General features: G+C 49.4%; 4 protein-coding genes across 4 annotated transcripts; 2 read left to right on the top strand and 2 right to left on the bottom strand.

Annotated features, from left to right (window-relative positions):
• The first annotated feature begins 6,443 nt into the window (after positions 1 to 6,443).
• LOC128048091 (keratin, type II cuticular Hb1-like) lies at positions 6,444 to 10,614 on the top strand. Its single transcript, XM_052640540.1, has 5 exons — positions 6,444 to 6,461; positions 6,565 to 6,669; positions 8,631 to 8,851; positions 9,864 to 9,891; positions 10,399 to 10,614. The coding sequence occupies exons 1-5, from the start codon at positions 6,444 to 6,446 to the stop codon at positions 10,612 to 10,614; spliced, it is 588 nt and encodes a 195-aa protein (XP_052496500.1).
• A 6,430-nt stretch (positions 10,615 to 17,044) lies between these two features.
• On the bottom strand, positions 17,045 to 22,478 carry LOC128047232 (keratin, type II cuticular Hb1). The gene is made up of 9 exons (XM_052639304.1): positions 22,110 to 22,478; positions 20,687 to 20,895; positions 19,878 to 19,938; positions 19,026 to 19,121; positions 18,635 to 18,799; positions 18,250 to 18,375; positions 17,816 to 18,036; positions 17,527 to 17,558; positions 17,045 to 17,289 (listed from the first exon to the last, which is right to left on the bottom strand). Exons 1-9 carry the CDS (start codon positions 22,476 to 22,478, stop codon positions 17,045 to 17,047), a joined length of 1,524 nt encoding a protein of 507 aa, XP_052495264.1.
• An 8,817-nt stretch (positions 22,479 to 31,295) lies between these two features.
• Positions 31,296 to 37,611, top strand: LOC128047246 (keratin, type II cuticular Hb1-like). Its single transcript, XM_052639327.1, has 9 exons — positions 31,296 to 31,664; positions 32,405 to 32,613; positions 33,397 to 33,457; positions 34,244 to 34,339; positions 34,569 to 34,733; positions 34,983 to 35,108; positions 35,295 to 35,515; positions 37,264 to 37,295; positions 37,430 to 37,611. The coding sequence occupies exons 1-9, from the start codon at positions 31,296 to 31,298 to the stop codon at positions 37,609 to 37,611; spliced, it is 1,461 nt and encodes a 486-aa protein (XP_052495287.1).
• An 8,476-nt stretch (positions 37,612 to 46,087) lies between these two features.
• LOC128048570 (keratin, type II cuticular Hb3) lies at positions 46,088 to 52,593 on the bottom strand. Its single transcript, XM_052640993.1, has 9 exons — positions 52,207 to 52,593; positions 50,394 to 50,602; positions 49,293 to 49,353; positions 49,076 to 49,171; positions 48,331 to 48,495; positions 47,938 to 48,063; positions 47,465 to 47,685; positions 46,763 to 46,794; positions 46,088 to 46,275 (listed from the first exon to the last, which is right to left on the bottom strand). The coding sequence occupies exons 1-9, from the start codon at positions 52,588 to 52,590 to the stop codon at positions 46,088 to 46,090; spliced, it is 1,482 nt and encodes a 493-aa protein (XP_052496953.1). The 5' UTR covers positions 52,591 to 52,593.
• Positions 52,594 to 60,948: the final 8,355 nt, after the last annotated feature.

Raw genomic sequence — 60,948 nt, 5'->3', positions numbered from 1 at the left:
TAGTCATGAATGGATGTGAGAGTTGGACTATAAAGAAAGCTGAATGCTGAAGAATTGATGCTTTTGAACTGTGGTGTTGGAGAAGACTCTTGAGAGTCCCTTGGACTGCAAGGAGATCCAACCAGCCAATCCTAAAGGAAATCAGTCCTGAATATTCATTGAAAGGGCTGATGCTGAAGCTAAATGTCCAATACTTTGGCCACCTCATGCAAAGAACTGACTCATTGGAAAAGACCCTGATTATGGGAAAGATTGAAGGCGGGAGGAGAAGGGGACGGCAGAGGATGAGATGGCTGGATGGCTTCACTGACACGATGAGCAGGCTCCAGGAGTTGGTAATGGACAGGGAAGGCTGGCCTGCTGCAATTCATGGGGTTGCAAAGAGTTGGGCACGACTGAACGACTGAACTGAACTGAAGTATGTGAGAAGCTGTTCATCATTATTAGTCATCAGAGAAACCTAAATTAAACCACAATGAGAAAAAAGCTTACCCACTAGACTAACCAGTTAAAAGACTGACCATCAAGTAGCTGGAGTAGCTGGAACTTTCATGGAGGATAAAATGATATAGTCACCTCCGAAAACAGTTTGCCAATTTCTTATAAATTTAAACAGACATTTGCCAAATGGCACAGCAATTCCTCTCTTGGGTATTTATCTACAAGAAATGAAAACAGGTCCACACAGAGACTTGTACATGAATTACTTAGGAGCTTGAATCATAATAGTCCCAAAGTAGAAACAATAAAAACATTTTATTAATAGGTGAATGGATAAACAGAGATATATTCATGTGATGATTATCACTCAGCAAGAGAAAAGAATGAACTACTGTTTCATGAAACAACATGGATGATTCAAAAACATTATGCCAAGTGAAAATAATCAGAGTATATACTGTGTGCTTCTAGTCATAGGAAGTTCTCCAGCTGGCAATACTAATTTCCATTGCTAAAAATCAGATCAGTAGTTGTCTCGGATGAGGTGGGAAGATTGCTGCAAGGGGGTATGAAGGAAACTACTGAGATGCTTGCTGGAATGTCATTTATCTTCATTCAGTGATGGTTGAATGAGGGCAAACATCTATCAAAACTTGTTGAACTGTACACTTGAAATGTGTGTATTTTACTGTATGTAAATTATCTCCCAATAAAATGGATAAACTAATGACTTTAAAACCCATAAGATACTTAGAAATAAACCTAACAAATATGGGAGAGAACTATGCCTAGAGAAATATAAACATTTTATGAAATGTTATAGGCAATGAAAGTTAAAATGCAGACCTAACTAAATGAGGAGATATAGCATTGTTGAAAGAAGACATTAATTCTCCTTAAATTGATTTACAGTATCAGTGCCACTACAACTGAATCCCAAACAAGGGTTTACATAAAACTTAACAAGATGTTTCTAAAATTTATGGTGAAGAGAAAAGTTTGAGAAGAGTCAAGGCACTGATGTAAAAGAAAGAATGAATATTTGCCCTTTCAGAACGCTACAGAAATTCCGTGCAGTATCTATACAAGATTAGACAAATTGACCAATGAGGCAAAATAGAGAGCCCTTAAACTGATGTGTATTGTATACATACATATAGAAAACATATGTATGGCATTATTTATGCTTATGACATACTGTATAATATATTGCATCATATATGTATATATGACATATATATATAAAATACATATCAATTTGGGGGCTCTCTGTTTTGTTACATTGGTCAATTATTCTAGTGTGTATATATGATATAAATATATTAAATAAATATGACATAAATAAAATTATATATAATATATAAAGTTAAATATACCTTATATCTATATCTATATATATCTTTGATCCACAGATCAATAACAGAGAAAGAACTATACATTGGTTATCCACATGGGAAAGAATGAAATTGGATCCCTGACTTCTGTGATACACAAAACCAATTTCAAGCAAATTAAAATTATACATGTCAAATGCAAAACTTTAAAACTCTAAGAAGAAAAAAAATGGAGAACACCTTTCTGATCTTGGTATAGAAAAGGACTTTTAAGCAAGTCACACAGAGTGCTTAACATAAAAGCAAGATAAGTTAGACTACATTAAAATTAAGAACTTTTATCAATAAAAATATGCCATAAAGAAAGTAAAAAGATGAGCTATAAATTTGAAAGTGCTATTTGTGACACATATAAGTGATAAAATAGTAATATCTAGAAATATAAAGAACACCTGTAATCCAATAGGAATAAGGCAAACAATCCAATAGAAAAAATGGTCAAAAGAAAGCAAATCCATATGGATAATAAACATTTATAGAGCTATTCAACCTTAACAGTAATCATGAAAATTCAAAGCAGGGTCAAAAATAAGATTGATTATACTATTTAATTGTTTTTTTTTTTTAAGATATTCATTTATGTAATTGACTGTTCTGGGTCTTAGTTGCAGCAAACAGGATCTTTATTTGCTACATGAAAACTCTTAGTTGCAGTATGTGGGATCTAGTTCCCTGACCAGGGATTGAACTCAGTCCCCTGGCATCGGGAGTGTGGAGTCTTAGTCACTGGACCACCAGGGAAATCCCCATTAAATTGTTGAAGAGTAAGATATGTGGAGAATGCATGAATCTTTCACACAGTGCTGCCATGCCACGTCATGCCTGTTACTCAGCTGTGTCTGACTCTTTGCGACCCCATGGACTGTAGCCCACCAGGCTCCTCTGTCCATGGGATTCTCCAGGCAAGAATACTGGAGTGGGTTTCCACTCCAGGCGATCTTTCCCAACTCAGGGATTGAATCTGTGTCTCTTGATTCTCCTGCATCGGAAGGCAGATTCTTTACCACTAGCTCCATCTGGGAAGTCATACAGTGCTGACCAAAGTGTAAATTGTTACTACACCAACTTTGGCAGATAATTTTTGTTTTGTCATGTTGAACATTGACCATCCTAAGGTCCCCAAGTTCCACTCCTAGATCTTAGATGTGTATCAAAGAGAAATTCTCACATATGTGCATCAGGGGTCATTTAGAAAAATTGCTGTAGAATCAACTTTGTAAAATGAAAAAATAAAACAGAATAAAAACAGAATAACATAGAAGCGTAGTATATTCACTCAATAGAATACTATGAATGCTAGGGGAGGAATCCTAGCTAAACAAAAGACAAAAAAAAAAAAAAAAAAAAAAGAAAGCCCTGTGTAACTGATATCCTTTTTATTAAAAAACAAACAAGAAAACCTTACAGATATATTTTTAGATATATGTAATGTATGTGATAAAACTTAAAAAAAAAAAAAAAAGCAAGGTGACGTTGATACAAACTCAAGGAAGTGGTTAGTTACCTCCAGAGTGAGAGGGAGAGGACAGAATGGGTTCTTGTGTCAGTAAGTTAGTTCATGGATATTTCATTACATTATTTAACAAATAATGAGATTAATATGCTATTTATAAGAAATGACGGAGAAGGCAATGGCACCCCACTCCAGTACTCTTGCCTGGAAAATCCTATGGATAGAGGAGCCTGGTTGGCTGCAGTCCATGGGGTTGCTAAGAGTCAGACATGACTGAGCGACTTCACTTTCACTTTTCACTTTCATGCATTGGAGAAGGAAATGGCAACCCACTCCAGTGTTCTTGCCTGGAGAATCCCAGGGACGGGGGAGCCTGGTGGGCTGCCATCTATGGGGTCACACAGAGTCGGACACGACTGCAGTGACTTAGCAGTATAAGAAATGAAACCTAAACATAAAGCTTGGTGAAAAAACTAAAACATATGAAAACCTGAACATGAGCCCTGACTGAAAACCTAGGTCCATAAATTGAAAGTGAAACATTAAAGTGATCGATTAGAGGATCAGAGGGCACTTTATAGTAGAAGTAACTTTTCATAAAATTTATTTCAGTTTATGTGTTGGATATGTATATAGGTACCGATTCATGATATAAAATAGATATATTTTAAATTTATTTAACTTTGCTTATTTATCTGGCTGTGTTGGGTTTTAGTTACAGCACATGGGATCATCGCTGAGTCATGCGGGGTCTTTGATTGTGGTGCGTGGGCTCCAGAGCCTGTGGGCTCAGTAATTGCAGCACTTGGGTTTAGTTGCTCCCGTGGCATGTGAGATCTTACCTCCCTGACTAGGGATAGAATCTGTCTTCCTTGCATTGCAACACAGATTTTTAACCACTGGACCACCAAGGAAGTCCCTAAAATGTATTTCTTATAACTTGAGCTATGGCTACAAAAAAAATTTGACAGCCAGTACCCTAAAGAAACTCTTGCCAAAGTACACTAGCGAGTACAAACCCCAAAGTTCATAGCAGCATTGTTTGCTATGACCAAAAAAAAAAAAAAAAAGCACACATGTGTATACCCCTAGGAGCAATAATCACACTGGGATACTCTACAGTATGGCAACACAAACTAAGCTACATGCCTCAGAATGGTTGCATCTCACAATTAGAATGTTGAGGAGGGAGAAGCAAGTCATAGAGGCCTGCGTGTAATTCCATTTATAGAAGTCTTAAAGGAAGGCGAAACTAAAACAGCTGCTTAGGGATTCATACACATATGATACAACAATAAAGAAAACGCAAGGGGGTGCTCAACGCAGAAACCCGATAGTGGTCACCTTGGAGACTGGGGTCAGAGGGAGAGGATGCTGTAAGCAGGAAGGGTCCGTCCCACAACGGGCTTTGGAGGTACTGGTGGGCACACAAGGGCTTGTTTTATTATGCCACCATTTAAATCATTAAATCCATGTTATATATAGTCTTGCATGTATGAGAAATTTATCAAACAAAAGAAAAGGCTGATCAACTTGTGGTCTCTGGTCCCTGTTACTCCTTCAGTTTGGAGTCCTGTCTTTCCCCAGATTTCCTACCTACTAGTGGAAATGGACTCCCAGGCGAAGTCTCTCTCCCTGCTATCTGTCTTCTGGATTGCTACCAGACAGGCCTTCCCACACTGCATTGTACGTACACCAGGCTGCTGGCCTCTTCAAGCACCTTCTGTGGCTCCCTGTTGCCCACTCCCAAAGCCCAGACTTCCCAGCTCCACACATTTCCCCCCACTGCAGTCCTTTTCCTTCCCCTACCCTGCTTCCTCCTCCTCCTGTTCTTTGCAGGTCCTTTCCAGCTCAGAGACTATCATGTTCCCCTCTGGGCTCACAGGTCTGGCCCCTTCCACCACTCCCCCAATCAGAACTCTGCAAATGCAATAAGATGAGGTCACAGAGCCCCCAGGAAGAAGAGGCTTTGTCCCTCAGAGCTGAGCATTCTAGGAGCTCTCTGGGCTAGAGCTGAGCTTCAGGGCCCACAGGAGGCTTGGAGGAGAAAACAGCTCTGCTCATCATGGTGAGACTTGTCTATATGGCTCATCAGTTCACACAGGAGGAGGAGTCCTGAACTCCACCCAGATCTGTTGGACCCAGCCAGGCACAAGCTTGCGTGCTGTGTCTTCAGCTTTTGGGGATGAGAGCGGGTGTGGGCAGTAAGAATAGGGCAGAGATTGGTGGGAGATGAAGTTTTACAGCCTCTTTTCATCCATTCCCCACACCCTATCTATCAATACCTTGGAAGGAAATTTGCACTGGGCTGGAGTGGACAGTTCCTATTCTCTGTGTTGAAGGGCCTGTGTGACTTTATCTGTTCCTTGGGGAGCAGAGCAAAGTGTGTGGACTTAAGATGCAGCCAGGTTCAGTCATTGACTGGCAGGGTCGGTCATATCCCTCAGGGTCCCTACTTCTTGCACGGTGGCTGAGCATCAGCTTGCCCGAGGGAAGATAATAGAGACAGGAACATCTCCCTGGCCTACTTCACAGGTGGTCCTGAGCCCCAGGGAGATGGTGGAGGGAAAATACTGGAGAGTGTAAGGCACTGTGAAAGCATCGGTCACTGTACCCAACTGGTTAGATGTTGGCATGTACAGATGGGATGCAGGAAGGGTAAAGGCCCACTGATTTTGCCCCTTGTCGTCCCATAATGTTGTCTCAGAGTGGCCTTGGGTTTGGGGAGGTAGCTGGAAACTGGATCTTTTGTCACTGATTAATAACCTTCATCAAATTAGGAAAGTTTCTTCATATTCTTAGATTTGAAAAAGTATTTTTAAAATTCGGGAATGTCAAATTTTTTTAAACTGCCTTTTGTATTCATTTAGATCAGCCTATGTAGTGAAGGACGAGACTAGATTTCCTAGGGTTAGCTACCCTGATTCTTGAGGTCAGCTCTGTGTGGTCAGTCCAAAGACTCAACAGACTGCGGCACTGTTACCCTTTGCGGCTGAGCTCACACTACCTTTGGCATCCACAGACCTGGTGCCCACGTGCCATGGTGCCAGCCAAGTGCACTTCCTTCTCTCAACCACCGCTGGGGATAGAAAGGATGACCATTCCCACCTTATAGATGGAGCAGCAGAGGCTCAGAGGAGCCAAATGAGCCACCCATGATAGCAAGTGGGTGGGTGGGTGCTGGAACGGTCGTGCTGGTCTCCAGTGAGTGCACCTGCTGGTTCCTCATCTTCTTAATCAACCCCCCCACCCCGCTTGGCTGCCCCCACCTCGCAGTGCGAGGAGATAAAGGCAACAGTGCAGAAACACACGCAGAACCTGCGGCACAGCAAGGAGGAGCTAAACAGGCTGAACCAGGCCATCCAGCGGCTGACAGTGGAGGTGGACGGCACCGAGAGCCAGGTGAGGGGCGGCGTGGGGGTAGCTGAGTGGTGATGCTGGTGATGCATCCTACACTAGACTCCCCTCCCCAATCCTTTGGATAGAGTTTCTCTTTGTGACTGTCTGAGCAAACAGGAGTGTGGTTATGTGTGTATATACCATGCTTTCATTTGCCCAGGACTTTGAGTTTTTTTTTAAAATGTGGATAAATAATTAACATGCAGGTAAAAACGTATGCATATGGATGCTTGTTTGCATATCATTTTTTATGTATATATATATTTTTAAGTCTGTATGTTTTGTGATTGTCCTACAGTGTGAAATTTGAGCCCATCTTCAGAAATGGCAAGATTCTCTTACCTAGTATCGTGGATCCCCTCTAAAAACATGTAGATCTGGCAATGTTAAACTGGTCTCACACAGTAACATCCGGTGAGAGAAGAGAGGCCTCTGTCTTCTCTTTCATCTTCACATGGGGGTCATGCTCCTGCCGCGGGCTGCAGACTCCACCACTCCAGACTGCATCCTTTAACACTGGGGCAGAGGGATCTTGGCCATTTAGCCTCACCTCGGCTGGTACTCTTGTCGTCCTTGTCAAAGAGATGCAGCTAGGCTCTGGTTCTAGCTCTCTATCTACACTGAAGAAATGGAAGGCTGAAAACAGGAAAGACATCCTTGTGATTTCAGGAAAATTAGAGTGTGTATATTTCTTTGTGGAACTGGGTACTATCCATATACACTTTACATTTGGCCTTTATTCCCTCTCCCCTCCTCCCCCCACCCCCACTGTGCCCAGTCTTAGTACAGCATTCCTAGTTCCCTGATCAGGGATGGAACCAGGCCCTGGGCATTGGGAGTGCAATCTTAACCCCTGAACCACCAGGAAAGTCCCTGGCCTATACTTTTTGATGTCTCCAGCCAGGCTCTGTAGGCACTTGTGTTTCTCAGGCTTTAGGCTCCAGAAAGAGAAGGTTCCCCCATGAATGCCCTCTTTCTCCCCACCTCTCTCCCTCTCACCTGCTCCTCTTTCCTCTCAGCCGCCCTCTTGGTCAAGCTCCTGCCCTGGCCCATGCTCCACCCTGCAAAGGGAAGAGGTTCTGCTTCCAGTCAGTTCTCATTTTCTGCAGAGACAAGTGTCTCAGGCTCTGCAGGATATTCGTGGGGGTTCTCCCTTCTGCAGGAACCCCTGACTTTGAGGAGGGACAAACTGTTCAGGTTCCAGGGGTGACAGAGTGGTGGCTGGGTGGTCCCATTGTTGGCAGTCTCCCAGCAGCCTCAGCTGCTCTGATTCCCTGACTGGGTCCCTAAGCAGCAAGTATGCCTCGCCAAGGCAGGCCTTTATTATCTATATTTTTTTCCCTAGAGACTACAAATTCCAGTCTCTTATCAGGAAAGGATACTCTTCCTGTTCATTTCCCTGATGAAACAATAATCCCAGAATGACATGCTAAAATGTATTTGATGCGTCCCAGACCCTAGCTCATTTTGGAAGTGTCACTATACTAGATGTGGGCTTCCCAGGTGGGCTAGCAGTAAAGAACCAGTCTTCCAAGGTGGGAGCTGCGGAAGACACAGGTTCAACTCCTGGGTTGGGAAGACCCCCTGGAGGAGGGCGGGGCAACCCACTCCAGTATTCTTGCCTGGAGAATCCCATGGACAGAGGAGCCTGGTGGGCTACAGTCCATAGGGTTGCAAAGAGTTGGACGTGACTGAAGCGACTTAGCATGCACACACATATACTAGATGCAAAAGGCTCTCAGTCACCTAAGACGGCTGGTCCCCAACCTCCACCCTGGGAGTGGGGCAGACACACAAACACAGATTTCAGAGCAGGCGCACTCATTCCTCTTAACGATCTCTAACTTCTCTTTGGCCCTCTGGCTATGGAGAAAGGTCTTGGATCCTTGAGTGGGGAGGGGCTGAGGATGTCCTCCTGTCTGTGGTCTTCCCTTTGCCTCCAGGTCTGTGAACCAGAGAGAGGCAAGGACCCAGCCGCTCTGCAGGAGGAAAGTGCCTCAGGATGCGCCAAGGGCAAGCTGGTCTGGCTGGAAGCTGCCCTGCAGAAGGCCAAGCAGGACATGGTGCGGCAGCTGCGTGAGTACCAGGAGCTCATGATCGTCAAGCTGGGCCTGGAGTTTGAGATCGCTGTCTACAGGAAGCTGCTGGAGGGCGAGGAGAGCAGGTGAGGGCTAGGCGGTGCTTCAGATGTGGTCAAGGTGAGGAGTAGAGAAGGTTAAGGGAGGATACTGCCTGGGTCCTCGCCAGCTGGGGTGGGGGATAAGGTGAGGAGAGGTGAGCTGTGTATCCAGGGATCTGTTCTCCTGGAGTCAGTTTTTTTCCCTCCATCTCACAACCCTTTGGACCAAGGGTTCCAGCTAACAAGTAACCTTAGCACCCGTGATGAGGGACTCTTTCACTCCCAGGATCAGAAAGCAGGAGCCAGTTTGTCTATTGAGACAACTGCAAGGACCAAGGCCCAGCCAGGGGGAGTAAGATCCCTAGTGTGGGTGCCTTCAACTCTGCTCCTCTCTCCTCCAGGCTGGGGGAGGAAGGGTTTATGGCAACAGATAGGGCCTGGCTTTTAACATTAGGCAGGTAGAGACCCAACGGCTTCCAGCTCCAGCTGGGCCCACTAGGCTGAGGGGAAGGAAAGGGAGCCCATTGTGCCGCAGACAAGCTGCATGTATTGTCTCCTTTAAACTCTTGGGAAGGGGGTTCTATTATCCCCATTTTACAGATGAGGAAACTGAGTCTCAAAGAGTAAAAGACCACCTTAAGGACCCACAGGTAGAAACTGACTGGGTGAGGCTTGAACAATATTCTCCAGACAACTGACCTATCTCCTCTGGGATCTGCCTTCAAAATGCCCCCATCATGGGGTCTAATTTCAAGATAAGTTTAGGCTAAAGACAGTGTAGATCTTCCGCCTTCTCCCTTCTCTAAGAATTCTTCAGTAAAAGAATTATTTGAATTTAAGACTTGGCAGCAGCAGCAAGACAGGAAGGGTTGAGTGTAAAGGTCCAGAAGGAGTCTTTACCCGAAAGCGCTGAGGGGATCTGAGAGACCCAAGTAGCTATCAGAATGGAAGGATTTCTGCCTGTCTGGAGAGGGCCGGAAGTGCTTTGTTTTGAAGAATGGTGAGTATTCTGCCTGGTAGATGGATTCACTCACCTGCTCCCGCCTTCTCCCTGCAGGCTTGGTCTGGGATTTGGAGCAGGAAATGTCAGTAAGTAAATAAGAGAGTAACTTGGGGGTGAGAGGGGCCACATGTTATCCCCTCCCCACCCTGGGTATGTATCCTCTCTGGGAAGGAAGTAGGGAGCCTCTTCCTCTGTGTGTCTCCCATTTGTGAGGGCTGTTTTTCCTCTTGGGGGTGGTTTTTTGGTGTTTGTGTGTATTGGGCAAAGGGGTTCTGTGGTCTGTTCCTTGGCGGGGGATCTGTTGATGTGTCCTGGGGTGTGGGAGGAAGGTCTGTGGGTTATCCCCGTGGAAGAGACTGTTTCATTCTCGCATCGGGGGGAATCTGGGGCTGACTCCAGGGGGGAGACATTCCCGAGTTTGTTTCTTAGGGGATGGGGTCTGTGTATCTGTCACTTTGAGGAGTCTGCACGTCTGTCTCCTGGTAGGGGGAGGTGTCTGCGCATCTCTATATCTGTATGTCTGTCTTCTGGGGCGGAAAGGGCAGGGGAGACTTGGAGTTTTTTCCTCCAACAGCCGCTCTCCGCTCAGCCCTGGGAAGTGCTCCCACCGGCCTGCCGGGCTCAGCCTCGGGCCCTGAGGCACTGCTGCCGCTCAGAGCGGGTCCCAGCGCCGTGGAGACGAGCGCCCCTGGCGGCGGCTGTGCGCTCTGCGGCTCCCCCGGCTGTGTCGAGGGTTTCCGCGGCAGCGGCTCACGCGGATGCTGAGTCCTTCCTGCGCTACTCCGGAGAAGTCAAGGAACTCTAGCTTCCTCCTCAGTGACTTGGACCTGTGTCTCAGATGCCCGCTCCCACGGTTCCGACCCTCGTCTTATCTCTCCCTCTTGTCCCCCACCCTAGGGTATAAAGTCTTTGAACGTGGTTTACTGGACCATGGTAGAGCCGTCCCCAGTGTGGGCATAGGCTGGACGCTGTGCCACTGGGAGGCATGGTATTTGTCTTCCCTGGATCCAGCACCCCTCCCCTCTGAACTGCCCCATCCCCTTCTTTTCCTGGGACTCCTCCTCTGCAATAAAAAGTTATGTGGCCGTTGGAGCCTTCCTGCTGTTTGTGCCTAGATTCTTCAGGCTCTCTATCCCCAGACCAAAGACAAAGCTGGCTGGATTTGGGGGAGGGAAAAGAAAAGGGGAGACATTACCAGGAAGCAACCCCACTTTGGGTGTGTGGGTCCATATGACTTCAGTTGATGGTGATATCAGAGGACCAGGATCTTGAGGGTTGGGGATGTTCTGTGTGTGTGAGTGTGTGTGTGTGTGCATGTGTGTGTGAGGGCCCCTGGAGCTACCAGGAAAACCCAGTGAAAGGGAAAGAAGGGGTTGATTCATGCATGATGGTGGACTGATTCCCATCCTGGGGTCCGCAGGCAGCTAATCTTGCCAGAGTTGCTGAGAACTGCATTCATTGATCCACTCGGTCTATAAGTGCCAAATAGCCACTGAGGGTCAGGCATAGTGCTTGGTGGGCAAGGCACTCTAGTCCGGGGCAATGGTCTGGTGGTGGTGGGTGGGGGCAGGCCTTAAACCAGGAAATGGAGCAGAAAGAAATGCAGTGATGGGGTTGAAGGTGAGCCCCACTCTACCGCCCTGGTGTGAGCACTTGAGGACAGGTGCAGGGGAAAATGACCCTGGCAGATTAGGGCTGGAGGACATGGACACAGTTGGGTGGTCCAGGCTTTAAATGAACAAATCATCTGACCGTGGGCTGGGAACAACATACCACAGAGGAAGAAAACATGAGCTTTGGAATCAGAAATTCCAGTTTGGCTACTTCCAGATCTCTGGTGCAGTTTGGTCTGCATTTTCACAAGGCACCTTTGAGAGAGGGTGCAGAAGGTAGCCAGTTTGTGGCAGTGGGGGTGGCCTGAGAAAGGCTGGGTTTCTGGGTTCTTTCCTTGCCATACAGGCCTGAGAGAAGCCTCCATTCAAGGAGCTCACATTCTTTTCTATTGCACAAAGGATTACATCACTGACCTATCTGGAGGACAGTGGTCCCTGCTTTCTATGTCCCTGGGTGGGGCTAAGGTGAGTCACTGGTCAGAGGCCCAGGTTTACCTTTTAAGGTTTGCTAGTACCAGAAGGTTTGCTGTGTTTTCTGAGTTCCTGCCCAGAGAACAGGTACCCAAAAGGCCTACCTCCTGGATAAACAGAGCAGTCTCATGCAAGAGGAATGGGACCAGAACTTGGCTGGCAGCCTGCCATCCACCTGAGGAGCAGGGAACAGGGCCCCACTGGACTCACAACCAGCCCTCTTAATCCTTTCTGACCAACACCAATGGTATAAACATTCTGACCAACACACCCAATGCAAAGCAGCTGCCTGAAAGCAGAGCCGCTCCTCCGCACACTTTTTCAGGTGGATTTTATGTTCCCTGCATTAGGAAGTGATGAGATTTTCTGATATTCAAAGTCAGGTTTTCCACCTTCTGCCATGCTGATCATGTCAATGAAGGAAGATTATAGGAAGTGCAGAAGGAAGAGCTATGCCCCGCCCTGCCCCCACCCCTCACCCCATGCACCCCAGGAGCTGCAATCAGTATCACTGAGGACTGGTTGGAGACCACAGGTTTTCTTTCCAAATCCCAAGCCTGATGTCAGGCTAGAGACGCCAAGGGCCATGGGGTCAGATTTTAGTCACTTGTTGGGCCCAGGCCAATGCTTGTGGTCTGGGGATCAATTTTCTGAGTGGCTTTCCTGGCCAAGGGCCACATTCCAGCCTGGGGCATTTATGGAGAGTCAGTCCTCGACTATTTACAAAGCTTTGTGAGTCGAATGACTTCTGAAGGGAGGAGAGGTGTCACCAGTTGCTTCTCATTGAAAGAGATCCTGAGGGGTCAGCCCCCATCTGCGCCCACACCTGCCTCACACTTGATAGCAGCATTTGGAGTGTTGGATGCAACTTCATAGCATCCCGTGAGGACCGTGACCTACCTCATCCATCCATCTCCAGAGTCTGCCATGTAGTAGATATGAATGGCTGAAGCCCTGTGGTCCTGTGTGGTCCACTCTGTCCTTGGATGACTCGGGCCCTGCTCTTCCACTATTAACCCTAGGGACCTCCTTGGGAGTCTCCTGATGCATCTAAATGCAGCCCTTCCTGATGTGATTCTAGCTACAGTATATCAACCAGTCAAGCTTGGAATAAGAAGAAAGGGCCCAGATTCTATTCCCAATCTTGCTTTTACTGTTTCTGGGCCTCCTTCCTGCTCTCTCTACACCTAATGAAGGTTCATTTATCCCTTGTATTTTTCCTCCCTAATTAATCTCTCTACTGTTGATTTGTAAAATAAGAATAGTACCTAACACAGGGAGGTTTCAGAATTAAATACATTACTATATATAAGGAGCTGAAAACATAGTAGGAATTCTATGAATATAATCAATATTTCACTTACTGGAGTTCTTGGGAAAAGTTGTGAGTATCTTTGAAGAAGGCTGTCCAACTTCAAGAAGGCCAGCTGGTCTCCCTCTGTCCCGGCTGGAGCTGTAGTAATTGTAGGGCAAGAAGGGTAGGCAGAGGAGCCCAAGTCAGAGCTAGGGTTCCCCAGTCAGAGGGTACCTCCCCAGCATGACCCCCAGCAGCACCTGCCTATCACCACTCGCACCACAGTGCGGAGTCCAGTTCTTCACACGTGACCCCGTCTCACCCAAACCAGTCCACTTGTGCACTCACACTGCAGTCATACCCTCACGGACCCACAAATGTCGTCTCTTCAGCACATATACAGAGGTATACACATATTCACACACGTACGTGTTTCCACACAGATGCCCAGACATGTACGTGCACCTGGATGCAATCATTCTGTTCCACTCACAGACAGAAAGCTGCAGACAGTGAGCTGTGAGGGATGAAGCACAGTGCGTGGCACCGTGGCTCCCTACTTCCCTCCAGCTCCTCGTGCCGTCCCATGTCTACTGAAGAGTAATAGAGCGTTCACTGATTACAGGAGCCAGGACAAGGAAGCAACCTAGATGTCCATCGACAGACAGATGGATGAAGAGGATGTGGTATATATATGCTAGAATATTCCTCAGCCATAAAGAATGAAGTGACGCCATTTGCAGCAACATGGATGGACCCAGAGATCATCACACTAAGCAAAGGAAGACAGAGAAAGACAAATATGATACCACTTATATGTGAAGTCTAAGAAAGTGATCCTAAGGGCTGTCTAGTCAAGGCTATGGTTTTTCCTGTGGTCATGTATGCATGTGAGAGTTGGACTGTGAAGAAAGCTGAGCACCGAAGAATTGATGCTTTTGAACTGTGGTGTTGGAGAAGACTCTTGAGAGTCCCTTGGACTGCAAGGAGATCCAACCAGTCCATTCTGAAGGAGATCAGCCCTGGGATTTCTTTGGAAGGAATGATGCTAAAGCTGAAACTCCAGTACTTTGGCCACCTCATGCGAAGAGTTGACTCATTGGAAAAGACCCTGATGCTGGGAGGGATTGAGGGCAGGAGGAGAAGGGGACGACCGAGGATGAGATGGCTGGATGGCATCACGGACTTGATGGACAAGAGTTTGAGTGAACTCCGGGAGATGGCGATGGACAGGGAGGCCTGGCGTGCTGTGATTCATGGGTTCGCAAAGAGTCGGACACGACTGAGTGACTGAATTGAACTGAATGAACTTATTTACAAAATAGAATTAGACTCACAGAGTTAGAAACAAACTTGCAGTTAGCCAAAGGGGAAAGATCAGGGGGAGGGATAAGTTAGGAGCTCGGGTTTAAGAGATTCAAACTACTATATATAAAATAAACAACAGGTCTTACTGTATAGCACAGGGAACTATATTAGATAACCTGTAATAACCCAAAATGTAAAAGAATCTGAAAAATAATATCTATCTATATATATACTGAATCACTTTGCTGTATACCTGAAACTAACACAACATTGTAAATCAACTATATTTCAATTAAAAAAAATAGAACTTTAAATGGCTAAGGGACCTTAGCATCTATCTGGTCCAAGCATTTTTTTTTTTTTCCCACTAGTGAATACACTGAAGCCCAGAAAGAAGAAGTGACTTGCTGAATGTCACACAGCAAGATGTTTCATTTTCTTTACCATCCTGCATCATGGGCAATATGTATGTGATTCATTCACCCTCGTGCCTCTGCCTGAGCCTGTCTAGGACTGGGAACCTATAGGGAGGTGAGGATTGTGGAGCTGGGGTAGGTAAGAGGTCAGAGCCAGAGAGAGGGTGAGAGAGTGAAATATGACAGGTCATCAAGGTCCAGCTGGGCTGATGAGTCTAGTGAGATGCAGAGGGAGGGGTCAGTTGAAGGAGCTGTCTCTCAGGACCGGTGGCTCCTGAACTGGGGGTGGGAGATGAAGCTGATACTGGGGCCTTGGATCTGGACTCCAGATAAGGTCTACTTCTGAGCTGTATGTTGTCACAGCACAGAGGGCTGGTTAGAACAGTTGTGGATTCTGGAACTCTCCAAGGGCTCTGTCCTCAGAATTCCATTGAAGGGTGGAGGGGACACATTGGTGGTCAGAAGACCTAGGATTAATCCTGTGCTTTAAAAGAGCCTGTGTCTTTCCAGACCTCTCACTTCTGGTCTCAATTATTTCTATTGCCCTTAGTGATGGAATGGGGACTCCCATTTCTGTTAGCTTCCTGGGCCTGGATCCAAAAGTTTTGAGATTCACTGTGCTGTATACGTGTATATTCAGGTATTCAGTTCGGTCTCTAGTGAAGCTGAGGGGCCATTGTCCCACTTGCACCAGCACTTGTAATATCATCATCAGTGTAAGGGGGACAGTTTACTGCAGGGAGGAGCTTGATGGCCCAGAAGATGTGGGGATTTTTCTCTATTCTTGGGTCTCCGATCACAGATATAAGTGTAATGATAGTCAGGCCATGGCCCTTATCCCAGGAAGGATTTCTATTTTATATTCTGCAAAAGAATACTACTGACAATAAACACATGTTGTGGTTATTTTGTGGCAAGCACTAATTATTTTACATATATTAAATTCCTTCATCCTGCCAATAACCCTAGGAGGTGAAAAAGAGGTGCTCTTTTTATCATTTCACTTTAGACGTATGGAAACTGAGGCACAGAGAGGGTAAGTAAACGGCTCAAAGTCACTCAGCTACGAACAGAGCCCAGTTTTGGACCCATGCAGTCTGGATCCAGGGTCTGTGTACTCACCTCTGGGCCACATCATCTTTTTGCTTCTTGTTATTGTCTAGCTTTGAGGTAATTTATCAGTGATGGCAGGTCTCCAAACCCCAAAAGGACTCCATTTTAAAAAAAGGCAGTCATATCAAAGACTTTTTGAAAGCTTAAGTCATGTTCATATATTCACCCCTTAAAGAATTCTCATGAATTACTCAGGTATGAGTCTTCTCCACCAAAGCCAAGAGTGATGTTTCCTTAAGCTCTGAGTGACTGGTGAATCTATTCATAAGTGTATACATGTGCACAGAGGTGATTTCTGGGAGGCAGCTGTGGTTTAGTGACATGACCACTAAACATGAACAGGAGGTTCAAACCCCAGCTGTGTGCCACTGAACTCAGGGTAGAGCCTGGCCCTGGCTACTGTGGGTCCCTGAGCTCTAGTTTCTTCCTCTGCAAGACATCTTGTGAAGGTGGTGTGGATAAAATTACAGGATATAGTGCCCTAGCACCGTCCTTGGCTAAACCTGAGACTGCTGTGAGCCCAGGGAAAGAGACCTGGGGTTTTCTCTGCTTTATGTTTGGGGACTCTCCTAAACCTCGACCCTGAGGAGGATAACATAAGTACAGACAAAGCTCAGGGTTGGCTACATTGGTTTATTGGAAACACAGATCTTGGAAGAGGTGAACACAGCAGAGAAGGAAGGGAGATGCTGGGACAGGGTGGGGACTCTGGCCATTGGCCCCACGACAACCCAGAGTAGGGTCTTGGTCCTCCCTGCCCTGGGGTCCCTTCCTGTGGTGGCCAAGGGGACTGTTTTCTAGGGTAGCCTTTCCCAGAGCGTGCGGCAGAACCCAGGAAGAGGGCATTACGCACAGGCGTGAGAAGCCAGGAGTGGGACGGACCTTTCGAAGTATGAGGGAGGAAGCCTAGGGCTTGCTCCACCCAGAGCTGGGGTGGCGGCGGAGGGGGCGGGGCCATGCAGGGAGGGCCCTGCCGGGCTGCGGGGGAGAGATGCCCGGGCGGGGCCTGAGGTGGGAGGCCTAACATTTGCGACAGACGCTGGCGCAGGAACCCACGCCGTAGGAGCTGATGCCGCAGGAGCCCACGCCGCCCGCGCCCAGGCCGCAAGACGTGACGGAATTGCAGGGGCCGCAGGGCGCGCACAGGCCGGTGCTCACCGCCAGGTTCCCGCTGCAGGGGGCGCTGCAGACGCTGCCCGTCACCGGCCGGGAGCCCGACACGCAGAGGTCCCCGCAGACGACCCCGCCGCGGGAGCTGCTGACACCTGCGAACCCCAAAGACTGAGTCAAAATTCTGGGGGACCGAGGGTGCCGCCTCTCCGACTATGGCCCTCTCCAAGCGTCCTTAAACTCTAGTCCAAAAGAAGTCGTCCTTCCTGCTGTCTGACCCCAAATCCCTCTTCCTGTGATGCCAGCCCACTCATATTTAGGTGTCAGAGAAAACACTCCTATCCTTTACAGGAAGCAAGTAAACCCATCCACACGGGGCCTAGGATACTCACAGACATTCACGGACCCAACGCCTTCACACAGTCTGAGAGGGAAAAAGAAAAAGGCAACATTAGTGACTGAATCAGAGCTGCAAACAGAGCTCCATAACTTCTTGGAGTGGGGTCCACGAGTGGTAAGAAGGAGCAGAGTGTCAGAAGGAAGAGTCCTCAGAATACCCCACCTCAAAGTGATAAATGACAGGTTTGGCCCAGACCTGGCCATTGCTCAGCCAGGATCAAGGGAAGTATTTATGTAAAGGGTGGAAATGGGTAGTCAGGGCCAGGCTGGGATGGTCCTCACCTCTGCTCCTCGCCCTCCAGCAGGCGCCTGTAGGTGGCGATCTCGATGTCCAGGCCCAGCTTGGAGTTCATCACCTCCTGGTACTCCTTGAGCAGGCAGGCCATGTCCTGCTTGGCCTTCTGCAGAGCCTCCTCCAGCCCGGCCAGCTTGCACTTGGCATCAGCGAGGGCTGCCTCACCCTGCTGCTCAGCCTGGGTGACTGCAGCCTCCAGCTTGGAGTTCTAAGGGCCCAGGAGAGAACAAGGTGGGTTATGGTCTCTCCACACAGCAGGAATCACCCCAGGAACAGGCCTCTCCCCTTCATCACATGGGGCTCCCTGAGTAACCACAAACTGGGTCTCAAGTCATGCAAGTGGACTGGAGAATGAATGGTGAGATCCAACTGGGCACATACACTGCCTGTGGGACCCTGGTGGGCCTCAAAAAAACCCTACCTGGCACTTGGCATTCTCGACCTCAGCCGTCAGCCTCTGGATCACGCGGTTCAGCTCATTGATCTCCTCCTTGGTGCGACGCAGGGTCTCCCCGTGCCGGATCACTGTGGCCTTGATCTCCTCACACTGGGGGGAAGCAGAGAGGCTCTTGTAACTCAGGATGGGATGTACCACCCACTCAGAACAACACGGATGATTTTCAGGTTGCCAGTGCACAGCCTGTGAAACCGTAATGGCAGCCCTGTCCTCCCACTATAACCTGAGAGCGGTCTGTACTTCTTTCACCACCTCTAGGAATCAGAATCCCCAGACAAAAGAAATCTTGTTAATGTATACCTCCATCCCTTCCATCATGTCTAGAAGGCAGGTGTCCTGGACCACTCACCTTGCTGCGGTACCAGCTCTCAGCCTCAGCCCGGCTGCGGCTGGCAATGTCATCATACTGAGCCTTGATCTCAGCGACAATGTTGTCCATGTTCAGGTCCCGGCTGTTGTCCATCTTGACGATGACCGAGGTGTCTGAGATGTGGGCTTGGAGAACTCGGATCTCCTGCAGATGGTGGGGCGGGAGGGTGGAAGGGTCTTGTTTACACCTTGGCTCCCCCCACCACAGCGTGTACCCGCCTTCTCAGCCCTTACTGGTCTCCAGCCCTGGCCCCCTCTGACAGCCTCATGGACTGTAGCTCCTGCCCCAACCCCTGTCCAACTCTGATCACAGAGCAATGCCCTCTCTTCCAGGCCAGCTGCTGCTTTCTGCCCAGACCACAATCACTCACCTCCTCATACAGTCGCCGAAGGAAGTCAGTCTCCTGAATCAGGGCCTCCACATTGGCCTCAAGGTCTGATTTGCGGAGGTAGGCACAGTCCACATCCTGAGAAGATGGGGAGTCTTTGAGCAAAGAGGACCCCTGGTGATGATCACCTGAATTCCTCTCTCTCCTCACACAGTACTTGGAGGTGAGGGGGAAAGGATTCCCTGTGTTCCTCTTCCTGTCTTATCTCCATGCTGCCCTTCCCTGGAGGCATCTCACAACCTCCTCCCCTTTTAAGAACAAATGCCTTGTGCCTTGGAGGTGGACCACTAGCCTTTCACTCCACCTACCTGAGATCTCTTACCTCCCATGTCTCCTTTTACCCTAAGCTTGCCAGACTGGCTCCCTCGCTCAACCACCTTGACCCTTCCCTATTTCCCTACAGTCCTCCAAAACTCCACCTGGCCACTGTTGGCTCTGCTCCATCCTCCCCCTAGACCCTGGGAATGTGCTCCCCGTCTTAACCAGACCCCTGAGACACTAGACAGGACACCATCCCTCCAGAGAGAGACTGAAGCCTACAATGCCTCCATGGGACCCCAGCCACAGACTATCAGCTCTGAAGCAGCACAGAACGTCCAGAGATCAATTCAGTCATTCCCCTGCATCAGGTCAGGGTGCTAGTGAATTTTACAAGGTTACTGCCCTTGTCAAAGCCTTGAATGTGCCTTTGATGACCTGGTCTATGGGAATTTCCCATCCTGACTCGGCAAGGTCACTGCACCCCGCAGGGAGGTTGAGAACATAGATCTCCCCAACAAGAGCATGTCATTCTGATATCCCTCATGTCTAGCTTCCCAATCCCATGTTACTCACCTTCTTCAGAGCCACAAACTCATTCTCGGCTGTTGCTCTCAGAGCAACTTCCTCCTCATACCTGTGGAAAGAGGACAGAGGGAGGTCACCACCTTACAGGAGTGAAGGGGACAACAGACCTCCCCACATAGCCAGATCCCTGGCAGCCCTGCTGGGTCCTCTCTGGTTGGACTTGGGGTGTGTCTGTGATTCTCTCTCCACTTGGAATTGAGGGATCCAGGGGGTGACTCTTCTGGAACCTCACAGCCCTGCTGCCCAAACTGCTCTGAGGTCACCTCTGGAGGAAAATAAGGACTCAGCACTGGCCAGGAGTGGACAACAGCCCCTCTGGGGGCACTGCAGCCCCAGCCTCTCCCCACCTGGGTGTCCAACCTAGCTCAGCTGGGGGAGGACCTATGGATCTCAGAGGCCATCAGCATTAGAGCAACCTAGACAGTGGGACACCCAGAGACCCAGCACCTGGCAGCCCTGAGAGACGCTGAGACTCATATCACATCCAGGTGCTACAGGTGGGAGCCTGAAGGGCCAGGCCTGGGAGAATGCAGAAGCCTCCTCCCCACAGAGCACAGGACTGTTGCTGGGTGATCAGGCTTCCAGAAGAGAAGCCTGAAGGAGGAGAGAGAGAGCTCCTAGGGAATCATGGCCCTACTCATAGGCATCTGAGCAATGACTGCCTGATGGGAAGATCCTGCTGCATACCACCAACTTGCCCTGCATGGTCACATCCCCTTTGAAATTCTCCAATCTCATCCAGTGGGTTGAATCCATGTCCGGTTCCTGTGCCCAACATCACCCCCAGCCACACTCACCTCTTCTTGTAGCCCTCCAGCACCTCCTGCAGGCTGTTGAGCTCTGAGGACAGCCTTCCGCTGTCAGCCTCTACACACTCAGCCTCCCGCCTCAGCGTCTCGATGTAGCCACTGAACAGGGGCTCGAGGTTGCTCTCGCAGCACTGGCGGTTCTGGTAGAACCGCAGCTTGGTCTCCAGCAGCTTGTTCTGCTGCTCCAGGAAGCGCACCTGCCATTTGGGGTGGGAGGAGGGGTCAGATGGCTCCTACTGCCACAAAGCCTATTTGGGGGATGGAGGGGCTTGGGGAGGGTCCTAATTGCTTCAAGGTAAACTCCAAAACCATTACTTTTTCTGACAAAGGTCCATATAGTCAAAGCTAAGGTTTTTCCAGTCATCATGTATAGATGTGAGAGTTGGACCTTAAAAAAGTCTGAGTGCCAAAGAATTGATGCTTTCTAACTCTGGAGATGGAGACTCTTGAGAGTCCCTTGGACTGCAAGGAGATCAAACCAGTCAATCCTAAAGGAAATCAACCCTGAATATTTATTGGAATGACTGATGCTGAAGCTGAAGCTCCAATACTTTGGCCACTTGTTGTGAAGAGTTGACTCATTGGAAAAGACCCTGATGCTGGGAAAGACTGAGGGCAAGAGGAGAAGGAGGAGACAAAAGATGAGATGGTCGGATGGCATCACTGACTCAATGGACATGAGTCTGAGCAAGCTCTGGGAGATGATGAAGGATAGGGAAGCTGGTGTGCTGCAGTCCATGGGGTCGCAAAGAGTTGGACAGGACTGAGTGACTGAACAACAACCCAAACCAAGAGCTCAGCAGAGATTAGACAGAGGGGACTGTGAAAGACAAGGCGACTTCTGGGTTTCAAGATAGTAATCATGTTTGGATTTTCCATATTAGGGTGAGAGCAAGCCGTTGAGAAAGATCATTTCCTCTGCAGGTCAACTGAGTTATCCTGACCTGCTGAGTCTAGATGGCATGTGGTCGGGAGCCAAGTAGAGCTCTTTTTGCATTGGACTGCCCCATCAGTGCCCAGTCCAAGTTTAGTATGGGTGGGTTCAGGAAAGGTGTGATCAAAGACTCCCACTCAAAGGCTGAACTGTGGTCCTGTTCCTGTATCTTAGGTGCATTTCTTGAGTCTTGTTTGCATGTATGCTTTCTTCTCTGACATGTGGTTCAAGCCTTGTCCTTGTCTGTGTGTAGGGACCCTGCCTGTCTGGACAGAGGTTGTATATAGTAACAGTGCTGTAATCAGGAGCCCCTGCTCTAGACTCATCTCTCTGGTCTGTCTGTGCCCTGGAAGTGTGTCCATCTCCTCCATCAGCCTGGGGGCTCACTTGGACCACATATCTCCTGCACCCTGACTAACCCTTGAGTGCCCACCCAGGAAGGGAAGGTTCAGGAAGGGTGTGATCAAGAACACCCACCTTGTCGATGAAGGCAGCGAACCTGTTGTTGAGACACTTGATCTGCTCCTTCTCCTCTTGCTTCACGCACTGCGCATTGGGGTCGACCTCCAGGTTGAGGGGCGTGAGGAGGCTCTCATTGACTGACACGGTGGTGATGCAGGGAGGGCTGAGGCCGCCCACGCCGCCGGAGCGGTACCCGAAGCTGCGGCCGCAGGAGCCGGCACGGAAGCCCCCGCAGACGCTGCGGCTGCCGAAGCCCCCGGTGAGGCCGCGGTAGCAGGAGATGCCGCGGTAGGGGGCGGCCGTGATGCAGCAGCGGCCGGGCCGGGGTCCGCAGGCGGAAACGCAGCTGAAGGCGCGGCCACGGAATCCTGATCCGCAGGTCATGATCCTTCTGGAGGTGTAGGTTGCAGAGTACAGGAGAGGTGAGCTGGAGTCTTGTGGAAACTCCAATGTCCTCCTCAGAGAGCCGGGGTCCTATTTATGCTCAGGTCGGAAGGGGCTTGGCTATGCAGATGCGGTTGTGGCAATGTGTGCTTTATGGGCTTGCGTGGCTAGCTGAGGTCGACGCCTCTCTAGAATGTGCTTTAATAGTGGCCCGCGCCCTCCTCTGTGTAAAAGATGCCAGTCCCTGGGCTGTAAGGGACTCAGCATGTTTCATCTTCAAAGTGCCTTGCCAGCTGGGCATGCAGTCATCTGAGGAGACTGGAAAGAGAAGGGCAGGGCAGGAGAGTGGAGGGAGGAGAACGGAAACCAGAAGTGGTAGAAGCAGGTGACCTGTGTGTGTGCAGGTGTGAGTGGGGGGCCTAGAGAGACTGGGGTGTTAGCAAGTAACTTCTGGAAGTTTCCATCTCAGTAGTGGGCAAGGCTTTACTGTTACATAAAGCTGTATTTTCCCAATCTCCAGCGAGTCCAGTTGGCTGCTGAAAAACATCTGACTTTTCCTGCCATGACAGCAGTCAGCAGATTATTAAATATTTGTGTTTTATGTTTTCTTTCACTTTTATTATGAGAATTTTCAAAATTAAGAAACTTGAAGAAATGGTACCTGTATAACAAACACCCTGATGTGTTCCACCCAGGTACCCACATTCAAGAGTTATTAACATTATGCCATATTTGCCTTCACATTTGCCCAGTTATCTGATGATTACAGAAAGCATAGCATGGAACCTTTAAATGCTTTAGCATGCATTTCTTAAGAATAGAGACAGTACCATTTTTCACATGCAAGAAGAATAATTCCAAAAAATCATTTACTATCCATTCATATTAAAATTTCCTAACTGTCCTATGATTTTTAAAAATAGGTTTTTTTGATTTAACTTATGGCTCTATCTCTTGTATTTTCTATACACTGAAAATTAACTCTTGAGCTGGGCTGTTCAACATGGTAGCCAACAGACACATGTGGCTATTTAAATTTAAATTAGTTAAAATTAAATAAATTAAAAATCTAGTCTTTCAGTCACATGCCATGCATGACTAGAAGCTACATTATTGACAGCACAGAAACAGAACATTTCCACCATCACACCAGTGTCTTTCGGATAGTGCTGGTCTGGAGGCTTGATTGGGTTTAACTGAAACATTTTTGGGCAGCATACATCATAAACAATGCTTTATAACTCTTACTGTATCACCCCAGAAAGCACAATCAAGTTGTCCTATTACTGGTGATGCTAAATCAGATCACTTGAGTATGTTTTCCCCTTCACAATTAGAAAGATCTCTGTAGGGCAATAGAGGTTCTGTTTTCTTTTTACTGGCCACCTACTCTGTTACCAATACCATATGCCATAAATGATCTCTGATTCTCACGTCCACCATATGAAGTAGGTATCATTATCCCTATTTTACAGATGAGGAAACTGAGGCTTGGAGAGGTTAAATAAGTTGCCCCAAACCTCCCAGCTATTAAGAAGTGGAACTGAGGAGATGCCAAGCCTTCCCACCTATAGGTTATGACAACCCTTGGATTTCCTAGTCCTTGGAGACTTTCAAGAGGGTGGAGAAACTTATTGGGAGAGGGTTTCTGTGGAGATAGGGCTCCTCTGGTGGCTCAGTGGTAAAGAATCCTCCTGCCAAGGCAGGAGACCTGGGTTCAATTCCTGGGTCAGGAAGATCCCCTGAAGAAGGAATTGGCAACTTACTCCAGTTTTCCTGACTGCAAAACCCAATGGACAGAGGAGCCCTGACAAGTTACAGTTCATGGCGTCACAAAAGAATCGAAAATGACTTAGCAATTAAATAACAACAACAATCTGTGGATATAGGATTGAGGAGAGTCAGTCTAAGAAAAATGGGCAGAGTCGGGGGTGTTAGAATGGTTGGAACCAGGAGGGCCAATGGGCATGCGTGTGACACAGGGCAATGAGAGGCAGAGGAGAGGAGATCTGCAGGACCTTGTGGCTGAGAATTGAAGGAAAGGGATGGAGAATAGCAGTTTTAGCTATTTGCTTGCGTCTAGTATATTGTAAGTACCTTGATAAGATGATACTGTGTTCTACATACATGAAACACCCCATTCCAATAGAGCAAGACTAGAAAAATGATCCCATAAAAGTACAGGGGTTTGTTTTAAATGGATGGAAAGAAAAGAGAAGAGAAACACTGTAGCTGGCAGCCCCTGGTAGCTGGTGTGCTGTAGGGGCAAAGGGCAGGCAAAGCAGCTTAGGGCAAGAGGTGAGGGGGTTGGTAGGAAAGAGGAGGAAGGAGGAGAAGAGAATAGTATGTCCATGTAGAACATTCAGGAATGGGGACTTGCAATAGGATGAACATGGGGTCACGGACCATGTCGGCAATCTGGCCATCCCAGAGGAGGGTGTGGCTCCTGATGTCACTTTATGTGTTTGGGGACCTGGGCCGGCTCTTCTGAGGCCCTTTATGCCCTCATCCGCCACTCTGGGCACTGCCCACAATGGAGTTGCGGTGCTTCCAGCCAGCCAGCTGGCTGGGTATTCCAAGGAGAAGCCCTGTGAGTCAGAGTGCAGCTCACACACACTTTGCCTTTTCTACTAGTGTAACTCCCTATAAAAATGACACGCATAAACATAAGCTAATTACTAATGGCTGGTCTTTGCTAAGCAATTTGAAAGAAGCAATTTAAACCAGGATATAAAAAAATTCAAATGTGACACCATTTCATTTAACTCAGATATTACTAATGGCTGCTAATTTTGAAGACCTAAAAAGACATTGTATCTGTAGGTTTTCTTGGAGTGAAAACAGCTCTTGGTGAGGGGAGGGGAGAGGGGAGGGGGAAGGACTGGCAGAATGACTACTGTCTGGTCTTGGCTCTGGCAACAGGAGATTTTGACCTTTTGGACTGTAGTCCGCCAGGCTCCTCTGTCCATGGAATTTTTTCAGGCAAGATTACTGGAGTTGGTTGCCATTCCCTTCTTCAGGGGATCTCCCTGACCCAGCGATTCAACCCATATCTCCTGCATCTCCCGAATTGAGGACTGATTCCTTACCTGCTGAGCCATCAGGAAAGTTAACATTGCTTTTATTGTGAAATATACCACCTCTACAAAAGAATGTATAGGTGGTATGCCTACCACCTGTGGGAAGAAATAGAACATATGTATAACTTAGGAACTTCCTCTGAACCTCATTTTTACTGCACCCCCTTCCTTTCTGAACCAGGATGGTTCTCTGGGATTTTGTGTTGAATGATTCCTTTGCTTTTCTTTAGTTTAAGGACCAAGGAATGCATTTCTAAACCATATATTCCAGTTTTTGAACTTCATATAAATGGAAGCACATTGTGTGTATTCCTTTGTTCAAAGTTGCTTCCTGTAGCTGTATTGTGTTCATGTTCACTGTGGATTGTACTCTCTGTAGGAATATGTCACAGTTTATTCATCTTTCCACCTCCAAGGCCTTGAGGCTGTTCCCAGAGTGTATTATGAACAGATCTGCCATGAACATTATTTCCCATGTCTTCTGGTATATCTGTACAAGTTTTTCTAGGGTGTGTGGTTACTTAAAAAAAATTATTCAGGTAGCATATGCTTAGCATAGAAACCTATTTTATGAACAGTCTTCCAAACTTATAACAACGTCTGTTGATGTTCAACTTATTTCATAGTAGATACTATACTGACTGCCCAACTTGCATTAACGCATTTAATTTTTACAAATTGTCCTTTGATGCTAGTGTTATTATTCTTGTTTTACAGATGAGGACACTGAGGACTAGAGGGTCAAGAGATTTGCTCAGGTTGTAGTTAGAGGCAGAGCTGGCACTCGTAGCCTGGTGTATTTGATTGCAATGGAAAAGCTTGATCGTAGTCTTGTCCATCCACTGTCTTCCATCACTAAAGCATCACGTGGTACATAGTACATTCACACATGCTCACTATTCCTCTCCCTCCAGTACCTCTTTTGGGTCCTTCAGCATGCTCTCAGGGTGCAGGACCAGAGGATGAGGAGAGCTCACTCTTATTTGTTGTGAGCTTCCAAGGGAAAAGCTGTACATATACCCAGATCATGAACAAAAATGCAAACCCTGCAGCATACCAATGGGTACAAACATTTGGTTCATGGCTATATTCCAAGGACTTGGCACACAGTAGATGCTCAGTAAATATTTGTTGCGTGAATGAAGTGAATCCCAGATGCACATTAGGTGCTGAGTAATGGAGCCATCAAAGCTTGATGGTTAATTATGCAAAGCTTGTTCTGGTAAGATGGGGTGGGGACCAGATGAAGCAGACCAGATGGCGGCCATTCCTAAGGGTGGGGGTGGGGTGGGGAGAGGTTCTTGGCTGGGGCCTGAAGGAAAGATGAAGTGAGTGGATGTGTCCTTTACCAAAGCAAACTCCTCAGCCTGAGTGATGATGGGAGTGGAAGGGAAAGGCAGACAACAAGGCAAGAATTCTGAAGGCCATGAGCCAGAGTAGAGATGGGGTAGGGTTGAGGAGAGAGAAGTGGATGGAAGGTAGTTTTCTAGAGGAAAGGAGGAAGAAAGATGCTTGCTTTTAGATTATTACTCTCCAGGACCACTTGGAAGAAGGATGGAGACTGACTGGGGTGAGGAGAATGGCATGGAAGGAAGACTAGGGGAGACAGAGGGGAGAGGAGAGAAGTGGAGGACAGTGGAGGAAAAAGAAGGGCAAGACCATGGGAGAATAGTGGGGGGACACTCCACGGTGGAAGAGCAAAGGAGGTTCATGGGGGAAGGGGCACAGGTCTAGACTTACATAAAGGGTAGGCTCCAGCTCTCAAGAAATGAGCCCTTATGGGGCTTGGACATGGGCTGGAGGAGGTGCAGGGGCTCAGCCTGGTTGGTGGGAATGGACCTCACCAAGGATGGAGCTCCTGAGTCAGGCTTCCTCCTCTGCCAGATTCTCCAGGACTGCCTTTGGCCCTCCCTCCTCTGGTGAGCTCTCATGGACAATTGGTCACTGTCCCAGGCTGTCTTGGCTGAGGCGCAGCGCTCTGGCACACCTCTTGGATACCTGCAAGCCTAGAGCTTTGGTATCTTCCAGATGTAGAGTTCACAGGCTGCTTCCCAGTCTGCAGCCATGCAGCAGAATGACATGGGCCCTGCTTCGGAGGTCTCTGTCTCCACTGGTTCTCCACTGTCACAGCATCTCATGATCCCTTCCTCTTCTGCAAGGACCCTCAGATTGCCCCCACTGTCTACTCTCTGAAATACCTCCATGCACATCTTTTTACCAACACTGTCCCTCCTGCTGCTTTATGAAGCCTGTCCTCACCCTTTCTAGGGATCTGTTCATACCTTTCTCATCAGTCTAACTGTATTTCACACTGTCCCAGAATGGGCACTGTCAATAGGCATTGAGCTCCTGAGGATCTGATGGTATAGCTATAAACAAACTCTCTTCAGCCTTCTGCCTTTTCTCATGAACTTCTGAACTTCTGGGTCTGTCTTCCCTGTCAGATCAGGAGTTCCAGAATCCATAGTTCCTTCCTCCTCTTAGTGCTTTCCTCTCTCCTTCCAAACTTAAGATAGGGTTCATCATATTGCAGGGATACATCAATCACAAAATTCTTGAATCTAACAAGATGTTACCTTGTCTAACCCACCGTCCATCTTGGGGCATCTGCTTTGCAACACCCTTCACAGGAGCAGGATGGACTAGAGGGAGTCTTGAAAAAGAACTTCTCAATGTTAAAATTACCTGATTTACCCCTTCTCTCCAGGCATCCCTTGAAACAAGATCTACTTGGGCTAAAAGAAGAGGCTCTGATCTCCAGATATAAAGGTCTTTTGGTTCACCCTGTCTCCACAAACATGATGGCCATTCCAGAATAAAGAATGTTTCTCTTTTACATAAAGCTCCCCTAAATGGGAGCCATAATGCAAGCTCCTTAGGAAGGCATGACTATTTGCCCTCCTTCTGGCAAGTTTTTCTTCAAATCCAACTTCCGTCTGTCCAGCCACAGTGGAAGTCCTGCTCTCTTTAGAGTTCCATCATACTTGGATGGATTGTCAGCCTCAACCCCATGATATCCCTGGGCTACTGATCAATCAGGAGGTTTTGGAATTAGGTAAAAAAAAAAAAAATCACCATTAGGCAAGGTGAATGAGCATGTCATTGATTTGTGGCTAAAGATTTCTGATGGTCTGTTAAGGCCAAATAAGGAACACAAATTTATCAATTATAACAGATAACAGACTTTTTGGACTGTACAAGCTTTTCTTTTCACCCAGTAGTGTAGTAACCTGAGGATTGGTGACACTTTCCCTTTGCCTAAGAAGAGAGATTCTCATTGGGCCTTCCCTCAGGTAGTTGGGCTTGAGGATGGACCTTTGATTTTGTGTTCTTTTTCAGGATAAAGGGAAGGTCTCCAGTTCTACTTGCCCCTAAGACTAACCCCATGGTAGAATAAGAGTTGATAACATTTACTGAGCACTTGCTATGTGCCAGTTGTTAAGAATTATCCATGTATTTTAAAATTTAATCTGTCTATTCTGCCTGCAATGTGGGAGAGCTAGGTTTGATCCCTGGGGTGGGAAGATCCCCTGGGGAAGGGAAAGGCTACCTACTCCAGTATTCTGGCCTGGAGAATTCCATGGACTGTATAGACCATGGGATCACAAAGAGTAGGACGTGACTGAACGACTTTCACTTCATTTCACTTCATTATTCTTTTAAGATGGCATCATTAGCGGGTATTTTACATATGTGGTTTAGTAATGTAGGTAGGTATATTCCATCAAACCTGCTGATATACCCACAGCAGCAGCAGTAGCAACTACAGTAACAACACACCTCTCTACCTCTCCATCAAACCTGACACTATAACCGCAGCAGCAGCGACACCTACCACTAATATGACTACATCCTTAAGAGTGTGTCAGGCTCTATTTTAACTGCTTGACATGGATTAATTCTTTTAATCCCTATAAAAACTATATGAGGTAGGTAGCATTACCCCTGTTTTACAAATCATGAAATGAGATAGGGAGAGGTTAAGAAATTGCCTGAAATTACATAGCTAGAAACTGGCAAAGGTGGACTTTGAAACTAGGCAGTTTGGACTCTGGGTCTGTGTTCTTAACTGATAAGCTATGTATTTAAACTTTTTAGTTCCAATTATAGTAAGAAATAATTTTTCATAGTGGTTAAGCGCACACATATGTACATATCACATACTATTGAAATAAGAGATCCTGAAATGTTTTTATTATGCATGCTACACTCTGATGTTTTCTGCTATAGTCTACTCTACTTGATTTTGTCCTAACCTGTTTCATTAAAACTCTGGTTGCTTCTATTTGTGGGTCATGATGTGAACTCTGAGAAAATGCAGTCCCAGAGCCTCTTGCTTCTTAATGATTACAACAAAGCACATCTGCACAGTGCTCTGGAGTTTACTGAGTGCATGCACATCTCTGTAATTCTCCAAGGCAGCCCTGGGAAGAAGATGCTTAATCCATTTCCCAGAGGAGTGAACTACCTTGCTCCCCTAGATCACATAGAGCTAATCATGGAAGAGCCCTGGTTCCTACCCTGCCTTTTAGGGTTCAAGGACCAATCTAACTATGTTGGATGGATGGCACACACCAATATGGATTTGTTCTGACAATATGGATTAGCATCTTCCAATGCCATTGGCAAATTGCTGTAAAGGGAAGGATATTGCAGGGTTGTTAGAACATGGAAAGCAATACAGGATCGGGGGGTGATGGCAGGGGCCTGGATGCTCCCCCTACATGGTTCTGTCTAGAAAGATTCCCTTGTATTCTGAGCCAAAAGCTATAAAGACTTATAATAGCTGTGTCTACCCCAGTCCTTCTGGGCCCTGGAGAAACCATGGAGCCTGGAGGTGAAATCGAGACAGGCTATCCTTGCCTGGGGCCTTGTTGGAAATGGTTGGGCATTCTTGAGACCACTGAGCCAAGGTGTGCCCCCTTAGGCCTCATGGAAGATTCTGTGGGAGGGCGTGCCTCCTCTCAGCGCAGGCTGACAAATAAGGTCTAAGAAGTGGACTCGTCAGGTGCAAGTGGAGGTGGATGCAGGTGTGTATGAGCACGTATGAGAATCTGTGTGATTGTTGATGGGAAATCCAGCATGTGTGTGTGTACATGTGTGTGTGAGAGAGAAACAGAGAGAGAGAGACAAGATACAGAGAGGTGGCTGATGGGTGCAGGTGAGGAATCTGGGAGCAGGTGTGTGAGGCTTTGCTGCTGTAAAAACAGCCATCCCTGTGAAGGAAATCACGGAGCGATCTCAAGTTCCCCATCTGTTGATCTTACGCTCTCCCAGTGTTGCGGTGCCGAAGTGATCAGCACTACGGACAGCGGCATGCGCACATCAAATGGGTGGTACGAAAGAAGCCGCAGCCCCGCCTTCCCCCGCCCTCCTTTCCAAAGTGAGTCACCGCTCCCCTATCCTCAAAAACCTTTCGCCACCTGTGTATGAGGAGGTTGGGGGTGGGGTGAGGAGAGGTGAGCTGGCCCTTTGAGGACAAAAATTGTGCAGTTTAGGGTAAAAGGCCATAAACATCTGGCAGCATCTGGCACCCAATTAAGCACATTAAGGAAGGAGCTACAGCAGCTAAACAACCCAAGCCCATAAACATGTCTAATTGCTGCTAACACGTGGATACATCAGGCTCCAAACATATATAAAGGCCCAATGATGTCCAAGAAGTGAACACCTCGTCCACTAGCCCTCCATTAGGCCATCTGCCTCCTGAGAGCCTCCCGTGCCCCAAAGAAGCACCATGACTTGTGGATCTTACCGTGCTGTCCCAGCCTTCAGCTGCGTCTCCGCCTGCGGACCCCGGGCCGGCCGCTGCTGCATCACGGCCGCCCCCTACCGCGGCATCTCCTGCTACCGCGGCCTCACCGGCGGCTTCGGCAGCCGCAGCGTCTGCGGCGGCTTCCGTGCCGGCTCCTTTGGCCGCAGCTTCGGGTACCGCTCCGGTGGCGTGGGCGGCCTCAGCCCTCCCTGCATCACCACCGTGTCAGTCAATGAGAGCCTCCTCACGCCCCTCAACCTGGAGATCGACCCCAATGCGCAGTGCGTGAAGCAAGAAGAGAAGGAGCAGATCAAGTGTCTCAACAACAGGTTCGCTGCCTTCATCGACAAGGTGAGTTTCCTTGATCACACCCTTCCTGAACCTTCCCTTTCTGGGTAGGCAGTGAAGGGGTAGTCAAGGGCAGTAGAGATGTGGTCCTTTCAGGTCCCAATCTGATTGATGAAATGGACACACATCCAGGGCACAAACAGACCAGAGAGATGAGTCTAGAGCAGGGGCTCCTGAACAGAGTTCTGTTATTATATGCAGCCTCTGTCCAGACAGGCAGGGTCCCCACAGACAAGGACAAGGCTTGGAACCACATGTCAGAGAAGAAAGCATACATGCAAACAAGACTCAAGAAATGCACATAAGATACAGGAACAGGACCACAGTTCAGCCTTCAAATATTTGTCCTTGATTACACCTGTTCTGAACCTCCCCCCCACACCCCGTGCCCAAGTCCCAGCTGGGTACTGATGGGGCAGTCAAATGCAAAAAGAGCTCTACTTAGCTCCTGATCACATGCCATCTAGACTCAGCAGGTCAGGATAACTCAGTTCACCTGAGAAGTGAATGATCTTTCCAAACACCTTGCTCTCACCCTAATATAGAAAATACAAGCATGATCACTATCTTGAAATCCAGAAATTGCCTTGTCTCCCACTGCCCCCTCTGTCTAATTTCTGCTGAACTCCTGGTTTTGGAGTTTACTATAAAGCAATCAGCACACTCCCCAATCCCCTCCATCCCCCAAATAGGCTTTGGGGCAGTAGGAGCCATCTGACCCCTCCTCCCACCCCAAATGGCAGGTGCGCTTCCTGGAGCAGCAGAACAAGCTGCTGGAGACCAAGCTGCGGTTCTACCAGAACCGCCAGTGCTGCGAGAGCAACCTCGAGCCCCTGTTCAGTGGCTACATCGAGACGCTGAGGCGGGAGGCTGAGTGCGCAGAGGCTGACAGCGGAAGGCTGTCTTCAGAGCTCAACAGCCTGCAGGAGGTGCTGGAGGGCTACAAGAAGAAGTGAGTGTGGCTGGGGGTGATGTTGGGCACAGGAACTGGACATGGATTCAACCCACTGGATGAGATTGGAGAATTTCAAAGGGGATGTGACCATGCAGGGCAAGTTGGTGGTATGCAGCAGGATCTTCCCATCAGGCAGTCATTGCTCAGATGCCTATGAGTAGGGCCATGATTCCCTAGGAGCTCTCTCTCTCCTCCTTCAGGCTTCTCTTCTGGAAGCCTGATCACCCAGCAACAGTCCTGTGCTCTGTGGGGAGGAGGCTTCTGCATTCTCCCAGGCCTGGCCCTTCAGGCTCCCACCTGTAGCACCTGGATGTGATATGAGTCTCAGCGTCTCTCAGGGTTGCCAGGTGCTGGGTCTCTGGGTGTCCCACTGTCTAGGTTGCTCTAATGCTGATGGCCTCTGAGATCCATAGGTCCTCCCCCAGCTGAGCTAGGTTGGACACCCAGGTGGGGAGAGGCTGGGGCTGCAGTGCCCCCAGAGGGGCTGTTGTCCACTCCTGGCCAGTGCTGAGTCCTTATTTTCCTCCAGAGGTGACCTCAGAGCAGTTTGGGCAGCAGGGCTGTGAGGTTCCAGAAGAGTCACCCCCTGGATCCCTCAATTCCAAGTGGAGAGAGAATCACAGACACACCCCAAGTCCAACCAGAGAGGACCCAGCAGGGCTGCCAGGGATCTGGCTGTGTGGGGAGGTCCCTAGTGTTGTCCCCTTCACTGGTAAAATGTGGAGGGGGCTCTGGGGAGACCTGCCCTGCCATGATTCCCCTCTCTGCCCTCTTCCCCAGGTACGAAGAGGAAGTTGCTCTGAGAGCAACAGCCGAGAATGAGTTTGTGGCTCTGAAGAAGGTGAGTAACATGGGATCAGGAAGCAGAGCCATGAAGGATTTCAGAACGACAGGCTCTCATTGTGGAGAACAATGGTCTCATCCTCTTTGGGGAGCAGTGACTTTGCCAAGTCAGGATGGGAAATTCCCATAGACCAGGTCATGAAAGGCACATCCAAGGCTTTGGCAAGGGCAGTAACCTTGGACAATCCACTAACACCTTGCCCTGAAGCCGGGGTATAGCTGAATTGGCCTCTGGATGTTCTGTGGTGTTTCAAAAGTAGTAGTCTGTGGCTGGGATTCCGTGGAGGCATGGTAGCTTCAGTCTCTCTGTAGCTCATCCCTCTCTCTGAGGGATGGTGTCCTTTCTAGTGTTTCAGGAGTCTGGTTAAGAGGAGGGGCACAGTCCCAGGATCTCAGGGAGGATGGAGCAGAGCCAACAGTGGCCAGGTGGAGTCTTGGTGAACTATAGGGAAACAGGGAAAGGTCAAGGTGGTTGAGCGAGGGAGCCAGTCTGGCAGGCTTTTTGGTGCAGGGAAGGAGAAAAGGAGAGCTGCAAAGTGAGAGGTCTCAGGAAGGAAGGGTGAAAGGTTGGTGGTTCATCTCCAAGGCACAAGGCATTTGTTCTTAGAAGGGGAGGAGGTTATGAGATGCCTTCAGGGAAGGGCAGCATGGAGATGGGACAGGAAGAGGAACACAGGGAATCCTTTCCTCCTCACCTCCTTGTAATGGGTGAGAAGAGAGAGGAATTTGGGGTGATGATGATCACCAGGGGACCCCTTTGCTCAAAGACTCCCCATCTTCCCAGGATGTGGACTGTGCCTACCTCCGCAAATCAGACCTTGAGGCCAATGTGGAGGCCTTGATTCAGGAGACCGACTTCCTTCGGCGACTGTATGAGGAGGTGAGTGATTGTAGCCCTGACAGAAACCAGGATCCAGAAGAGAGGGTGTTGGTTTGGGGTCGGAGTTGGACAGGAGTTTGAGCAGGAGCTACAGTCCATGAGGCTGTCAGAGGGGGGCCTCTGGGAGGCCCAGGGAGATCAGGAGGGCTGAGAAGGCTTGTACACACTGTGGTGGGGGAAGCCAAGGTGTAAACAAGACCCTTCTACCCTCCTGCCCCACCATCTGCAGGAGATCCGAGTTCTCCAAGCCCATATCTCAGACACCTCGGTCATCGTCAAGATGGACAACAGCCGGGACCTGAACATGGACAACATTGTTGCTGAGATCAAGGCTCACTATGATGACATTGCCAGCCGCAGCCGGGCCGAGGCTGAGAGCTGGTACCGCAGCAAGGTGAGTGGTCCAGGACACCTGCCTTCTAGACATGATGGAAGGGATGTGAGGTATACAATAACAAGGCTTCTTTTGTCTGGCAATTTGGATTTCTAGAGATTCTGACAGAAGTGCAGACAGTTCTCAGGTTATAGTGGGAGGACAGGGCTGCATATATGGTTTCACAGGCTGTGCACTGGACATCTGTAGTGTCTTGAATGGGTGGAATGTCCTGTCCTGAGCTTCACAAGCCTCTCTGCTTCCCACCAGTGTGAGGAGATCAAGGCTACGGTGATCCGACATGGGGAGACCCTGCGTCGCACCAAGGAGGAGATCAATGAGCTGAACCGCATGATCCAGAGGCTGACAGCTGAGGTCGAGAATGCCAAGTGCCAGGTAGGAGCTGTTTGAGGCCCACCCAGGTTCCCACAGGCCCAGCTGGATCTCACCATTCATGTTCCAGTCCATTTGCACGACTTGAGACCAAGGCTGTGGTCACTCTGGGTGATCCAGGTGATAAGGGGAGAGATTCCTGCTGTGTGGAGAGACCATAACCCACCTTGTTCTCTCCTGGGCCCTTAGAACTCCAAGCTGGAGGCTGCAGTCACCCAGGCAGAGCAGCAGGGCGAGGCAGCCCTCGCTGATGCCAAGTGCAAGCTGGCCGGGCTGGAGGAGGCTCTGCAGAAGGCCAAGCAGGACATGGCCTGCCTGCTCAAGGAGTACCAGGAGGTGATGAACTCCAAGCTGGGCCTGGACATCGAGATCGCCACCTACAGGCGCCTGCTGGAGGGCGAGGAGCAGAGGTGGGTACTGTAGGCAAATTTCTCTCCCAGCCCTGCCTGGGTTCTCATCATGTGGTGTCCCTGACTTTCCTACCTGACAAAGTTCCCCATCCTGCAACTGGACAGGTAATTTGAGTAATTTCTTTAGGTATGTTTCTAGCCCCATTTCAGTTTCTCATGCCCACTTAGGTGCTGATCTGGGATTGGTGCTTTTGCAAATCTGTTTCTCACAGCCCAGAGTCAAGGGCATAGTAATTGCTGTTCCTGAGGAGCCCTGTCTGGGCTAGGTCGCCTTCCTTTAATAGTGATTCTTCTCTCCTGGCCCTCACTGCACATGCCCCTCAGGGTTCCAACTCTATTCTCAAACTTGGCCTTGGCTCCAGCCCTGGGAGTTCAGATTTCCTCCCAATGACAGCTTCAATAGATGATTTTATCAACACACACTTATATATTCTAACTATATAGTGCCTTTGCCTAAGTGTTTGTTCATTGCAGCAAGTGAAATTAAGGGTAGACAGATAACAGGGACTGGTCCCTTGAAGCAGCTGTAGCCTGCTCTGAGCATTTTTCTTGTCGCTTCTTTTGAGCGCAAAGGGAGACCCACTGGTCATTAGCCGTCTATGTTCAGGTGGAGGGCGGCTGAACCGCTTCTGGGAGGACAACAGTCACAGGCTGTGCCCTTTGGTTCTTCCCCTGGAAACAGAAGGGTCCATCCCTCTGCCCCAAACACTCTGGGAATGAACTCAGGAGCTTTGCTGTGGATTCCCTAGGAAACATGGGCCTGGGAAGGTAGATTGTGAGCTGCAGACTGTCCTTGTTTCTGAAGCTGATTAAGACAACCCTTTGCTTTGGTTTCTCAGAGGGTCTTTGTTTTCCTTAAGGAGACAGCATCGCGTAGGAAGGAAACCCAGGTTGGATGGAGTTAGGTGGCTGGAGTGGCACTGGTTATTTCCTCTTTCTGGGCCTCAGTTTATCCATTTGTTAAGTGAGGGACTAGATGTAGCTAATCTCAGAGTCTGCTCTCAATGTGTTCTAACATCCCATTCATTCATGCAAGTTATTTATTGAGCCAAGCATCATCTGGGGGCACTGTCGATTCTGCAGCGGGAAAAAGGATAGACAAAAAAATTCTGTCCTCTGGAAGCCCATGCTTTAGTGATACCAGTCAGACAAGATTCCGGAATTTAAATCTGCTGCTCCTCGAATACATTTACAAGTCAATTAGAACGGAAAGAAACAGTAGGAGCTACCATTTCCGAAGCAGTACCGTTCCTGATGGCAGAAATGGGGCACTTACAGGCACAGTTTGAGTTCATCCCCGCAAAGTTCAGGGAGTAGATTTTCCCCAGGAGGCTGGCTGTGTGTGTGCTAAGTTGCTTCAGTCCTGTCTGACTCTTTCCGACCCAATGGACTGTAGCCTGCCAGGCTTCTCTGTCCATGGGATTCTCCAGGCAAGAATACTGGAGTGGATGGCCATGCCCTGCTTCAGGGCATCTTCCCGACTTAGGGATCGAACCCGCAGCTCTTATGTCTCTTGCATTGGCAGGCAGGTAATTTACTACTAGCACCACCTGGGAAGCCCCTAAATCCGAGGTTGCCCAGCTAATAAGGGCTAGAGAGAACCCATACAGTGACCCGGGGCTACCGCTTAATGGCGCCTTTCCGGGGCAAGTGCTCAGAATGAGGGCCAGGGACCTCACCCTTCACCTTGGCTGTGTGGACCAGCGGCTTTTCAGGGCGCTGACCTTTCTCTTTTCCTTTGCCCGCAGGCTGTGCGAGGGCGTCGGGGCTGTGAATGTCTGTAAGTAGCCCGCCCCTCCCCATTCTCCAGCCGGGTGGTCACAATGCCTTTAGGGAGGGGGCACGTTCGCCGCCCCACGCCGCCTGGCTGGGGCAGTGTCTGACCGCGTCTCTGCCTGTTCTCCCCGCATTCAGGCGTCAGCAGCTCCCGCGGTGGCATCGTCTGTGGCGATCTCTGCGCCTCCGGTGCTGCCCCTGCTGTCACCACCAGCGTCTGCAGCGCCCCCTGCAGCGGCAACGTGGTGGTGGGCACCTCTGACGCCTGCGGCCCCTGCTCTAGGGTGGGCGGCAGCATCCTGGGCTGTAAGAAGTGCTAAGGTCGCCTTCCGGCCCAGCCAGGACCTCGCTCCACCGGAACGCTCCTTCCGTTGCACCCCCGCCCCCGCCCCCGCCCCGGGGCCGCCCGCGGGCCTGCAGGGTCCGCCTTCCCTGCTCCCTCTCTGCTTCCTTTGCGTGCCATGTGCCAGGCACCTGGGCCCCGGGGAGGCTGGCGCGCACCCTGACCTCTTTCTGTAGCCTTTCCTAGTAGTCCTTTTGCTGTCTTGAGGATTCATGCCTTCTTCTGCCTTCTGGGTTTTGCTGGATTCATTGGTCCTGCCTGATCCCCTTCACCTAATCTTGGAGGAACCGGGGACAGGCCCCGGAAACTCCAGATCTGCACATCGTGGGGTACCTGCGGCATGGACGTGGGGAACACTGGCGGTGGTTTTCCTGTAACTCTTTGAGGGCCGTGCCCTGTGGGAGGGGAGACCATCACCTTTCAAGGATGCCCGCGAAGGCTTCTACGAAGCTAATGAGTCAACTGCCTGCACGCTCTTTTGTCTGTCTCACTCTTTGTTTCCAATAAACTAATTGTGGCTGATCAGACCTGGTGCCTCAGAGCCTCATAAATGCCAGGGCCCTCCTGAGATAGGTGCTCCCTGCCAGAGATGTCCTCAGGACCTCTCATGCACTCAGTTATTTTTCATTAGGTGAAAACGATGTGGTAGAAGCTGCCCACCTGGCCTTGAGCCACCGGAGCCTTGAGAAAACGAGAGAAGACCCATGGGGATGGAGAATCCCTCCCTGCCTTGTGTGGTCATGGGTTTCTCTAGACCAAGAATTCTCGACTTCAACACTACTGACATTTTGGGCTAGAGACTTCCTTATTGGGGGGGCAAATATCCTGTGCACTGGAGGATCAGTGATTTGCTCACAGTTACTGAACTAGTAAATGACTGAATCAACATTCAAACATAGGTTTAACCAACTCTTTAATACATCATTTTACTTAGGGAGCCAGAAGGGCAATAGACAGCTGAAACCTCCCTATAATCCAATAGGTATCATTATTCCACTTTACAGATGAAGAAGCTAAAATTTAGTGAGGATCAGTGACTTGCCCACTGGCCTCTACCCATTACATGGCAGTAGTAGTCCACCCTCCCCCAGCTGTGACAACCGAAGCTGTCCCTAGACATGGCCAGATGTGCCCTATGGCTTCTCACCCAGCGTGATCCTTCTGCCAACCTGCCAAGGACATTCCTGGAGGGGAAAATTACGTGGGTGAGGGCAAGAATGAAAGGAAGGCATGAGGGACAACAGTGTGAGGGAGAGGAAGAGCTCCAGGTTGAGGGTCAGGAGAACCAGGCTTCTAATTCAGAGTCCTGACTCTGCCATTTCCTAACTGGGTGACTTTGGGCAAGTTGCTTCTGCCCTCTGAGCCTCAGTTTCTTTGGCTAGAGAATGAGGGATGGTGGACACTATTCCTAAGGCTCCTTCTGGCTCCCTAAGTGAGACTGTGTATTTAAAGGAGTTTGGTTAATACAAGCCTATGTTTGAATGTTGGTTCAGCCATTTCCTAGTTCTGTAATTGTCGGCAAGACATTGATTGTCACTGAGCTTTATAGTTTATTCATCTGTAAAATGGAATACTGGGTTGTAGGGAGGTTTAAGGTATCTATTGCACATAACGTACCACTCCAAAATTTAGAGGCTTGAACCATAATGCTTTATTTTTTCTAATGATTCAATAGGCTTACTGGGCAGTTCTTCTACTTTATGTGATGTTGTTTGGGATGCTAGGATGTCTGGAAGGTCCAAAATGGCCTCATTTCACATGGGTGGATTTGGTGCTGGATGTCATGGACAGAGGAGCTTGGCAGGCTGCAGTCTATGGGGTCACACAGAGTCGGACATGACTGAATGACTAGCTAGGAGTTCAGCTGGAGCTGTTGGCCAGGACATATCAGTCAGGAGACAATCATTTGAACAGATGAAGTTTAATATAAAGAATTATTAACTGTACTAGGTGATTGAGTCATGAGAGTTTGGCTAGTAAGAAGCAAGAAATCTAAGCATACAGGGGCTGCAGTTATAAGGAGCAGCCCCTACCTCTAGACCTAAGGGAGCACACCCAAGGAAGTGGACCCCAATGCCAAGATCTGGACCTCAGATCCAGGGAAAACTAGGGAGACCTGTTTGTGAAGACGTGTCTCCACCTCAAAACCACCCGAGGGGGATACTGGAAACTGCTGACCACTGTGCACTGCAGGAGAAAAGCCATGGCAACACAGGAGAAGTTCTGGAGAAACTGTGGGTGCTGCAGGAGTCTGCCAGGAGGAACCTGGAGCCAGGAAGGAAAGCCCCTTCCTCTTGCGCTGTCTCTCCATCACCCTCTACTGACAAAGCTCAATCTTGTTCCAGTAAACAAAGGAAGGTATTTAAAGGGCCCCTCTAAATTTTCACAGAGCAGGCCATGGCAGGTGAATCTGGAGCTGACAGACAATGCACTGATAACTGGAGTCCAGGGGCTTGGTTCTCCTCCATATGAGCCTTTCTCATATAGCTGCTTGGGGGCCGGGTTCTAAGAAGGAAGGTAGGGAGCAGAAGAAGCCAGGCCTCCCTAGGCTTGAGCTCAGAAGTTCACTTCCACCATATTCTACTGGCCAGAGCAGTCACAGGGCCAGCTCAGGCTCAAGGGGAGGGGAAGCAGACTCCACCTTGTTCTGGCTTATATGTGGACAGAAGAACAGAACGGCCAAGTCTTCCTGTGGATGCCAGACCCCACAGTATGCCCTCTGGTCACAACAATTCATGTCCCTTCCACAAACAGCATATGCTAACTCCTGCAAAGATCCCCCCAAATTTCATCCCATTATTACATCAGCTGGAAATTCAGGATCTCACTGGTTGAATTAGATCCATTAACACATGAGACTCTTGGGATATGGTTCTTTTATTGTAGCTCCTCCATTATTATCTACCTCAGGCTGAAGTCTTGTGAATTAAATGACAATTATTTATGTCCACCACACCTATCATGCAATCACCATTGCATTCGGTTATTACAGAATCCTAAGTCCCTGGGAAGGAGGTGTTACAATCCCAGAGCTGAGTCCAGAGTCACTTCCCCAAAAGGTCAGAACTGAAAAGGCCCTTTGTAGAGCTTCTGGGGTAGGATAGCCACAATCTGCCCTTCTGTTTAGAAAGAGGAAAAATTTGACACAGTGAGAAGTCCCTGATTCGTAACAGTTCTAAGTACAGTCAGACACTCATTGCTAATTCCTCCTGTTGCAGAGCCTGGGAGTGTATCTGATTAGTGCCTAATTTTGCTCCCTGGAATTGGTTCTCCTCTGCCCTTGTCTCTATCCTTTGGAATCTTGGCCTCACCTTTTGTACCATCCTTTCTTTTCCATGAGAAACAGCCCATGTGTTCTTAGCCTGCTTCTTGTCTGTAGGAGGTTAGGAGCCCAGAGGCCTCTTTTCACTTTGAATGGTTTCTGTTCCTTGTAGTTAGATCTGCTATAACTCTTTAAAAAATTTTGTAAGGTGTGAGGTGGGGCTCAGGGCCTCAGGACTTGAAGCTCTTACAGAAGTTGAGTATACAATGTCAGTCCTGTTTGGTCCCTTGAGCTGGTAGCTAGAAGGCAAGTACATCACCTCCAGAGGTGTGGGGGTGTCCCTGGGCTCCTCCAGGTGGCACCTGGACAACCTCCCAAGGTTATTACAGACTCCTTGCTAAGTCCCTGGGAAGGAGGTGTTACAATCCCAGAGCAGAGTCCAGAGTCACTTCCCCAAAAGGTCAGAACTGAAAAGGCCCTTGTAGAGCCTCTGGGCAGGCCTCAAGTTTTAAATATTGATTTTTATGGCATATAGTTGTTTTACAATGTTGTATTAGCTTCTAGGGAAGAGGAAAATGAATCAGCCACACGTAATACATACATGTATGTCGTCCCTTTTAGATTTCCCCTCCCATTTAGGACATTGCAATGCATGGAGTGGGGTTCCCTGTGCTATACAGTATGTTCCCATCAGCTGGCTATTTTATACACAGTATCAATAGTGTATATGTGTCAATCCAATCTCTCAGCTCCTCCCATCCAACCCCTTTCCCCCTTGGAAGCCATTCATTTGTTGTCTACATCTGTGTCTCCATTTCTGCTTTGCAAATAAGATGATCTATACCACTTTTTTAGATCCACATGTATGCATTGATATACAATATTTGTTTTTCTCTTTTGGGCTTACTTCACTCTGTATGACAGTCTTTAGGTTCGTCCTAAAAGATGATGCTGTTAAAGTCCTACACTCAGTTATGCCAGCAAATTTGGAAAACTCAGCAGTGGCCACAGGTCTGGAAAAGGTCAGTTTTCATTCCAGTCCCAAAGAAAGGCAATGCCAAAATATGTTCAAATTACTGCACAGTTGCACTGATCTCACACGCCTGTGAAGTAATGCTCAAAATTCTCCAAGCCAGGCTTCAACAGTACGTGAACTGTGAACTTCTAGATGTCCAAGCTGGATTTAGAAAAGGCAGAGGAACCAGAGATCAAATTGCCAACATCCACTGGATCATAGAAAAAGCAAAAGAATTTCAGAAAAACATCTACTTCTGCTTCATTGACTATGCCAAAGCCTTTGACTCTGTGAATCACAACAAACTATGGAAAATTCTTAAAGAGATGGGACTACCAGACAGCCTTACCTGCCTCCTGAGAAATCTGTATGCAGGTCAAGCAGCAACAGCTAGAACGGGACATGGAACAATGGACTGGTTCCAAATTGGGAAAGGAGTACCTCAAGGCTGTATATTGTCACCCTGCTTATTTAACTTATATGCAGAGTACATCATGCAAAATGCTGGGCTGGAAGAAGCACAAGCAGGAATCAAGATTGCTGGGAGAAATATCAATAACCTCAGATATGCAGATGATACAACCCTTATGGCAGAAAGCGAAGAGGAACTAAAGAGCCTCTTGATAAAAGTGAAAGAGGAGAGTGAAAAAGTTGGCTTAAAACTCAACATTCAAAAAATGAAGATCATGGCATCCAGTCCCATCACTTCATGGGAAATAGATGGGGAAACAATGGAAACAGTGACAGATTTTATTTTCTTGGTCTCTAAAATCACTGCAGATGGTGACTGCAGCCATGAAATTAAAAGATACTTGCTCCTTGGAAGCAAAGCTATGACCAACCTAGACAGCATATTAAAAAGCAGAGACATTACTTTGCCAACAAAGGTCCATCTAGTCAAAGCTATGGTTTTTCCAGTAGTCATGTATGGATGTGAGAGTTGGGCCATTAAGAAAGCTGAGCACTGAAGAATTGATTCTTTTGAACTGTGGTATTGGAGAAGACTCTTGAGAGTCCCTTGGACTGCAAGGAGATCCAACCAGTCAATCCAAAAGGAATTCACTCCTGAGTATTCATTGGAAGGACTGATGCTGAAGTTGAAGCTCCAATACTTTGGCCACCTGATGCAAAGAACTGACTCATTGGAAAAGACCCTGATGTTGGGGAAGACTGAAGGCAGGAGGAGAATGGGAAGACAGAGGACGAGATAGTTGGATGACATTACTGACTCGATGGACATGAGTCTGAGTGAACTCCGGGAGTTGGTGATGGACATGGAGGCCTGGCGTGCTGCAGTCCATGGGGTTGCAAAGAGTCGGATATGACTGAGAGACTGAACTGAAAGGCCCATCCATGCCTCTAGAAATGACCCAATTTTGTTCCTTTTTATGGCTGAGTAATATTCCATGATATATTTGTGCTGTATCTTTATCCATGTCCCTGTTGGTGGGCATCTAGGCTGTTTCCATGCTCTGGCTGTTATAAACAGTGCTGCTACGGATACTGAGGTGCGTGTCATTTTGAGCTGCTGTTTTCTCTGGTTATATGCCCCGTGGTGGGATTGCTAGGTCATATGGTAGCTCTATTTTTAATTTTGTTAAGGGGCCTCCATATTGTTTTCTATAGTGTCTGTATCAACTTACATTCCCACCAACAGTATAGGAGGGTTCCCTTTTCTCTACCTCCTGTCCAGGATTTATTGTTTGCAGATTTTTAAATGATGGCCTTTCTGACCCGTTTGAGGTGATACCTCATTGCAGGTTTGATTCGCATTTCTCTAATGATTAATAATGTTGAGCATCTTTCCATGTGTTTTTGTTGGCCATATGTATGTCTTCTTTGGAGAAATGTCTATGTGGATCTTCCACCCAGTTTTTAATTGGGTTGTCTGTTTTTTTTATATTGAACTGCATGGGCTGCTTATATATTTTGGAGATTAATTCTTGTTAGTACTTCGTCTGCAAATATTTTCTCCTATTCTGAGGGTTGGCTTTTCATTTTGTTTATGGTTTCCTTTGCTGTGCAAAAGCCAGCTCTCAGTTAAGAGGTGTTCAGGGCTCCCAAGTCAGAGCAGGGGAGTGATGAGAGACACTGAGAGATGGGTCACAGCCAGATACACAAGACTGGCACGTCATGGTCAAAAGTCTTGACTTCATCCACTGTCAGATCTGTGTTTTGGAAAGATGCCTCTGGCTGTCACACAGTGTAGATTGGAAGGGAAGACCAGCAGGTCTCCAACCAAGATGGTGGCGGCCAAAATGTGGATGGTAGCAGCAGCAGAGAGAGGAAAAAGATGGATGAGAGGAATACTTACGAGGTACAAAGGAGAGCACTTAGGGGTTGTTTGGTTTTGAAGGGGAGAGTTCAGGCCTGGACAGATCACAGAAGCTCAGATTTGGGCAGCTGTGATGATGATCTTGACAGGTGAGGCAGGAGGAGACCCCACCCAGTGGAGGGAATGAGGAATAGTCAGTTCAGCTGGAAGGTCTGTTGGGTTGGAAGAGTCTCCAGGACAGCCAAGTGGAGAGGTCTTGGAGGAACTGGGGCGAGTGGGTCTGAAGCTGGGGAGTGAGGTCAGGGCAGGGGAGAGCCACGGGGACTTGGGCTGAAGGATTTGAACCTGGAAGGATGTTAACCGTGGTGGTAACGGAAGGCAAGGGTTGGAGGTAATTGTCCAGGGAGTGTGCTCAGAGTGGTGACGGAAGGGCCCTGAGGCATTTTCATGCTTGAGGGTGAGTTTGCCTGGGTGAGGGAAGTGAGGCCAGGGAAGAGCTGAGAGCCTGGCCTGCAGAGCAAGGAAGTGAAAGGCCAGAGACTCAGAGTTCAAGAGAGGGGAAGGGGGTGAGGGTGATGGGGAGCAGAAGGGGCTTGGGTGAGGAGCCAAGGAACCCTAGACTCCAGGAGGGAGTGAGGAAGGTTCTGGGTCCTCCAGAGATAGTGTGGTAAGCTGGGTAGAAAGGTCAGGGCCTGAGGAAGGACCAGCACTGCGCTCTGGGATAAGGCAAGGCAAAGGCAGACAAGGAGAGGGCCAGTGGGAGGGAAATGGGCGACACAGGAGAGGGGTTACTACAGGCCTGGTGCTTCCAGAAGGGGGCTGGGGCTCCTCAAGGTCTTCCTCCTAAGACCCCCCAGACACTTCCTGAACAGAGGACATGCAAGGTCAGGCCACACAGCGGGCAGGGGAGCCATCTTAGTCTCTGGATGGAAGCTCTGAGGTATGTGGGGGTGAGGGCAGCGAGTGGGGCGGTTGGGAGAGTCAGTAGCCAGTACCCCCTTACCAGCTACAGGGCTTTGCTAGGAGGCTGTTCCAGGTGCTGGGGAGGGGTGCGTATGGGGGAGGGGCCAGTGTCAAGGGTCTCATCTCCCCTTGTTTGGTGGGCAGCAGTGGGGATGAGGTGGGGTGGGGTCTGGGCTGACACAGGGTGGCCCCCTGAGGTGGCTGTTGGTACTTGTGACTGTTACTGCTGTGGTGCATTGTGTGGTGGAGGTGGGGCAGCAGCGGGAAGGTGTGCCCAGCAAGCACGGTGGGTGGGAAGGGGGCTAAAAGTGTGCACACAAGTGTGTGCACACACACAAACACACATACATAGCCTTCCAGCGGATTCCTGTGCCCTCCTTTGGGTCCCTCGAAAACCAGTCAGAGGAGTAAGTCCCCAGCTACCCCAGACCCAGAGGTGAGACTGAGGAAGGTCAGCACTGCCTGGCCAGGGGGAGGCCGGCATTGTTCGGGGACAGGCCCTGCAGGAGCACAGGCTGAGGGCGGGCCAGAAGCACTCCAGTCCTCAGGCCTTCTCCCTGGGCTGGGGTGCTCACCAGTCGGTGCGTGGGGCTCACTCCCAGAAAGCCAGACATCACAGCACAGAAAGCGGGTCCGTCGGTTTATTAGAGAAACGGCGGGGACAAGAGGCCAGAGAGTCAGGGGACATGGGAAGGAGCGCTCTTCTTCCTGGGCGAGGCCAGAGGCCAAGACAGCGGAAGGGAGGAGTCCCTCCCCAGGCTGCATCCCCTTCAGGTGCGACAAGATGAGCAGAGCAGAGGCTGAGGGGAAGGAGGGCGTGGTGTATTCTCAGAACACGAGGGGGCCGGCTACCGAGGCGCTGCTGTTCTCAGCCAGCAGTGGCGGCGGTGGCACTTCTGGCAGGCCGAGGGGCCTCTCTGGCTCTCCCTGGGGGCCGCCTAGCACCTCCCCAGGCTGCAGGAACCCCCTCCGCAGGTGGTGTTGAGCTGGCCGCAGGGCGCGCACAGGCCGGTGCTCACCGCCAGGTTCCCGCTGCAGGGGGCGCTGCAGACGCTGCCCGTCACCGGCCGGGAGCCCGACACGCAGAGGTCCCCGCAGACGACCCCGCCGCGGGAGCTGCTGACACCTGCGGGGATGAGGGCTGTGTCAGGAGGTCTGCTAGTGGCCACCGCATCTGGCCACCTTCCTCTGGCCTCTCTTATCTGTTCAGCCCTCCCAGGAAGGACACAAAGGGCCTTCAGTTGGTGTTCTGAAGGTGTGGACGGAAACTTAGCTTGCAAATCAGGAGCCCTGGCTTCTGGCCCTGGATCTCCTTTGTGGCCTTGGGCAAGTGCCTTCCTTGCTCTGGGCCTTACTGTCCTCACTATACAAGGTGAGGGTTGTACTGTGTGATATCTGAGGTCCCTTCCTGCGGTGATCTTTTTCCGATCTCATTCATACTGTGAGGTTCTTCCTGTTAGCTAACCTCAGTCTCTCCTACTGTATGACTAACCTACTCCCATTTACTGAAGGAATTCTTTGAAACACTCCTCCTGGTATCTCTATACACTCATAGCCAGGACACTCTTATTGCCCAATCTAGAATTTTCCTATTCATGGCTCAGAATACTTACAGACATTCACAGCTCCAACACCTTCACACAGCCTGAGTGGGGGAAAAGGTGAATAAGGGAAAGAGAAAACAGGTTAGAATAAGATCCTCAAATTTCCTCTGGGTGCCAGGATGGGTCAAATGGGCTATTTCTGGCCTATATTTATGACCTTGTGTTAACTTTTATAAAGTGATGTTCTGGCAGTTGCAAACAGAGTATATATTGAATTTCATCCTCACTTGCCCCTCAGTTGGCTGCTTTTGTGCAGTGCACAGCTGGAGCAACAATACCTGGCATACCTGGCTGGGCTCAGCTTTAGGAAGAGGAAGTTTCTTTTGGGGAGTCACATGAGGCCAGGATCAGAGTTTGGCCAGCATCTCCACACTAGGGCAGGATGACTGCCAAGAAACCTGGCAGGGAGTGGATCTTGCAAGAGCTGAGGATGGAATAATTTGAGGATGTTCTGAACTTGGAGGCAGGGCACCTAGGTTCTAAATCTAGGAAGGCCCTGGGCTCTCTGGGACTCTGGACATTGCAGTGGCCCTGGCCCTCATTTCCTCTCTGTATGCTATTGACCGTATTCTAGTCCTTCGAGATACAGGTTTCAAAGAGCTCAGAGTCTGGCTTGGGACCAGTTCTTAGGACTGAGACTAGGATGAGGAAAAATCAGAAGTGGCAGACCTATGCAAGTGGAACTCATGCGGCAACCGAGATGATCCTTACCTCTGCTCCTCGCCCTCCAGCAGGCGCCTGTAGGTGGCGATCTCGATGTCCAGGCCCAGCTTGGAGTTCATCACCTCCTGGTACTCCTTGAGCAGGCAGGCCATGTCCTGCTTGGCCTTCTGCAGGGCCTCCTCCAGCCCGGCCAGCTTGCAGCGGGCATCGTTAAGGGCCACCTCGCCCTGCTGCTCAGCCTGGGTGACTGCAGCCTCCAGCTTGGAGTTCTAAGGGCCCAGGAGAGAATAAGGTAGGTTATGGCCTCTGGGTCTCTGTATCCATTTCCTGGATGTGTCCAGTCTCTCCACCCAGATGAGATCACCCCAGGAATAGACCTCTCCCTCTTATCACCTAGGGCTCCCTGAATGGCCATAACCAAGGACTCAAGTCATCCAGATGGGCTGGAGAGTGAATGGTGAGATCCAGCTGGGCACACACACTGCTGGTGGGACCCTGGGTGGGCCTCAAACACTCCTTACCTGGCACTTGGCATTCTCAACCTCAGCTGTCAGCCTCTGGATCACGCGGTTCAGCTCATTGATCTCCTCCTTGGTGCGGCGCAGGGTCTCCCCATGCCGGATCACCGTGGCCTTGATCTCCTCACACTGGAGGAAAGCAGAAAGGCTCGTGAAGCTCAGCATATGACATTCCACCCACTCAGGACAACGTGGATGATTTGCAGGTGTACAGTGCTCAGCCTGTGCAACCATACATGGCAACTCAGTCCTGCCACTGTAACCTGAGAACCGTCTGCCCTTCTGTTATCATCTCTAGGGATCAGAATCCCTGGAAAAAAAAGGTTTTTCTAATTATATATACCTCAAGTCCCTACCACTGCTGTGTCTAGGAGGCAGGTGTCCTGGAGCACTCACCTTGCTGCGGTACCAGCTCTCGGCCTCGGCCCGGCTGCGGCTGGCGATGTCATCATACTGGGCCTTGATCTCAGCCACAATGTTGTCCATGTTCAGGTCCCGGCTGTTGTCCATCTTGACGATGACTGAGGTGTCCGAGATGTTGGCTTGGAGAACACGGATCTCCTGTGGATCGGGAGTCAGGAAAGATGAAGTATAAGCAAGTTATCTGAGCTTTTCCTCACCTGCCAATGGCTGTAATCTCTTAGGTCCATCTGGAGCCAAAGTCTCGTTTGGAGTAGACACTTCCCTGATGAAATTGCATCGCTTTCCATACAGATAGGAAATCCCATTTAGAAAAAAGTGCAATTACTTCTCAAATGTTTGCTTTGGGGATTTTTCAGGCCCCTGTAAATCTTGTCCCTGCAGCCAGCATGCTGGGGACACTTCCTTGGGGTCCAGGCCCCTGTGTGGAGACCCATTTCTTGTTCTCATGGACCATCCACAGGCTCCTGGCTGCTAGAGAAAATCTGAGCTAGAGAAAATGCGGTCAAGGTGTTTGCCTGGGCTTTGGTTTCCCAAGGCACAGCTGTCCTAGAGGTCGTCACCCTTACTAATTCCGTGCCCCTTACTAATTCTGTCCCGTTTTGCTTCTCCATTCCTCTGCCTAACCCTTCAGTCTCATCCTGTATTTCTGCATCAGTCGGCCAGTGGGAGGGCTGGACAGGGGCTCAGGAATGCCCACCAGGACCAAGAACCCTCTCACCTCCTCATACAACCGCCGCAGGAAATCGATCTCCTGGATCAGGGCCTCCGAGTTGGCCTCCAGGTCTGACTTGCGGACGTAGGCACAGTCCACATCCTGTGTGGGGTTCAAGGGGCCGTGAGATTCAAGGTCACTCTGCGGGCTTGGCTGCAGCGTCGCAGGACAGAGAGGACAGGGTGGCCAGGGGCTCAGGGAGGGGCTTGGCTCATGCACTTACCTTCTTTAGAGCCACAAACTCGTTCTCCGCTGTGGCCCGAAGAGCAACTTCTTCTTCATACCTGAGGGGTATGGGGAAAACAGGGCCCCTTCTGAGCAACTCTAAACTTGACCATGAAGCATGTAAGCAAACAAGCCTGATTCCTAGCTCCCCCCTCCGCTCGTTTCCCCACCTCCAAAAGAAATGGGGTGGGACCAGGGAGGAATCAGGTGGTTGGTCCAGGCCTCCTGGGATACACAGGACTATTGAAACACCCACCTTCACATCACCTCTGGGCTCCTCAGTGGGGTGGGGGTGGAGGGGGGCTGGGGCAGGATCTAGAAGCTGTGCGTGTGCATGTGCGTGTGTGCACGTGTGCATGTGCGTGTGTGTGGCTGGGGCTGGGAGGTGCCTTCTTTTCTCACCCAGGTCTACATTTCCCTTTCCTCTGACTCCTCCCCTTGCCCCTGGCTACAGGTGGTAGGATCTCCCCTCTGTCATCCTCCTCCTGGCTCAGCCGAGAGATGTGGAGCCTGCTGCTTCCTCCTGCTCTGTGGGCAGAGCCAGAGGCAGGGAGCACAGTGGCCTGGCAGTACCCAGTGTGCGCCTTCGTACTCTGTGTCACTCGTTGTCATCGGAGGTCTCTGTCTGTGACTCTGCCATCTCTGCCTACCAGGGGACTGCAAGCCCCACAAAAACACGAGCTGGGTCTATCATTCGCCCCTGGATTGCTATCACCCTGTCCAGATCTGCCTGGTGCCTGGTAGGTGCTCAGAAAGTGTTAGCTGAGTGAAGGGGTGAACTTCAAAGAAGGTCCAGGACTTTGAAAGCTAGACTCAAAAGGATCAGCAATGTTAGTTTTTCTGGGGTCCTAAGAGAAGAATCTATGAGTAGAAGAAAGGGAGAGAACATCATTTCCCTGACCTGCTGGTAGGAAGTCAGGCTGAGCTCCATCCCCAGGGGGCCAGGACCCACCCATGGAACCCATGTGCCTCGAGGAGGGGCAGAGGGCACAGGCTCTTCCTGATCATCAGGCAGAGACCCAGCCACAGGTCTGGACGCTCCACTGTGCCTGGAGCCACTTTCAAGCCCTTCCCGGAGCCGGTGCCTTCCCACACTCACTTCTTCTTGTAGCCCTCCAGCACCTCCTGCACGTGGTTGAGCTCTGAGGACAGCCTTCCACTGTCAGCCTCCACGCACTCGGCCTCCCGCCTCAGTGTCTCGATGTAGCCCTCGAACAGGGGCTCAAGGTTGCTCTCGCAGCACTGGCGGTTCTGGTAGAACTGCAGCTTGGTCTCCAGTAGTTTGTTCTGCTGCTCCAGGAAGCGCACCTGCCACACAGAGGCAGAGCCTGAGAACCTCTTCTTGTAGGACCAGAGGGCAAAGAGGCAGGAGGGTCCCAGCACCAAGACCCAGGATCCCTAACTCTCTGACCCAGAGTCCTCAGAAGCATTATGTCCCCTCTCTTTAAACCATGTTAGGGCTTCAGTGGCTCTCCTGGAATTCCTTCCTTGGAGCTAATGTCAGTCTCTTCTAAGGCAGTATACCTACTGTCATGGAAAGCACTAAAGCCATGCAGAGTCCAGACCCTGTTGCTCTTGTTAATAATGTGTCCTTGGGCCCAGCACTTAACCCTTGTCCTGAGTGCCTGCCTTGCTAAGAGTTTAATGAGCCCTGTTGCAGAAAAGCACACGAATGCAGAATGTCTACTATTCCAAGACAGGTGTAACTGTCAGTGTGCGAATGAACAGGTAACCTTTTTAGAAAAATCAGCTGTAAAAGTTAACAAACAAAGTATGTGCCAATAATCAAAATCCTACGACAACAATGCAAGTAGAATAATAGTCACCTGGACTATTAGTGCAGGGATGTGGTGTGTGCCAACCCCCTTGTTTTACAGATGAGGAAGTTTTATAGGATTGAGAGGTTCCCTAACTGCCTGAGATCTCATAGTGGCAGAAGAATTCCAACTTTGATCTTCTGCCCTGCGGGGTGGGGGTAGGGTGGGGGGAGCTTGCTTCTCTTACTACAATAATTGCTGACAATTGTGCCCAAGAGAAATTTCACATCCATTCTTCTTCCATGAGGTTGGCCCACCACCCCATTCAGATCCTTCTCTGTAATAACTTTGCCACATTCCTGGTAAGTCCTTTCTTGCGCTACTCTTGGTCTCTCATGCTCTTAATAGCTCCAGATCCTTTTGGCCCTTCCTGGTGGGTATCTCTGTAGCATGAATTCTCACAAGTTTGGCTCTGGATAACCTTCCCTGGCCCCAGAACTTTTTCCTCAATGAAGCCTTCTCCCCTGGCCCCTCGAACCACTGCCTCATGGCAGTTGCCTGGATTCAGTGGAGAAGACTTGAGCTGGACACTGACATCTGCAGATGGTTTCAACCAGACCACATACTACCTTCCTCTCCACAAGGCCAAGGAGAGTGGGGACCAAGTCTGTTGCTCACCCCTGGATCCCAGGCACAGAGGCATGGACAAGCCACTCTGGGCCCTGCTCAGTGGCCAAGTAACCACTGTTATATCAAGGGCTCTGTATGAACCAGGAGATTCCTTCTGGGCAGTCTTCCAGTATCGCAGTCACCAGCCCTGCTTGGACACGGGGAGTACCTCCTTGCCAAGTAAGCAGCTGCTGGTCCTCAAATGCATTGAACACCCACACAGCAGCCCTTTGCTCACAAGATGTTATCTCTCAGCACTAGAGTTTCTGCCCTTAGTTCTGCTTCTGTGTTTTCCATTTGTCTCCCCCATTAGACGAGGCAGCTTCTGAGCATATTCTTGTCTTTCTGTCTGTGTTCAAGAGGCATGACTTCCTCTCCTTTTGGCCTGAGGGTTTCTGTGGGCATGTCTCTGACTCCTTCCTCAGTGCCCAGCTGGGGTCCTGAGCATGGGTGGGATTCAGGAAAGGCATGATCAAGGAGACTCACCTTGTCGATGAAGGCAGCGAACCTGTTGTTGAGACACTTGATCTGCTCCTTCTCCTCTTGCTTCACGCACTGCGCATTGGGGTCGATCTCCAGGTTGAGGGGCGTGAGGAGGCTCTCATTGACTGACACGGTGGTGATGCAGGGAGGGCTGAGGCCGCCCACGCCGCCGGAGCGGTACCCGAAGCTGCGGCCGAAGGAGCCAGCACGGAAGCCCCCGCAGATGCTGCGGCTGCCGAAGCCCCCGGTGAGGCCGCGGTAGCAGGAGATGCCACGGTAGGGGGCGGCCGTGATGCAGCAGCGGCCGGGCCGGGATCCGCAGGCGGAGACACAGCTGAAGGCGCGACTGCCGAATCCAGAGCCCACAGTGCTGAAGCCACAAGTCATGTTGGAGACCGGGAGGTGTCTGGACAGTGGAGAAGCTGGCAGAGGACTGAGCCAAAGGCCTATGCTCCCTGAGCCGTGGCAGGCCCTTTTATGCACCAGGGTAGCTGGCAGTAAAAGGGGCAGCAAAGAGACAATAGCTGCATTTTATTGGCTTGGCATCACCCTGGCCTCTTAAGAGCCAACTGTTTGCCTATTCAGTAGAGCTGTGTCAACAATCTCGGCCTCAGGCCTGTTTCATCTTCAAAGCCGTTTACGAGCTTCCTCTCCCCCTCCCATTGCTACTGGAAGTGGAGACCTCCTAGAAGTATCTAGTTGGACTCCATGCTCTGAGTGCAGGCGATAGTTGCAGTGACCTGGGGTAGAGCCTGGTCCCCAAATCCTTTTCTGGAAGGCACAGGGCTGGACCATGGGCCCTGGACCTATGACCTGGCCTTGGGGTAGAGCGGTTGGCCTGTCCCATGAGGGGGTTGGCTTGTCCCGAACAACCTCTCGTTATGGGCCTCTTTGCCTTTATCTCTTAAAGTATGTCCCATCCTTCACCGTCAAAATGAGCTTCTCTTAAGCTGTTCCTACCCAGAGCCTATTCCGTGATGGGGGTTGGGGGAGAGATTTGGGAAAGAGCATGACCCCTGCACTTTGGATATTCCTAGGAGGGCAGGAGCCATGGGGCATCAACTGGGACATGGGAGAACCTGAGTCAGAGAGTTCAGGGGAGAACCAAGGTTGTTCTTCAGAGTTCTAGGCATCACTACTGGTGGGCTTCCCAGGAGGCGCTAGCGGTGAAGAACCTGCCTGTCAATGCAGGAGACTTAAGAGATGCAGGTTTGATTGCTGGGTCAGGAAGCTCCCCTGGAGAAGGGGATGACAACCCACTCCAGTATTCTTGTCTGGAGAATCCCCATGGACAGAGGAACTTGGTGGATCCATAGTGTCCAAAGGGTCACAAAGAGTCGGACATGACTGAAGCAACTGAGCACACACTGGTGGGCCAGGGGGCAGGAGTGAGAGTAGAACACCCCAGAGCTGCAGGATTAATCCAGGGAGCATCCTTGGAGGTGTGTTTAAGGAGGACCAGGGTGGGGTAAGGCTAGGGTTGGTGGGAGACAAGGAAGGAGTTCAGTTCTGATTTGGAAACTGTGCCATCACTAATTCTTTCATTCATTCGGTACATTCTTATCCAATGCCAACCATGCACCTTGCTAGGTCCTGGGAATCCAGCAGAGACTGGAGGTATTTGGAGGTAGGAGAGGGTTGGTGTGGACCCAGGGATGCCAAGGCTTGTTCACTGTGGGAAGGGGAGAGGTCACAGGTAGGAGGAAGCCCCTAATGCCCAGGTTGAGCTGGGGTCAGATGTTGGTGGGGTGGAAGTCCTTCGGTTTCCTAGCAGGGAAGCTGAGTGATGACTGTTGGTGTGTATGCGGCCACTTGGAAGAGTGAAAGGTGTTGGAGGTAGGGGAGGTCACCAGAGTCCTGAAGTGGTGTCACTTCCTCCCTCAGAGGATCCTTGGGTGAGCAGAGGTGGGGGTTCATATGGCTGTCCTGAAAGCCAAATTCCCTTATTTTGCCCCCCTCCTTTTGCACCTGGGCCACTGATGACTTTGATGGGTGGACTATGGGACTGAGACAGGAGGTTTCCCTAAGCTGAGAATTTGAGCCTATAAACCCTTCCAAGCATATGTCTCTTGAGCACCTTTGTACTTGAGGATGACTCCTCTGATGAACCTGTTTCCTGACCCACTGCCACCAAATGCTGACCCAGTCTGGGCTAAAAATAGCCTTCCAAGCATTCTCCCAGAGCCTCACCTTTTGCCCTCCCTACCACCTCTCAGGTGAGTGGTCAGTTATGTCCCAGGGTGAGGGAGGGGCCATCTATTCTGGGAGGGCAGGGAATGGGTGAACTGTGGAGATCTGGCAGGGAGCTGGGCAACATGCACTCGGAGCTGAAAGACCTTCGCAGCCCCTCCTCTTGAGCCCTAGGCACAGATTTCCACAGACTCCTGTGCCTGGAGTGGGCTCTGTGGGATAGGGGCATCAGCTGTGAGAGACACACAGGAGGCAGCCTAGGAGTTTGGGGGTGACTGAATCCAGCTGAATGCCCAGTGGGACTTTGGGGGTGATTCTGTGGGAGGTGTGCTGGTTGGTACTTTCTTGCTCAGCCCTTGCTGGCTCAAACATCTGCCAAGAGAGAACCAGATATTTCCCTCCTCTTGTCTCAGCTGGAACTGGCGAGCTTCTGGAAGTTTCTCACTGTATGTCCAATGGTTATGTGAGATTAATTCTTGGTCAAATGCTGAGGGATGGAAGACGGTGGATCCTCCATCTGTCGCCACACTCCTAATTGCCTCTGTCCTCTGATCCTGCTCATCTACCTGGATCTAGTGGGCTCGGTATCCAAATTGGTCTCTTCATTGAGGGTCTCTGTGTAGACACACCCATCTCCTTGGGTTGGGGGAGCCATGAGTGCACCCAGGTCCCGGTCCTGATGGGAGCGTAGACTCTGAAGATGAAAAGCATGGTTGGCAGCTTGGCTCTGCCACTTACTAGCTTTGTGACCTGTGACAAGTTATGCTTCCCAGATTCCTTATCTGTAAAATACGAATGCAATCCAGACTTTGCTGGAATGTTGGGAGGATGAGGAGCATGCCTGGAGGCAGGAGGTGTTCTCCCCTACCCTGGAGGCAGGAGGTGTTCTCCCCTACCCTGGAGGCAGGAGGTGCTCCCCCCTACACTGTATACTAACAGGGGCCAGCAGGACCTTGCCAAGGGTCAGTGAGCATTGGCTGTGAAGTATCATCCTTGTGTGAGCAGAAAATAGCCCGGCAGCTTTATGAGGCAATCAAGGCCGCCTCAGCAAGCTTTAATTAAAGCACTTATGTGTAAGTGGTCCAGAACAAAGAGAACTGAGCCCTGGTGACCCCCTTAGAGAGGAAGCTGACAAAGGGACAGCAGCATTCTGCCAGGCGGCTTCCACCTGGGCTCCAGGCTGGACTGGGCCCCGCCCTCATCCTGGGCTATAAAGGTTCTGGCCACGTCCCAGGACGGTTTGGTCGCCAAGGCCTGTGCCCTGTGTCTCTCCTTCACACAGCTGGCCTGGGTCCGCCTGGGGACTGATCTGCTTCTGCTGTCTGGAATTGCAGCTCACCCTGTAGCTCTGATTCCTGCCTACCACCCTGGGATGCCTAGCGTCACCCAGCCTTATTCGTAACTGTGCAGTTTTCTGGTGGTCACCTGCCTGTCTGCCTGGCATTTGACCCATGGGTGCCCAGACTTTGGTCATTTCTTCTTGCCTTTATACCCATGAGTCCTTTAATTCTTTTTACTTTAGGTAAAATCACTAGGTGCAAGAGGACCACCCTGGCTCGGGCTGTGCCTGTGTGCTGCCTGTCTGGAAGAGACGAGGCTGTTTCAGTGAAGCCTGTGAGAGGAGGTGAGAGTCCAGAGATGTGGATACAAATCCCGTTTCTGCCTCTGACTAGCTGTGTGACGAGTAAGGCCATCTCTGTGTGCCTTTTTTCTTCGTCTGTAAAGTGAAAATTGGAACGCTGGCCTCCTAGGCCTCCCTAAGAATGAAACGAGCCGGTCTATGTGAAAGCCCCTGAGGCTAAGCCTGCTTTGCCTGCGATCTAGGAGGGAACTGCGTCCCCTCCCCTTTCCTACTTTGTTCTCCAATCTTGCCGCCTCCAGTTTTGCCTTCGGCCTTGAACTTGCAATACGCTGAGGCACAGCGGCTGGAGCTGATGAATCGTGGCACCGTCACATACTCCACAACTGTTTATTCAGCGAGTACTATGTCCTGTAAGAGATGAGGAGACATTTTCCATACTTCCCTGTCTTCCAAAAGCTGACTGTTTAATCAGGTAGGTTTGGAAACAAGTACATGTTAAAGATAGTAGATATAGTCCTTTTTCCAAGGCAGTTTGAGATTGATTATGCTTGATTGTCAATTGCCTGATAAAGTGCGTCTGTTTCAGGGACTGAGCTCACTGTAGGCTGGTGCAATCAGGGAGGCTCTGTGGGAAAGGCCAGACTTGAGCTGGGTTTTGAAGGGTGGGTAGGGCTTGGGGAAGTCAGAATGGTAGAAAAGGGCAGAACAGCACAGAAATATTCGAAGAGCACTGGTGGATCTCAAAGGGTGTCACACCTAAAGGGTGAACTTTGGGCTCATTCCAATGAAGGTTGGGAACAAGACAAAGACATGGGCTCTCAAAGCCATGCTTGCTTGACATACTGGAGTTACTGGTCAAGAAAATAAATATATGCAATTAATGTAGGAGAGAAAGGACTGGTATTATCTGTAGACAGTGGGATCAGCTGCATAGAAAACTCAACAAAAATCAACCAAAAAACTCTAGAAATGACAGGATACATTGAGCAGTGTTGCTGGTTACAAGATCAACTTACAAAAATTAAAAGTGTGTTGCTATATCAGTGTCACCAATGAGAAAATAAATAGAAAAATAAAGATACCATTCCTAAGAGTGATCAAAACAGCACAATAGTTGCCATGTAACAATAAACTATTCATACAATCTTTATGAAAGAGGTTAGACTCTTATAAAAGAATACAAGAAAATCTAAGTAGAATTATATCATATTCAGAAATAATCTGACCTAATATTTTAAAGATATCAATTCTCTCTAAATTAATTGTAAGTATAATGCAATATAATTCCAGCTGAATTTCTTTTGAGGGGCTTGATAAAATCAATCTAATTTTTATGCAAAAGAATAAAGTCCCTTTACAGTAAAGTTGGTTGTGAAAAAAGGAAAGCAAAGAGAATATCTGAGGATAGAGAGTCACAGTAATTAAGAAGCCTAGTACCTGTGTAGGGGCAGGTAAATGCCATTGGAACAGAAGAGAGAGCTCAAAACAGGCCCTTTAATGTAAGATAAATTTGGTATTTGATGATGGTGGCAACAAGAGTTATTTATTCGGCTGGTGAGATAAGTAAAAATAGACCCACTACATGGAAAGCATAGAGCTGGTGTCCAGTTTGTAGCCTGTGCCATGGGAGACCTCAATGAATGCAAGGTCTGGACATGAAACATGCAAGTATAAAGCAAACAGAGAATATAAAAGAAAACCCTTGTAACCTAGGGGTGGGAAAAGACTTCTCAAGCAAACTTTAGAAGTCAAAATCACACACACACAAAGAAAAAATCAAAACAACAGGAAAAAGATAGATTGACATAATTAAATCACAATTAAGAATTCTACTTCAATGAAAGACTATAGAGAGAAAAAAAAAAAGAAAGACTATAGAGAAAAAGCGGAGAGCCTGGGAAAAGCTTAATATCTGCAATATATAAGGAGCCCTACAGAACAACAAGTGAAGGACAGGAAATCCAGTGGAAAGCTAGCCAGAGTCTGCACAGACAGCCCCCCAAAGGGAAAGACCAAATGGCTTTGAGGATGCTCCTGCCAGTCCTTAGAGGATGCAGACCCGAACCATGAGATATCCTTCTACCATCAGAATGGCAAGGGTTAAAAAGCAGGCGCTACCAACGATGAGTGGTGAGTTGGGAGAATGGGGACCCTAGGGCACTGGGGTGGAATAAGAGCTGGTGCAGGCATTCTGGTAAGCAGGGTAGCGTTGCGCATGTATTTAGGCATGTGTAAAGCCTAGGACCCAGCAACCCCACTTCTGAGGGAAGTCCAGCCCCACATCTGAGAGCAGCCCCTCTGCCAGCACCAGACAATTCATGGTGGCCTTGTTTGTAGCAGAGGGAAGTGGGAGTCAGCCTAGATAACATAAAAGGTGATAAAGGTGCATTATGGAAGTTTGAAGCAACAGAACTGATGTACTTACAGACAACACAGTGTTGAGTTAAACAGTGTCAAAACCATACCGTTTATGTAAATAAAATATACACTGTCCCAAAGCGTTGCTACTTACTTCACAATGCGTGTTTGTATGCTCAGTTGCTCAGTCATGTCCAGCTCTCTGCGACCCCATGGACTGTAGCCCACCAGGCTCCTCTGTCCATGGGATTCTCTAGGCAAGAATACTGGGGAGGGTAGCCATTCATTTCTCCAGGGGATCTTCCCAACTCAAGGAGCAAACCCAAGTCTCTGGCAACACAGGCAGATTCTTTATAATCTGAGCCACCAGGAAAGCCCTGCTTTACGCTAACAAGGCTATAATACTTTATACAATTTGGAGACATCATCACATGCATTACAGTGGGTGCCTTTGGTGAGGAGAGTGAGACGAGGGATAAGAAATGAGGTGGAACAGATGAGTAAAGGAGGGAAGAGCCATCTATGGGCTGGTGAAGACACTGTGCAAGAACTGGGAAGTGTGATGGACTCAACTCTGGCCAAGTGGTCTAAAAGAAAGACCAGAAATGAAGCAAAGAAAGTGGGAAAGACCTAGGAGATGAGAAAGAGGGCTTCCTTGGGGCCAACCTGAGCTGGGCTGAGGAGCCTTCAGACATCTTCTGCTGAGCCTTTGGTGCCTGGGTAGATGTGTCTTGGAAGCAGATTTTTAAGGAGCTGAAACTGACAAGGCATAGGAAGGACCAGAGGAAGGAGGCCTGGTACACAAGATCTGTTAGAAAGTTAACATGTAGGGGTGATGACTGTGGGTTGTCCAAGGAGGTTATACCAAGAGGTACTGAGCATTCAGAGGGAAGCTTCTGGGAGAGTGAAAAAATCCAGGCTGGGAAGAGTCAGGGAAGCTGCACTTTATGCCCATCAACCTTTGAAGGCTTCATGGAGGAAATGGTTTTTCCCCAATCACGGTATTGGGTGCGTTTGGTAGCCAGACTAGCCAGACTAGGATGCCCTCTAGTGGGGAAGCATTGCAGTTCCAGCAGTCCAGGAGCATCTTCTCTAAGGCACCTCAGGTCCCAGAGTGGGACTCATGCATCTCTGTCGGATGGTCTGAACCACAGAGCTCGGAGCTGTGAAATGGATTGCACATCAGGCTGATATGATGCAGCTGGATGAGAGCCTGGAGCTAGATAGGAAAGGGCTAGTTATAAGTGTTTCTGGGCCATTTTTTTTTTTTTTTTTCTGTTTGGCTCCTATTTCTCCTCTGGCAAGCCTCCTGAGCTGTTGGGGTTGGGGAACTCCGGAGGACATTGAGTCCTACCACACCCTCCAGGCAGCTAGCTGCCTCCCTGTCTCATGACCAGCCTGAGCAACCCTGGAAGGGACCCCTAAGTGGAACCTGAAGCTGAGTCCCCTGTCACTGCAGCCCCCTGGGTGTCCTCACCTCTTTGGGAACCAAAGCATCAGTCCTGTCCCCTAGCAGCCTGACAGCATTTGTGGGTACAGCTGCCTCTCATGTCCCCATCAACTTTCCCTCATCTGAACACAGACACCAAACCTCTTCTTCTTCAGGACTCCTCAGTTGCCCTCGACCCCCATGGGCTGCTGTCTTGACCACCACTGTTCCTCCAGAAGCAGCGAGGGGGCTGAGACTGGGCACTCTTCCTCCTGTGTGGTTTGAGCAGCAGAGGGCAAGGATGGCTGCCACTTTGGGCTCAGAGCATCCGTGGGTACTGCCTGAGAATTCGGGAGCTCCTTGAGGCAGAACGTGAGCTGACCCTGCTGATTACTGCCCAGACCACAGATTCATAAGTAAAACAAATGTTGGCTTTTAAAACTGCTGCGTGTTAGACCCACTGACTTTGTTTACAAGCTTATGGTTGCTGGGGGTGGGGAGGATGGAGGAAGGGATAGGTAGGGAGTTTGGGATGGACATGTACACACTGCTATATTTAAAATGGAAAACCAGCAGGGACCTACTGTATAGCACGTGAACTTTGCTCAACGTTAAGTGGCAGCCTAGATGGGAGGGGAGTTTTGGGGAGAATGGATATAGGTATTAATATAAGTAAGGCTGAATCCCTTTGCTGTTCAACTGAAACTATCACAACATTGCTTGTTAACTGGCTATACCTCAATACAAAATAGAAAGTTTTTTAAAAAGCTGCTATGTTTTGGGCTGGATTCCGTAATTTGCAACCACTCTTTGTTAGAATCATCTCATTTCAGAATTTAAGACATTTTAAATTCATTTTAAGATTTCAGTTTTAAGCTCTGCTCAAACCTATTCTCTCACCCCACTTTTAAACCACCTCCCCAGGGCCCAGCCGGTCTGCTTACAGCTATAAAGGCTTGGCTGGGTGGGCCAGGTCTCTCATAACACACCTCCACCACCTTCTTTGAGGAGATTTTCAATGTGTTGCATCAAGGGGAAGCATTGTTGAGCAGGCCTCTGCCTAGGTGACAGCTGGTGGGGGTGTGGGCTCCATGGTTGCCTACAGCTGAGTAGCGGTCCCACAAGCTTGTTGAAGGTTGATTCCTGTGAGGTCCCCCAATACTGGTGCTGCCTGAAAACATTTGGC

The sequence above is a fragment of the Budorcas taxicolor genome, chromosome 5, assembly GCF_023091745.1.
Source record: "Budorcas taxicolor isolate Tak-1 chromosome 5, Takin1.1, whole genome shotgun sequence".
Lineage (NCBI taxonomy): Eukaryota > Metazoa > Chordata > Mammalia > Artiodactyla > Bovidae > Budorcas > Budorcas taxicolor.
This window is presented reverse-complemented; position numbering and strand designations above follow the sequence as displayed.

What these genes read in the sequence shown, in the direction of transcription:
- LOC128048570 (XM_052640993.1), bottom strand. Translation starts at nt 52,590, where the DNA reads ATGACTTGTGGCTTCAGCACTGTGGGCTCTGGATTCGGCAGTCGCGCC. An exon ending in AGAGCTGGTACCGCAGCAAG is followed by an intron (nt 48,064 to 48,330) that starts GTGAGTGCTCCA and finishes GCTTTCCTCCAG; the next exon opens with TGTGAGGAGATCAAGGCCAC. An exon ending in TTGAGAATGCCAAGTGCCAG is followed by an intron (nt 47,686 to 47,937) that starts GTAAGGAGTGTT and finishes CTGGGCCCTTAG; the next exon opens with AACTCCAAGCTGGAGGCTGC.
- LOC128047246 (XM_052639327.1), top strand. Translation starts at nt 31,296, where the DNA reads ATGACTTGTGGATCTTACCGTGCTGTCCCAGCCTTCAGCTGCGTCTCC. An exon ending in AGTTTGTGGCTCTGAAGAAG is followed by an intron (nt 33,458 to 34,243) that starts GTGAGTAACATG and finishes CCATCTTCCCAG; the next exon opens with GATGTGGACTGTGCCTACCT. An exon ending in CTGGAGGGCGAGGAGCAGAG is followed by an intron (nt 35,516 to 37,263) that starts GTGGGTACTGTA and finishes CTTTGCCCGCAG; the next exon opens with GCTGTGCGAGGGCGTCGGGG.
- LOC128048091 (XM_052640540.1), top strand. An exon ending in CTGGAGGGCGAGGAGAGCAG is followed by an intron (nt 8,852 to 9,863) that starts GTGAGGGCTAGG and finishes TTCTCCCTGCAG; the next exon opens with GCTTGGTCTGGGATTTGGAG. An exon ending in TGGGATTTGGAGCAGGAAAT is followed by an intron (nt 9,892 to 10,398) that starts GTCAGTAAGTAA and finishes CTCTCCGCTCAG; the next exon opens with CCCTGGGAAGTGCTCCCACC.
- LOC128047232 (XM_052639304.1), bottom strand. Translation starts at nt 22,478, where the DNA reads ATGACCTGCGGATCAGGATTCCGTGGCCGCGCCTTCAGCTGCGTTTCC. An exon ending in AGTTTGTGGCTCTGAAGAAG is followed by an intron (nt 19,122 to 19,877) that starts GTGAGTAACATG and finishes CCATCTTCTCAG; the next exon opens with GATGTGGACTGTGCCTACCT. An exon ending in AGAGCTGGTACCGCAGCAAG is followed by an intron (nt 18,376 to 18,634) that starts GTGAGTGGTCCA and finishes GCTTCCCCCCAG; the next exon opens with TGTGAGGAGATCAAGGCCAC.